Here is a 72,089-nt window from a genome sequence, read left to right as displayed (position 1 = left end):
ATCCCTGCAAGGCCTTCCCAAGAGTTGGCATACCTATCAAGATTAAGTGAACGGGAGGGAGAAACTACTGAATTGGTAACACTTATGGTACAATTTGGTACAAGAGGAAATAATGTTATAGACATTTTTGGGCACTACAACCCCAAGCATGAAATGTCCATAAACCAAGGGCTCCTAAGTCCCTAAAAGTGTTGTTCTAACCCCTAAAGGAACAAGGTCAACTGATTACAGCTTCTCCCAGAAGTTCTCCATGAAAAAATGCTCAGAATTGGTCAAAACAGGATCATTTCAGCTGCTCCACTGGCCAAGTGCGTTGCATCTCACCTAAATACACTGTGTGGGTGCGTTGCATTTCAAAAATCCCTTCTATGGGGTGCAATGGGAGAGAAATGACAAATGGCAGTGTCATTCCGCGAGGTGGAGAGGCAATGGAAGCTTCCAGAAACTTCTCCTATGACACTTGCCTCTCTGAATTCGACCAAGGATGAGTAAGAGATCATCAATCTCCAAGTGGAAACAAGAACTATCAGAGGGAAGACACTAATCAAATCATGAGCTGACTCATCTCCATTACAGATATCTATATATGGATCCCTCATCCCAGAGATCGAGAGGCTGGAATTTTGCATATTGTAAGGAATTGTTGTTGGTTTCTTGAGACAAACATCAGATTGTTGGGTGATCTAAGCTTTGTATGAGGTGAAGAGGGGCTTCCTTGCTGAGAGGTTGATGCTGGGTCAGAACAACTGGTTGTAACTCCTCTTGGCTCTTTCTTGTTTATTAATAAAAGCTATTCAAGTTTTCCTCCATACTCTTGTGTCATAGATGTTTGCTGCATTTGTATGGTCAATTTACATCTGATCCTAGATTGTTTATGATTATAGATCCATGTCATTGTATAGTGCTATGCTACTGTGATCTTACAGGTACTTTGTGAAGCTGGGTGTGCAAGGGAACAAGTAGCGAAAGACTATCAAGGAAGAGAGGAATCAAATCAGGAGATTAGTGCAAGACAGAGGTTGGTCTTTCTGTTCCTCTCTATCTATAATTCATAAAGGAAAAACGAAAGTATCTTTACTATGTTTGTTTCTAAGGCAGCTGTCACACCTTAGTGGGATAGAGCAGTTCTATATAGACATTTTTCCCTGTAACAAAATGGCGACTCCACTGGGGACGAATTAGTTTGTTTGTTTATCATTCTTTGTTGTCTATTTCATAAACTTACATGTAGCATTCGAACTGAATTTGCCATAGCAAATGCAAAGTAGATAAATGCTACTTCAATCCATCTACTAGATCTGTTTATGATTTAAACAACTAATTCACAAACTCTCTGATTTCCCTTGTGATAGCTCTTAGATCCTCCTTAGATCTACCCCTGATTGTTGAGTTACTGATTACCTTTTTCTCGGCCAAAACCCACGAACTGAACTGCAAATTGTGACCCAGAACCCAAACAGAGTCTCCTTTCTAGCCCAGCGTAGGTACTGTTCAGAGAATCTGAACTTCCGCGCACTTCCCGAGTGGAGAAGGTGCGCTGCATTTCAAATTCCCTGTGTTACAGGTGCGCTGATCAGACTAGGCTTTGTGCAGTTTTGGTTTCTGTGACTCATTCTTTCCAGTTCTATTCCTGAATTTTGCTGCCCGTGATCAGTATATGTCTGTTTGAAACCTCTTTTCCTTACTGTTATTTCGCCTCCTTTGTACAAAAGAACTGTAAATGTTTTTGTGTGTTTGTTGAGTCATTTTCAGTTCTCCTTTGCAAAAGTAGCATAATCGTACTATCGTCCTTTGATTTGAAACTGTCGCAAGTGTTGTTTTCAATCGTAGGAAAGAGTTTGATTGCTGTTGATGGTCGATTATCTTGTTACTATTGTTTTTGGTCTGAATTTGTAATTTTTCTAGTGTCGAAAACAAGTATTCATTTCAAAATCGTAAAGTGTTGTGATCGTCTCCATTTTTTGATTTCGAAAAGAAACTTGTTGATATTTGTCGCTTGAAAGGAAATTCAGATTTGTGCATCAACTTTCTTTTTAGCATTCATATACTAAGAAAGTCGAAAACAAACACATGCATGTGCATTTGCATATAGACAGTCTGATTGGTTTGATTTAGGAAAGTGCATTCAGAGTGTGCTCTTTGCTCTTTGTGAAAAGATTATGTCTTTCTTTCCTTAGTAGCTAGGATTTTCATTGCACAAAGAAGATAAAAAGTTTGTTTATCATCTTAGATTGCATTTTAGGAATTACATCTACATCTCGCGGTGAACCTGAAAGGCAAACTTCATAAACAAGATCAACTATAAAATAAATTCAATGAATCTAACAACGCTTTGGAACTTAACGCACAACATTTAGAAGTCTAGGCTAGAGACGTATTCCAGCGTCGTAAAGCCTGGTAACTGTTGTTCTCACTGATGGTTGGGTGATTCCTCCACTTTGAGACGATAAGTGCCAGTACGGACTTGTGCTCCCACGTACCGTCGAGTATATTTTGGGAGACCCCAATAGGCTTAATCCTTTATCCATAGGAAGTCGTGTCTGCCGCCCTATCGATCGCAATGCACTGAACACAGCATTCGGGAAGATTGACTGCCGTACCGTAAAAAAGTATTCTGCAGTTTTGCGATTGGTTTGGTAATCCCTCTACCTAGATTTCCAGAGTAGTCCCTTTCGTTCCTTTTCAGAATCTTTAACAGAAAAGGTCCATCTGAGCACTTGTCACTTCAGGCTCATTAAAAATCAAAGGAGACTAGAGTCATCTTTTGTTTTTTCTCGACTCTTAAAAATTGAAAAAGCAAGCTGTGTCAAAGCGTCTAAAATTTATTTTAAATGGAATATTCATTACCCCTTTCCTATGTTGATCTTGGGTTGAGAAAATGGAATCCACCAACCAAGGAATTCCCCTTGGAGGAAATCCTAGTCCCTTCTCCTCTTGGGGACATGTTGGTGCACCCCATATGGCCACATTGTCGCTTCCAGGACTGACAATCGGTTTGCCTGTATGGTTCTTCTCAACCTCTGTCGTTCAGAACACCACAATTCCTGAACAATCAAATCAGCAACTAGACGAGTCCAGAGTTACCCACCAACCTTCTACTTCCTCTAATTCTTCTTCTCCTCCTTCCTCTTCGCTTGATGGAGCTGGTAAAGCCAAAAGTCAAGTACCCGAGAAGAAGAAGGAAAAGAAGAAGAAAGAGAAGAAGAAGGAGCCAAAAGCGAATGGGGGCAAACGAACATCGTCTAGCGAAAATCCACACACTGCACCGACCAGGCCTAAATCGCCATGTGTCATTTGCAAAGGAGACCACTATCATAGAGATTGTCCTTGCATCTCTCGGATCTTAAGGGACTGGTCTCCTCGTTTGCACAACCTGGTGTCGTCAACCTCTGATGATCATGTTGAAAACACACCATCGACTAGTGAAAGTGAAGCCCCAGGACAAAAAGGAAAATATAGATTTCCTTGTAAATTGTGGGAAGGCGATCATGCCGTCCACCGTTGTCCCTTCTTAGATGAGGCTAAAAGAGTTTTTGACGATCGTCTGGTTTCACCATTACGACTTCCTCCTGGATATAAAAAACTCTTGCCGAGTCCGTCACTAGTTGAAAATCCAGCTGGCCCGCTCAGGTGGTCGGCTGAAGCATCTATTATTGAAGATAAACCATCTGAACCCATACCAGACGAAAGTCAAAAGTTCGAGGCGGCAGTTGACCCAGTCTTGCCTTCAAAGGTTCCACCTTCAGATGATACAGTCATCGAAGAGAACAAGGATGACACCGTCCAAATTCTTTTCATAAGCACAGACTCCAATGAACATGGGGGAAATTTACCCATTCCTTTACCGCAGGAAGGAAGTCCATCAGAGTCGTACCTGGCCATCTATTCGGTCCCACCTCCAAGCAACCTAGTTGTCTCCTTCGACTGGAATCAACTAGGCAGACCCCGTTTACCAGCTAGTGTACCATTCCGAATCATTGTTCAAATATATAGAATGGTTATGGCTGGTACCATCATAGATGAAGGGGCTTCTGTGAGTATCCTTTCCTCGACTGCTTGGAAAGTGCTTGGTTCGCCATCGCTTTTGCCTGAGATGAGAAATCTAACAGGCTTTGATAAAGGAACCAGTCGACCATTAGGGATCCTTCCCAATGTGCCCATAACATTGAGGGGGAAAACCGTTCACATGAACGTAATGGTAGTTCAAGGACCCCTAGATTATAATCTACTCCTTGGACGAGACTATATTTATTGCATGGAAGCCATTGTCTCCTCACTCTTTAGAGTAATGTGTTTTCTGCACAAAGGAAGAGTGGTCAAGCTCGTAGACCAGCTTTCATTCCCCGGTTCACGCATAGCAAATAGTCATATACCATCCCTGAATGGTCTTTCCACGCAAGAAATGTCTCAATCTCCAGTCCACCCGCCTGATGAGCGTGAGTGATTCGGGGGACATGACTGAAACCCAGGGGGCATGCACCCTGGTCTGCTTCGGCAGGAAAACTTCGGGTATAGGGTAGGTTTTCAAGAGAGAATATGACTAGTCTATACTCCCGTCCGTGATTGGAAGAGGGGGTTATTCTAGAACAAGATTCTCTTGTCAAAGTTATGTGAGTGGACTAGCCTCCTTCACTCACCTTTGTCTATTTCGGTAGACATCGCCGAAGAAGTGTTTTTTTTATGCCGTGAATAGAACAATCTTTGGTAACCTGTAAGAGGTAGGCCTCTCCCGGTAAAACGGATGTTTTAACGGAAGAAAGAAGGGGTAACCTTGAAACTCTGTTTTATACCTGGGGACATGCAAACCTTTTGGAGTGCAAGCAAAGAGCGATCATTTATCTATTTTTTGGATTGGTCGTTTCCTAACTTGCATAAAGAAAGGATGTGGGGCAAAACTCTAAAAGTTGCCGTTTTTATATATGAGACATTCTTATCACACGACTGGATTAATCGAGCAGTTTTAGCACATAGTTCAAGCTCGTTAAAAAATAAACATAAGACATGAGCAAATGTTTCCCCCCGCGTTTAAGCTCATTAAAAAATGAACTATTCCCGGTAAACAACCATCGTGAATGTAGTACTTCAGCCGTTAAAGCCTTGGTCGTGTTTGCACCGTCACCTCCACTTTTGCATTGGCCGATCATTCACCTCCATTTGATTGTTTACCCATTTTGAGGAACAGCTCGGAAGAGTGATCTCACTAGCCATCCTTGTAACACTGCCGTGATTGGAAAATTCCAAACCTTACCTGGAATCAATTGCTACCCATTTTATCACTCGTTCCTCAAAAGATGAGTCTCCTTTAAGCTCTTTTCAACTGACCCGTAAAATATGAAAAGATTGCCGAGCCATTGGCCTCTCCAGCTCGTTAAAGGGACCGGAAGTGCTATCTCTCCTCTAAATTTTAATCTTTTTGGACCTGAGGGATTATTACACAAAAAGATCGAGTGCTTGTTCTGTTCGGCTGGTTAAAAGTATCGAAAATTCATCCCTTCTGTATTGTTTTATACTTTTTCAGACTTAAGGGATTAGATGACGAAAAAGAAATTTTGGAGTTACCTTTATGTTCCTTTTCAGACTCTCTAAAATTGAAATGGACCGAGTTATCTTTGTTGTTAAACTCGTTAAAATTTTAATAGCGACAAACTTATCTATAGACGAGAACGAGTTTCACTATCACTAGGCTCGTTAAAACATAGCGATGGGTTTGCCCGAAGGGAAAATTATAGAACAAGCATATGTTATCCTCCTCAAGCTTGACAAAAATAAAGAGGTACTAGTCAGCAATGACTGGGGAAAAATTGGGAAGAAAACTTGAAGAATGTTTGTTGGTAGCAAGTTGCTCTTGAACATGACACTTTCGCTCCGCATCCAAGTCAGGTTGGGTTGTTTCATTCACCGGTCACATCACCATGGTCCCATCACACCATCCACATTTAGGGTAATGCTACCAATCCATCATGTCAGTGTCACCGATATGTTCAAGAGAAGTCATTCAGAGAATTCACCTGTGTCTCACCCACTACAATACATTTATACTCCATTCTTTCATGACCGCCACCCTGAACCTTATATCACCAGATCGTTTTCACCTCCATTAAAATCATTTGCTCTGTTCCATGTCATTGATGTGGGATTCATTAAGGCCCTCTTATGATGGATCGCTTCTTGTCGATGTCAGCTCATTATCCAAGAAGTTGATCTAGGAACACCCCATTCAGTACTTTGAAGCTTGCATGACTCAATGGCAAGTTTCTCACTTCCGGTGACAGGTTCACATCAATGACCTTCGACCGAAAGATTTTGCGTGGTGTTCGATGCCAAGTCCTTTATTCACACCACGTGAATTGTACTGCAGTACCTTGAGGTTCATTATCATTATCGGTGATTCCTCTCGTGCTTGTTAACAACTTACATCATTGGCTGGTAATCAAGCGATGTCTTTCCATGTTCGACTTCAGAACATTTCTCACATGGATAGACTTGTACTTCGAGTGAAGATCAAACGAGATTGAAGACCCCAGATCTATTTTCATCCATCCGGGCTGCGATATACATTCAAGAAAAATAAAAACATCAAATGTACATCATTGTTGCACAGATAATCATCCAATCAAAGGGATGATGGCTCTATAAGAATCATGAGTCTACACTCAGACGATTGTCTGTCCTATGTACATGAAAATGAATTTATAAAGCTGAGCATGGGAATGCCCGCCTCAGCTAGATCATAAAAATATTATGAAGATAATGTATTTTATTCTATCTTATTACAGGTCTCCTCCCAGCTTGAAAGAACTTCGGATCCTCATAATAAAGCATTTCACCCGACATCAAAAGATTAACGACTTCATGCTTTAGGGGGCAACTGTTATAGACATTTTTGGGCACTACAACCCCAAGCATGAAATGTCCATAAACCAAGGGCTCCTAAGTCCCTAAAAGTGTTGTTCTAACCCTAAAGGAACAAGGTCAACTGATTACGGCTTCTCCCAGAAGTTCTCCATGAAAAACTGCTCAGAATTGGTCAAAACAGGATCATTTCAGCTGCTCCACTGGCCAAGTGCGTTGCATCTCACCTAAATACACTGTGTGGGTGCATTGCATTTCAAAAAGCCCTTCTATGGGGTGCGATGGGCGAGAAATGACAAATGGCAGTGTCATTCCGTGAGGTGGAGAGGTAATGGAAGCTTCCAGAAACTTCTCCTGTGACACTTGCCTCTCTGAATTCGACCAAGGATGAGTAAGAGATCATCAATCTCCAAGTGGAAGCAAGAACTATCAGAGGGAAGAAACTAATCAAACCATTAGCTGACTCATCTCCATTACAGATATCTATATATGGATCCCTCATCCCAGAGATTGAGAGGCTGGAATTTTGCATATTGTAAGGAATTGTTGTTGGTTTCTTGAGACAAACATCAGATTGTTGGGTGATCTAAGCTTTGTATGAGGTGAAGAGGGGCTTGCTTGCTGAGAGGTTGATGCTGGGTCAGAACAACTGGTTGTAACTCCTCTTGGCTCTTTCTTGTTTATCAATAAAAGCTATTCAAGTTTTCCTCCATACTCTTGTGTCATAGATGTTTGTTGCATTTGTATGGTCAATTTACATCTGATCCTAGATTGTTTATGATTATAGATCCATGTCTTTGTATAGTGCTATGCTACTGTTATCTTACAGGTACATTGTGAAGTTGGGCGTGCAAGGGAACAAGTAGCGAAAGACTATCAAGGAAGAGAGGAATCAAATCAGGAGATTAGCGCAAGACAGACATTGGGCTTTCTGTTCCTCTCTATCTATAATTCATAAAGGAAACTCGAAAGTAGCTTTACTCTGTTAGTTTCTAAGGCAGCTGTGACACCTTAGTGGGATAGAGCAGTTCTAAATAGACACTTTTCCCTGTAACAAATAAGGTAGAATACTAGAGATGGGACCTCATCCAAGGGCAAGGATGAAGAAAAATTTGCATTGGTCGGAAAGGGAAAGAAGGGAAAAGGGGAAGAAATCTCAAACCAAACCATATTCCAACCAAGGGAGAAAGAAGAAAGATTTGTCAAAAATTAAATCCTTCCATTGTCACGAATACGAGCACTATGCCACGAAGTGCCCATAGAAAGAGGTAAGTGAGAAGACCTTAGGAGGAGCAGTGGGTGAAGCCTTGGATTCATAGTTTGACCTTGAATTTACCCTTATCGCATGCATGTCCAACATAGTGATGGGGAGCATGTGGTACTAGGACTCAGGTGCATTGTTCCACATGACAGGGTGTAGAGACTTTTCAGTGACTTGGAGGAGAAAGATCTCCATATGTACATCAAGCTAGGGGATGACGAAAGGTACAACATGACCAGTATTAGTACAATCAACTTTCAGAGGGAGTTAGGCTCCCCTCTCAGGCTCAAGGATGCCATGTCTGTTGTAGGCGTAAAGAAAATCTCATCTCTGTTGTAGTTTTGGAAGACCATGGTTATGACGTGATCTTCAACAAAGGAAAAACATTCCTGAGACACATAGCGATGAGATAGGTGAAGATGATCGAGGTTTGTGTGAAGAATCTATATAAGTTAGATGTGGAAGATTGTGTTGCATTAAAAACTAAGGAAGAGAATGTGCAAGGCCATGATGTAGGTGAACTTTAGCACATAAGCCTTGGCCATTTACATCATGGCACCTCGAATAGTATACAACAATATAGCCTCCCTAAAGGAGCACTTGAGCAGCAGGATGTATGGAAAGGATGTACCTTGGGGAAGTACATAAAATCCGAATTTCATGATCAGGACAAGAAAGCACATGTAGTCCAAGAAAGGATCCACTTTGATGTCTGTGGACCTTTCTTTATAGCCTCCACTACCCGACACAAATAATTTGTCCTTTTTATTGATGACTTCTCACATAAGTGTTGGATCTCTTCATGCGGAAGAAAGATGGGGCATTCTATAAGTTCATAGAATTCAAGGCACTGTTTGAGAAAGAAACCAACAAGAAGGTGAAGGCTCCCTGGAGCAATAATGGAGGTGAGTATGTGTTGAATGACTTTAAAAGTTTATGTGCGAAAGAAGGAATTCGACGAGAGTTGAGAACAACCTACAACCCACATCAGACTAGGGTGGTTGAGAGAAATATCCATAGCATTTTGGGAGCAACAAGGGTGATGTTGCATGACCAAGTCCTACCTCTGCATTTGTGGGTTGAGGTATGCAATACAACAATTTGTTTGCAGAACTGAAGTTCTCATCGGATTCTTGGCATGATATTACACTGGAGGAGGCTTTCTCGGGAAGAAAGCCGCATGTGTCTCACTTCAAGATTTTTGGAGCCTCTGTTTATTGCCATGTCTCCAAAGAATTAAGGAAGAAGCTTTAGTCAACAGCAAAATTTAGGGTATTTGTGCATTACACAAAAATTCCCCACAACTAACATGTGTACTTTCCATCACTCATAATGATAGTTATGTGAAGGGATGTAAATATTGATGAGGATAAATCTATATGGTGCTCTTTTGAGAGGGAGCTTTAGATGCCACCAAAAGATGAGATTTTAACTCAAAAAGAGGAACCTAAAGAAGTTGTAGAGCAACCACAAATTGTGGAGCAAAGAGTGGAGACATTCACTAAAGCAAAACCTCCAGAGAAGGCAGAAAAAGAACTAAGGAAGTTGATAAACTTGGTTTTATGAAACCAGCTCAAGATAAAGATAGAAAAGATAGATCAACGCCTTAGAATTCAGCCTCTTCAAGGGGGAAACCTCCTTTACATTACATAAATGAACAACTCTTGGATGATACAAATGAAAAGACCTCCTTTCTATATATAGGAATCTAAGGGGTCATAACATAATCAAAGCCGACATAACAATAATAATGTAAGGGCACAATAATAACAATAGTGGGCTTCTATGGGTACATTAGTAACAATATGGGCACTACATGGGTACATCAATATAATAAGTGGGTTTTACTAATAACAATAAGGGGTTACACTAGTAGTATAGGGGCCTAACACTTGTGCAGGATGCGAGGGAGAATGTGGGATATCCTTCAAATTTTTGTAATCAAAGGAGGACACCTGAGAGGTACACTGGCGATATGGCTCTTATGACTAGGCTTATAGAGATTGAGCCATCCTATTTTTATGAAGAAATAGAGAAACCTGTATGGGTTGATGCAATGGTGGAGGAATATTAATCCAATGCAAAGAACCATGTTTGGGAAAAGATCCCAAGAACAACATATAAATCAATAGTGGGTTTGAGATGGATCTTCAAGGTGAGGCAAGCAACAAATGGAAGAATAGGGAAGTATAAGGCCAGATTTGTGGCCAAGGGTTACTCTCAAGTTGAGGGAATTGACTATGAGGAGACATTTTCTCTTGTAGTAAGGTACTCATCCATTAGATCAATTATTTGTCTCGCTACACAGATGGGGTGGAATATCCACCAGAAGGGTGTAAAAACAACATTTCTGAATGGGGTTATTAAGGAGGAGGTGTACATAAAGTAACAAAAAGGTTTTGAGACATTTGATTAAGAGTCTCATGTGTGCAAACTCAAGTGAGCACTGTATGATCTCAAGTAAGCACCTCGTGCTTGGTACACCAAGATCAATAGTTATCTCACCGATTTGGGCTTCACCATAAGTGAACCAGATGTAAACCTCATCACGTATGGATAGAAGGTAAATTTCTCATTATTGTTTTACATGTTGATAATTTTATTTTAACTAGTGATGAGACATTGATCATATATGGCAAGGAGGACCTTGCAAGGGAATTTTAAATGAAGGACATGGGTCTCATGCACTACTTTCTTGGGTTGGAAGTATGACAAGGTGATGGGTAATTATTTGTCTCTCAAGGCAAGTATGAAAATGAGATACCGCAGAGATTCTGCATGGAGAGTTGTAAACCTGTTATCACCCTAAAATTTTCTAAAACTTGGATAGCTTACATTTCCTCCTAAGTCATAATGTTAAATGATGGTTAAGTCACTTTTATGGGTTTTAGAGTCCAAGTCATAGGGTTAGAGTCTCACTTCCATCATCAAATAAAGTTCAACAACCTTGTTTTACACTTTATGGGTCACATATCATGTTTTGAAAGTCATATGTTTAGCCATTTAAAAAAAAAAAAAATTGAAACTAGGTACAAATCCATGTTTTCGTAGCGCAGACAATGTAAAAAACCAGTTTTGCGCTACAAAATCACTGAAGCAACCTTTTTTTCAGTAGAAAAAATTGTTTTAGGTAGTCAACTTCCAGGAGGTTTTTTGAGCAGCTGAAAGCATATTTTGGAAAACAGAAAGAGGTTTTTATTCCTAACATACTGAACTACAAAAACCTATTTCCGTTTCTTCAAATTCATTATTATTTGGGAGAAATGGGTGACCCAACTTGCGCTACGAAACTGCTATAGGTGCAGTTTTTCACAAATCAGAATTTTCCAGTTTACACCTGATATTCAAAGACAGTTTTTGATCACAAGAAAAGGCATTTTGGAATTCTGAAGAAATTTTGTCTTCATAAACTCTCGAGCTACAATAACCTATCTCACTTTCTTCATAAGTGTTATCAGTTGGGAGATACTAAGATTTCTTTGAAACCCTAATTTCAGAGAACATATTTTTCCTATTTTACACGTGTTTTTCAAGGACAGATTCTGGACAGCTGGAGAAGTGTTTTAAAAAACCAAGAGAGGTTTTTGTTCTAGACAGCATGGAATACAAAAACCTCCTTTAGTTTTGTAAAATATGTCATGGATGAGAGGATAAAGGCTCTGTCCCACGTGCTAATGTTCAAAGATCCTAAACCTAAAAATAGGGAAACATGTTCCCTAATTTCTATGGTTTATCATCAGCAATAAGGTGACAACGTGGGAGGCTTCATCAAATTCAACCTCATGAGGTTGCAGCTATCAAATAATGCATTCAATGTTTAGTTAAGGTGTTTTATTCATAACAAGGAGTTGTACTCCTAATTGTATTAGGACTCTAGGACTGTTAGTTAGCTGCCAAATACATTTAAAGGTTTGTTTTATGGTTAGAATAGGTGTCACTCATAGAAAATTCAAATTCTCTTGATGAGGGATGATGGAATCCTTATTGTAAAAGCTATATATGAAGCAAGAGAGGAAATGAGAAAGGGTTGGAAAATGAGATAGGAAAAGACTACTTTTGTAAATGTTGTGCAGGGACTGATATATATAGAAGCAGTTTGACTTTTCTGAAGATGAGATTGTTAGTGTACTTTAGTAAGCTTTATATTTTATCTTTGATATGTTTTACTTCCATAGTCTTAATGCTTATTACTCAGAATTCATGGAGGAACATGCTTTGACTTCCTTTAAGTGTCAAACTATGGTGAATTGAGTTCTTGGGTCTTATCTTTGGATGTTTTTCTTCAATGTTTAATACTTATCACTCAGAATTCATGGTTACTCATGCTCTAACTTCCTTTGAGTATTAAACATTAATGAATCACTTTAAATACTTTCCTTTTGAATACCTTGTTGTGTCATTAATCAGAATTCATCCCCACGTGCTCTGACTCCTATGAACTTCAAGCTATTGAAACTTTCCTGAATGTGTTACTCTTTCGTTGAAGTATATACAAGCCTCAGTTTTATAAGAAGAGCTATTTGTTATCTTTATCTCTATCACTGACTCCATAGCCCAATGGTAGTAAGTCTCTATCTTTCAACCTATAAACATATAAAATCACAAACCATAGAGTTAGCCATCTATCTATATCTTTAATCAATATCATTAACCCTTTGAGAGAGCCCTCTCAGGCTGAGGAGGCTAAGCCTTAGCTAAAAGATTGGTTTGAAATAGCTACACTGAGATAGTCTGATCAGCAACCTATCAGGGTCCTATTTTGGTGATAACATTTTGGTGCATCTGCTAGGAGTCTAAAGATTACTCATTCCCAAAATCAAGAAGCTGAACTTCCGAAGGTAGTATGAGCTCACGGATCTTTTTGAGGCTACAAAACTACCTTGGTGACTCCATTGTTGAAGAATTTGAAATTCATAGATTCATGGTGATTCCACTGGAGTTATGAAGAACTCAGATGCTACAATTCTTATTTCAAGGATGCATGCATAAATTTTTCAGGAATTCATGGTTTCCCAAATCATTTTCCCAAGGATACATATTTTCTAACGAATGGTCCAAAATTCAATGGAGAAGATTTGAGTTTAACTTTGAAGCATATATCAGATTTCTGTGATTTTACCGAGCTTCTTAGAGTCAAATATGAGGATGTTTGCATTATGTTGTTCTATGATTCATTTCAAGGGAAATGTAAATAATGGATTGAAAGCTTTCCTGCCAAATCTATTAAGTCATTTGCAGACTTTTGGCTTATGTTTTTGGAGGAATGGATAGATAGAACAGAGTTGGTGGCAAACTCTCCTTCAATTCAAGGTTTCAAACAATGGAATGATGATCATATTAATGAAGAAATAGATGAAAATTTTTCTTTGTCCTTGTCTTCTTATCTAAAATCATTTGAGTGCAAGACAGAAGATAAGATGAAATTTTTGGATGAAGTTGCTAAGAACATTGAGAAAGACATTGAAGGTTTACAAGGTCAAATTCAATCATATAGTCTTCATGATCATGATCATACTTTTCAAAAGCTTTCTATGGCAGAATACAAAGAGAGGGTGTTGCTTCCTTTCTCTTTTGAGATTGAGGAAGAATACATTATTTTTGAAAATCAATTTGAGCAGTTTGAGAGCACATAGCTGAAGCCTTATGCAGATGATCAAAGTATTGGTGAGTTGTCCCAAAGCTGCAGAATATCAAAAGAAACATCAAACTCACCATGTGTTTTTTGACCCTATAGCTGACTACATGGAAAAGATTTATTGTTCGGGCTTCCATTTATATTTTCATCTTGAAGAACAGTTACACCTCATGCTACCTTGGTTATTTTAGTATCTGGTTTATTTTTGCTTCAAGCATAGTCAAGAGATTCAAGTGTCAGATCAGATCGATGACTGGCTTCATTGAAAGTTTCATGTTACTTGAGCTACAAGTGGAGATTGCAGCTGATAGGGTAGGTAGGAATGTGCAAATAAGCTCAGGGTAGGTTAACTGAGCATCTGTTTCAGTAGGTACAATTTGAATTCCTCTTATAGAAATCATTAAAGGCTTGAGGAGCAGATTGGGCAGAAGTTCAGAGTTTTATTCTAGAGGATGGATAGTGGCATTGGAGCTACAGGTTCTTAGTGTACCACAAGGGGACACTATCCCTAGTGGAGCCACTGTTATCACCCTAAAAATTTCTAAAACTTGGACAGTGTACTTTTTTTCCTAAGTCATAATGTTCGATGGTGGTTAAGTGACTTTTATGGTTTTTAGAGTCCAAGTCATAGGGTTAGAGACTCATTTCCATCATCAAATAAAGTTCAACAACCTTGTTTTACACTTTATGGGTCCCATATCATGTTTTGAAAGTCATATGTGTTACAGGGAAAAGTGTCTATGCAGAACTGCTAATCCCACTAAGGCTGGTAGCTACCTTATAAACAAAAAAAGTAAAACTACTTTTGTTTTCCTTTATGAAAGATAGATGAGAGAAGAATAAAGGAGACCAACCTCTGTCTTGTGCTTGGTTCCTTGCTCGATTCCTCTCTCTTCCGATAGTCCTTTGCTACTCGCTTTCTTGTATACCAGCTTCGCAGAGTACCTGTAGAATCAAAGCAGCATAACACTATACGAGAACATGGATCTATTATCATAAACAATCTAGGATCAGATGTAAATTGACCATACAAATGCATAAAAACATAAATGACACAAGAGTATGGAGGAAAACTTGAATAGCTTTATTGATAATCAAGAAAGAGCTAAGAGATTTACAACCAGTTGTTCTGACCCAGCATCATTCTCTCAGCAAGTAAGCCCTTCTTCACCTCATGAAAAGCTTAGATCATCCAACACTATGATGTTACCTCAAGAAACCAACAGCAATTCCTTACAAGATGCAAAATTCCAGCCTCTGGATCTCTAGGATGAGGGATCCATATATAGATGTCTGTAAGGGAGATGAGTCAGCTTGTGATTTTATTAGTGTCTTCCCTCTGATAGTTCTTGCTTCCACTTGGATATTGATGATATCTTACTCATGCTTGGTCGAATTCAGAGAGGCAAGTGTCACAGGAGAAGTTTCTGGAAGATTCCATGCTTCTCCACCTCGCGGATTGACACTGCCATTTGTCTCTTCTCGCCCATCGCACCCCATATAGGGCTTTTTGAAATGAAACGCACCCACTGTATGTATTTAGGTGAGATGCAACGCACTTTGCCTATGGAGCAGGTGAAATGATCCAGTTTTGACCAGTTCTGAGTAGTTTTTCATGGAGAACTTCTGGGAGAAGCTGTAATCAGTTGACCTTGCTCCTTTAGGGGTTGGAACAACACTTTTAGGGACTTAGGAGCCCTTGGTTTATGGACATTATATGCTTGGGGTTGCAGTGCCCAAAAATGTCTATAACAGTTGCCCCCTAAAGCATGAGGTCGTTTAATCTTTTTGATGTCGGGTGAAATGCATTATCATGAGGATCCAAAGTTCTTTCAAGCTGGAAGGAGACCTGTAATAAGATACAATACAATACATTATCTTCATAATATTTTCATGATCTAGCTGAGTCGGGCATTCCCATGCTCAGCTTTATAAATTCATTTTCATGTACATAGGACAGACAATCGTCTGAGTGTAGACTAATGATTCCGGTAGAGCCATCATCCCTTTGATTGGATGATTATCTGTGCAGCAACGATGTACATTTGATGTCTTTATTTTCCTGAATATATATCGCAGCCTAGATGGATGAAACTAGATCTGAGGTCTTCAATCTCATTCGATCTTCACTCAAAGTACAAGTCGATCCATGTGAGAGATGTTCTGGAGTCGAACATGGAAAGACATCGCCTGATTACCAGCCAATGATGTAAGCTATTAACAGGCACGAGAGGAATCACCGATAATGATAATGATCCTCAAGTTACTGTAGTACAATTCACGTGGTGTGAATAAGGGACTTGGCGTCGAACACCACGCAAAATCTTTCAGTCGAAGGCCATTGATGTAAACCTGTCGCCGGAAGTGAGAAACTTGCCATTGAGGCATGCAAGCTTCAAAGTACTGAAATGGGTGTGCCTAGATCGACTTCTTGGATAATGAGCTGATGTCGACAAGAAGCGATCCGTCATAGGAGGGCCTTAATGAATCCCACATCAATGACACAGAATGGAGCAAATGATTTTAATGGAGGTGAAAACGATCTCGTGATATATGGTTCAGGGTGGTAGTCATGAAAGAATGGAGCGTAAATGTATTGCAGTGGGTGGGACACAGGTGAATTCTCTGAGTGACTTCTCTTGAACATGTCGGCGACACTGACATGATGGATTGGTAGCATTAACCCCAAATGTGGATGGTGTGACATGACAATGGTGATGTGACCGATGAATGAAACAACCCAACCCGACTTGGATGCGGAGTGAAAGTGTCATGTTCAAGAGCGACTTGCTACCAACAAAGTTTTTTCAAGTTTTCTTCCCAATTTTTCCCCAGTCATTGCTGACCAGTACCTCTTTATTTTTGTCAAGCTTGAGGAGGATTTCATATGCTTGTTCTATAATTTTCCCTTCGGGCAAACCCATCGCTATGTTTTAACGAGCCTAGCGATAGTGAAACGCGTTCTTGTCTGCTATGGACAAGTTTGTCGCTATTAGGTTTTAACGAGTTTAACGACAAAGATAACTCAGTCCTTTTCAATTTTAGAGAGTCTGAAAAGGGACGTAAAGGAAACTCCAAAAATCCTTTTTCGTCATCTAATCCCTTAAGTCTGAAAAAGTATAAAACAATACAGAAGGGATAAATTTTCGATACTTTTAACGAGCCGAACAAAACAAGCGCTCGATCTTTTTTTGTAATAATCCCTCAGGTCCAAAAAGATTAAAATCTAAAGGAGGGATAGCACTTCCAGTCACTTTAACGAGCTCGAGAGGCCAATGGCTCAGCAATGTTTTCATATTTTATGAGTCAGTTGAAAAGAGCTTAAAGGACACTCGTTTTTCGAGGAACGAGTGATAAATTTGGGTAGCAGCTGATTCCAGGTAAGGTTTGGAGTTTTCCAATCACGGCAGTGTTACAAGGATGGCTAACAGGATCACTCTTCGCAGTTGTTCCTCAAAAGGGGTAAACAATCAAATGGAGGTGAATGATCGGCCAATACAGGGTGGAGGTGATGATGAGAACACGACCAAGGCTTTAAAGGCTGAAGTACTACATTCACGACGGTTATTTACCGGAAATTGGTTCATTTTTTATTGAGCTTAAACGCTGGGGGAAACATTTTCTCATTGCTTATGTTTATTTTTTAACGAGCATGAAGTCCGCGTTAAAACTGCTCGATTAATCCAGTCGCATAATAAGGATGTCTTATATATAAAAACGGCAATTTTTCAAATCTTTGCCCCACATCCTTTCTTTATGCAAGTTAGGAAACGACAAATTCTACGAGTTTAAAGGATTAGAGGACCTACAAATTTAAAAAAATTAAATGGTCGTTCTTCGCTTGCATGCCAAAAGGTTTGCATGCCCCTAGGTATAAAATAGAGTTTCAAGGTCACCTCTCAACCTACCGCCAAAACATTTGTTTCATCGGGAAAGGTTTACATCTTTCAGGTTACCAAAGATTTTTCTATTTGCACTGCAAACAAAACACTTCTTCGCCGATGCCTACCGAAATAGACAAAGGTGAGTGGCGCAAGCGCCTCTACCCACATAACTTTGATGAGGGAATCTTATCCCAGTCTAACCCCCTTTTCCAATTACGGACGGGAGTGTCAGACTAGTCATATTCTCTCGCGCAAACCTATCCTATACCTAAAGTTTTCCTGCTGAAGCAGACCAGGGTGCATGCCCCCTGGGTTTCAGTCATGTCCTCCGAATCACTCGCGCTCATCAGGTGGATGAACTGGGGATTGATGAGACATTCCTTGCGTGAAAAGACCATTCAGGGATGGTATATGACTATTTGCCATGTGTGAACCGGGAAATGAAAGCTGGTCTACGAGCTTGACCACTCTTCCTTCGTGCGGAAAACACATTACTCTAAAGAGTGATGGGACAATGGCTCCCATGCAATAAATATAGTCTCGTCCAAGGAGTAGATTATAAGCCAGGGGTCCTTGGACTACCATTACGTTCATTTGAATGGTTTTCCCTCTCAACGTTATGGGCACATTGGGAAGGATCCCTAACGGTCGACTGGTTCCTTTGTCGAAGCCTGTTAGATTTCTCATCTCTGGCAAAAGCGATGGTGAACCAAGTGCTTTCCAAGCAGTCGAGGAAAGGATACTCACAGAAGCCCCTTCATCTATGATGGTACCGGCCATAACCATCCTATATATTTGAGCAATGATTCGGAATGGTACACTAGCCAGTAAACGGGGTCTACCTAGCTGATTCCAGTCAAAGGAAACAACTAGGTTGCTTGGAGGTGGGACCGAATAGACGGCCGGGTATGACTCTGACGAACTTCCTTCCTGCGGTGAAGGAATGGGTAAATTTCCCCCATGTTCATCGGAGTCAGTGTTTACGAAAAGAATTTGGACGGTGTCATCCTTGTTCTCTTCGGTGACCGTATCATCTGAAGATGGAACCTCTGAAGGCAAGACTGGGTCAACTGCCACCTCAACCTTTTGGCTTTCGTCTGGTATGGGTCCAGATGGTTTATCTTCAATGATAGACGCTTCGACCGACCACCTGGGCGGGTCAGCTGGATTTTCAACTAGTGACAAACTCGACAAGAGTTTCTTATATCCCGGAGGAAGTCATAATGGTGAAACCGGACGATTGTCCAAAACTCTTTTAGCCTCATCTAAGAAGGAACAACGGTGGACGACGTGATCGCCTTCACACAGTTTACAAGGAAATTTGCACTTTCCTTTTTGTCCAGGGGCATCACTTTCACTATTCGACGATGTGTTTTCAACATGATCATCAGAGGTTGACGACACCGGGTTGTGAAAACGAGGAGACCAGTCCCTTAAGATCCGTGGGATGCAAGGACAATCTCTATGATAGTGGTCTCCCTTGCAAATGACACATGGCGATTTAGGCCTGGTCGGTGCAGTGTGTGGATTTTCGCTAGACGACGCTTGGTTGCCCCTTTTTGCCTTTGGCTCCTTCTTCTTCTTCTCTTTCTTCTCCTTTTCCTTCTTCTTCTCAGGTACTTGATTTTTGGCTTTACTAGCCTCATCAAGCGAAGAGGAAGGAGGAGAGGAAGAATTGGACGAAGTAGAAGGTTGGGGGGTAACTCTGGAATTGTCTAGTTGCTGACTCGATTGTTCAGGAATTGTGGTGTTCTGAATGACAGAGGTTGACAAAAGTCATACGGGCAAGCTGATTGTCAATCCTGGAAGCGACAATGTGGCCATATGGGGTGCACCAACATCTCCCCAAGAGGAGAAAGGACTAGGATTTCCTCCAAGGGGAACTCCTTGGTTGGTGGACTCCATTTTCCTCGACCTAAGACCAACGTAGGAAAGGTGATGATTATTCCGTTTAAAATAAATTTTAGACGCTTTGGCACAACTTGTTTTTTCAATTTTTAAGAGTCGAGAAAAAACAAAAGATGACTCTAGTCGCCTTCGATTTTTAATGAGCCTGAAGTGACAAGTGCTCTGATGGACCTTTTCCGTTAAGGAGTCTGAAAAGGAACAAAAGGGACTACTCTGTAAATCTAGGCAGAGGGATGACCAAACCAATCGCAAAACTGCAGAATACTTTTTACGGTACAGCAGTCAATCTTCCCGAATGTTGTGTTCAGTGCATTGCAATCGATAGGGCGGCAGAGATGGCTTCCTATGGATAAAGGATTAAGCCTATTGTGGTCTCCCAAAATATACTCGACGGTACGTGGGAGCACAAGTCCGTACTGGCACTTATCTTCTCAAAGTGGAGGAATCGCCCAACCAACAGTGAGAGCAACAGTTACCAGGCTTTACGACGCCGGAATACGTCTCTAGCCTAGACTTCTAGATGTTGTGCGTTAAGTTCCAAAGCGTTGTTAGATTCATTAAATTTATTTTATAGTTGATCTTGCTTAAGAAATTTTCCTTTCAGGTTCACCGCGTGATGTAGATGTACAATTCCTAAAATGCAATCTAAGATGATGAACAGTCATTTTATCTTCTTTAAGCAATGAAAATCCTAGCTACTAAGGAAAGAGAGACAATATTCTTTCAGCAAAGAGCATAGAGCGCACACTATATGCACCATCCTAAATCAAACCAATCAAACAGTCTAAATGCATATGCACATGCATGTATTTGTTTTCAGCCTTCTTAATATGTGAATGATAAAAAGAAAGCTAATGCGCAAATCTGAATTATTTTTCAAAGCGACAATTACTAACAATTTTCTTTTCAAAATCAAAATGAAGACAACGACACCACTTTGCAATTTGGAAATGAAAACTTGCTTTTGACACCAGAAAAACTACTAATTCAGACCAAATACAATAGTAATAGGGTAATCGATTATCAAGAACAATCAGGTCCTCTTCTATGACTGAAAACAACACTTGCGACACTTTCAAATCAAGAAACGACAGTACAATTACGTTACTTTTTTGTAAAGGAGAACTGAAAATGACTCAACAAATACATAAAAACATTTACAGTTCTTTGCACAATGGAGGTGGAATAACAGCAAGGAAAGGGGTTTCAAATAGAGGTGTACTAACTACAGGCAGCAAAACTCCTGAATAGATCTGAAAAGAGTGAACACAGAAACCAAAATTTAGGAACAATGCCTAGTCTAATCAGCGCACCTGTAACACAATGAATTTGAAATGCAGCGCACCTACTACACTCGAGAAGTGTGCTGAATTTGAGATTCACAGAACAGACAGTGCGCTGGACCAGGGACAAGACTTTGATTGGGTTCCGGGTCATAGTTTGCAGTTCAGTTCAGGGATTTTGGCCGAGCAAGTGGTAATCAGTAAATCAATCACAGGGGTAGATCTAAGGAGGTTACTAGAGGCACAACGAGGGCAATTAGAAATCTTGTAAATCAATTGTTTAATTCATAAACAAAACCCGGAGATTGACTGAAGCGGTATTTATCTACTTTTCATTTTCATAGCAAATGCAGTTCGAAGGCTACCTGGCTCGGCTTCAGGCTCCGTCTGTAAGTTTATAAAGTAAACAAATGTAGATAAACAAACAACCTAGTCGCTCCCCAGTGGAGTCGCCATTTTGTTACAGGGAAAAGGGTCTATGCAGAACTGCTAATCCCACTAAGGCTGGTAGCTACCTTAGAAACAAACAAAGTAAAACTACTTTTGTTTTCCTTTATGAAAGATAGATGAGAGAAGAATAAAGGAGACCAACCTCTGTCTTGCGCTTGGTTCTTTGCTCGATTCCTCTCTCTTCTGATAGTCCTTTGCTACTCACTTTCTTGTATACCCAGCTTCACAGAGTACCTGTAGAATCAAAGCAGCATAACACTATACGAGAACATGGATCTATTATCATAAACAATCTAGGATTAGATGTAAATTGACCATACAAATGCATAAAAACATAAATGACACAAGAGTATGGAGGAAAACGTGAATAGCTTTATTGATAATCAAGAAAGAGCCAAGAGAGTTACAACCAGTTGTTCTGACCCAGCATCATCCTCTCAGCAAGTAAGCCCTTCTTCACCTCATGAAAAGCTTAGATGACCCAACACTATGATGTTACCTCAAGAAACCAACAGCAATTCCTTACAAGATGCAAAATTCCAGCCTCTGGATCTCTGGGATGAGGGATCCATATATAGATGTCTGTAAGGGAGATGAGTCAGCTTGTGATTTGATTAGTGTCTTCCATCTGATAGTTCTTGCTTCCACTTGGAGATTTATGATCTCTTACTCATCCTTGGTCGAATTCAGAGAGGCAAGTGTCACAAGAGAAGTTTCTGGAAGATTCCATGCTTCTCCACCTCGTGGATTGACACTACCATTTGTCTCTTCTCGCCCATCACACCCCATAGAAGGGCGTTTTGAAATGCAACGCACCCACTGTGTGTATTTAGGTGAGATGCAACGCACTTTGCCTATGGATCAGGTGAAATGATCCAGTTTTGACCAGTTCTGAGTAGTTTTTCATGGAGAATTTCTGGGAGAAGCTGTAATCAGTTGACCTTGTTCCTTTAGGTGTTGGAACAACACTTTTAGGGACTTAGGAGCCCTTGGTTTATGGACATTTTATGCTTGGGGTTGCAGTGCCCAAAAATGTCTATAACAATATGTTTAGCTATTTAAAAAATAAAAATAAAAAACTAGCTACGAATCCACGTTTTCATAGCGTAGACAGTGTATAAAACCAGTTTTGCACTATGAAATCACTGAAGCAGCCAAAAAAAAAAAAAAAAAAACTGTTTTAGGTAGCCAAATTCCAGGAAGTTGTTTGAGCCATTAAAAGCATATTTTGGAAAACGGAAAGAGTTTTGTATTCCTAACATACTGAAATACAAAAACCTCTTTCATTTTCTTCAAATTCATTATGATATGGGAGAAATGGATGACCAAACTTGCACTATGAAACTGCTATAGGTGCAGTTTTTGACAAATCAGAATTTTCCAGTTTACACCTGATATTCAAAGACAGTTTCTGGTCACAGGAAAAGGTATTTTGGAATTCTGAAGGAGGTTTGTCTTCATAAACTCTCCAGCTACAATAACCTATCTCACTTTATTCATAAGTGTTGTCAGTTAGGAGATACTAAGATTTCTTTGAAACCCTAATTTCAGAGAACAGATTTTTCCTGTTTTACATGTGTTTTTCAACGATAGATTCTGGACAGCTGGAGAAGTGTTTTAAAAAACCAAGAGAGGTTTTTGTGCTAGAAAGCATGGACTACAAAAATTTCCTTCAATTCCATAGAATATGTCATGTATTAGAAGATAAAGGCTCTGTCCCACGTGCTAATGTTCAAAGATCCTAAACCTAAAAACAGGGAAACATGTTCCCTAATTTCTAGGGTTTATCATCAGTAGTAAGGTGACAACGTGGGAGGCTTCATCAAATTCGACCTCATGAGGTTACAGCTGTCAAAGAATGCATTCAATGTTTAGTTAAGGTGGTTTAGTCATAACAAGGATTTGTACTCCTAATTGTATAAGGACTCTAGGATTGTTAGTTAGCTGTCAAATGCATTTAAAGGTTTGTCTTATGGTTAGAATAGGTGTCACTCATAGCAAATTCGAATTCTCTTGATGAGGGATGACGGAATCCTTATTGTAAAAGCTATATATGAAACAAGAGAGGAAATGAGAAAGGGTTGGAAAATGAGATAGAAAAAGACTACTTTTGTAAATGTTGTGCAGGCACTGATATATACAGAAGCAGTTTGACTTTTCTGAAGCTAAGATTCTTAGTGTAATTCAGTGAGCTTTATATTTTTATCTTTGATATGTTTTACTTCCATAGTATTAATTCTTATTACTTAGAATTCATGGAGGAACATGCTCTGACTTCCTTTAAGTGTTAAACTATTGTGAATTGAGTTCATGGGTCCTATCTTTGGATGTTTTTCTTCAATGTTTTAATACTTATCACTCAGAATTATGCTCTGACTTCCTTTGAGTATTAAAATTTGATGAATCGCTTTAAATACTTTCCTTTTGAATACCTTGATGTGTCATTACTTAGAATTCATGCCCACATGCTCTGACTCCTATGAACATCAAGGTATTGAAACTTTCGTGAATGTGTTACTCTTTCATTGAAGTATATACAAGCCTCAGTTTTATAAGAAGAGCTATTTGTTATCTTTATCTCTATCACTGACTCCATAGCCCAATGGTAGCAAGTCTCCATCTTTCAACCTATAAACATATAAAATCACAAACCATAGAATTAGCCATCTATCTATATCTTTAATCAATATCATTAACCCTTTGGGAGAGCCCTCTCAGGCTAAGGAGGCTAAGCCTTAGCTAAAAGATTGGTTTGAAAGAGTTACACTGAGATAGTCTAATCAACAGCCTATCAAGGTCCTATTTTGGTTATAAAAAAACCCATGGAAACACCTCTAATGAACAACTAGAGGAAGGAGGATGCCACTTCAGGTGAAGTGGATGCTACAATTTACCAACGGCTAGTGGGTCCACTCATGTATCTTGTGAACACATGACCAGATATGTGATGTGCAGCCAATGAGCTAAGACATGGTATGGTTAGGTCAACCAAACTATTTTGGAAGGAAACTAAGCATGTTTTACCGTACCTCATAAGCACTACCCAGTTTGGGCTATGGTATAAACAAGCAAAGGGAGTGAAGTTGTGTGACTTCACAGATGCAGGTTGGGCACGAAGTCCATTAGAACGAAAGAGTACATCAAGTGTAATTTTTAGTGTTGGGTTTGTAGTTGTTTCTTGGTACAACAGGAAGCAAAGATCTGTGGTGCTCAACTAGATAGAAGCATAATACATGGCTACAAGTCAAGAAACATGTGAGACGATATGGATGAGAAAGATACTTGTTGGACTATTTGGTCAGATGATGGATCCAATTGTGATAATTAGAGTTGCATCAATCTATCTGAGAATCTTATATTTCATGATCAATCCAAGCATATAGATATCCAATATCAACATTTACGAGATTGTGTCTAGAGGCAGATGATGTTGCTACACTCCATTCTGATAGAGGAGTAAGATGTTGACATTTTAACAAAATCTTTATCAAGAGGGAAGTTCAAATTCCTTAGGTGCAGGATAGGGGTAGTTGATAATCCCTTTCTTGTAGAGAGGGAGTCTTAAAAAATGTAGCAAGAAATTATCAATTTGATTTTTCCTTGATTAAATTGAGAAAAATTGAATTTCCACATCAACGGACAGCTTGGATGCAGTTAACTTGTGTGACATGGCTTGTGTCACCTAGTTTACACAGTAAATTAGAGTTGGAGGAGTTATAGTTCAGTTAAGCATGTATGATTGTTAATTTGTAGCAATCAAAGTTAGTTATCTCAAGTTATTTTCAGTTAAACTTGTTCCAATTGCTTGAGGAACTAGTGGAAGGCCAATTGTGCAGTGGGACTTCAGTCAAACTCAGTGATCATCCAGTTAACTAATCAACCAACCCAAATAAGCTAATGCATGGATAATTCGAGTTCCCCAGCTGTGGTGGAGATTCCAAGGAAATGTAACATCAACTGTAGACTAGCATTGAGTGTACAAGTGTTGCATACAGTTAGATGATAAACCTTGGGAATTTCGTAATCCATTTTGTAAAAATTCCTAGATAATAGGGGCCTAATCTCTCAAGGAATTGCACAAGGAAATATGGGCTTAAGCGCAAGTATAAATTTACTAAGTTTGGCTTAGAGCTTCTCAGTGAGTAGAGACACAGGTTATTCACTTGTAGGTTGTGCTCAGTTGAGAAAATAAATTGCAATACATTTCTATTGATCATATTAGTTCAAACAGACATTGGGGTTTTTAGCATATTGTTTTCCTTAGGAAAACGTTTGTGATACATTGTTCAATTTGCAATCAAGAGCATTATCTTGGATAAGGGAGAAGTAACATTTAGTTTCTTTCTCATATACAAAGGCAAAATTATGAATCAATGTCAAATGCCTTTTGTGAAGCAATGTTGTTGTAAAGGGTGTTAGAAAGCTTGCATTGTAGGCAAGGCCCTCACACCATACTAGATTGTGTTAACCAAAGCATGTTAACCATGTCCAATGATCTCAAATTTCATGAGCATGTTCAATGAGTGACCATAATTGAGGGGTGTCAGAGTGGCTAATAACCATAGCTTATAGTGGATGATTGTCATTGTACATAACATCTGTGTTCCAAGTCATTTGTTTGGTGCCCAATATTGGTGAATCATTGTATTACATCATGGTAGCATATCTTGCCTTTTTTAAAGCAAAAATATATTGAAAATAAATAAAGTTATGTCTCATGCAAATGTTCAATATTGTTGTGTTGTGAGTGGTTTTCATATTATATGTATCATATATCTATAATCACTTATTTCAAGCCTACCTTAAGAAATAAACGAAGAGGTGCAGGGCCTTTTCATAATAAGGACTCCCACCAACTCCTCTCCTCGTAGCAATCTTTCAAACTTTAGCCCATAAATCAAACACATGCCCTTGTTTCTCTAGTTTGGAAACCCTTGGATGGATATGACAGTGAACTACTCCCAACCACTTGTTTAACCATCTATTGAATGAGTTTGATTGGTATGTGTAAATGATTTTGATTGATTCCTGGAGAGGTGTGAAATCTAATTTTGCATTGACATAATACAAACACCAAACTTAACCCGTGGTAGCCAAAATTTCAGCCTTACAACTCTCTCATCCAATACTAAATACTTCACTAATTAGTCAAGGGGTAATCTCCTTAAAAATATATTAAATATTAGAAGCATTCGTATTAATTGAAAAAAATAAAAGTATTATTTAATATTAAGTTATAATGCAGGTAGACCAAGTTGACATATGAGACCCCCTTGTTTGTGAGACATGGGATGCCCTCCATTCAATGCTTTAACTATTTAGTCTATGGATGTGTACATACATTAATTTCCATTGGATAGAATCATGTGACCTTTAAAGAGGAAACACTTTAACACAAACTGAACATGTAAATACAAACTTAATTTGCATATGTATCAAGGTTACTTTGAGAGTTGCATGGAATGCTTAATTTTGTATAGAAGCAACGGAAAACTTGAAGGGTTGATCACAACAAACATGTATGGTCAATTATGATTATCATAGGTATATTAGTTTGGTTTTCCCAATCCAAAACTTGCACACTTTGTTACTATTGTTAAAGGCATGTCATGATGGTTTACTGGTGTAACATCATGTACATTTAGTTGTGTCTATTAAAGGCATGTTAGTTCAATGACAAAACAAATGGTTTGTCAACTTGGTCAGCTTAGTGAGCTATGTGTTAATCATCTCAATGAACAACACATAAGGTCAATTAGCTTAGCCATTGACATGCACATTCCATTGTCACTATTAGTGACATGTTAGGTTGGATATTATTATGTATTTTTTATTAACATTATCTAGGAGGTTAACTGAATCAAGATGCATGTTTGACTACAATTGCGGGAGATATGTTAGATAGGTCAACCCCATCAACAACATTTATGTTTAATTGCACATGTTAGAGGCATGACACAATGGTCAATTGATTAGTAACATGTACATTTTGGTTATCACTATTAAAGTTGTGTTAGGTTGGTTTGCTTGTTCAACGACTTGTATGTTTGGTTACAATTATTAAAGCCTCACTTGATTGTTTAATGCAGTAAATGGAGTGTAAGTCTACTTACCATTGTCGAAGGCATGTTTTGTTGGTTAAATGAGTTAACATCATATACATTCAACTATGATTGTTAGAGCCATCCAAGGCTATTAAACCCATTTAAAGTAGTGCATAACATCGATGGGTGCTTGCTTATTGCATTATATGTGAGTATAGTGTGTTATTTTTTTTTTAAATCGAAGATTTTTCATTAGTAAAAAAGAATGTACAAGGGCGTCAAAATGCATGGCTTATAATTATTTATATATTTAATGTAATATGCCTTTCATTAAGAAGAGGAAACATACTTTGGGGGATAGGGGAAATGGAATTGTCTAGGGGAAACATCGATCTCATCTATCTCATCTTCACTCTCCCTTCCCTATCATTAGCATCCCTCTCCTTTTTTTCTTTATCCACCAACACCAATAATAGACTTTTTGTGAAGAAGTAGCATTGGATGACTCAGGAGGAGGGTTAGAGCTCATATGTTTATCTTGGGTTTCTCCTTGGGGTTTTTGGGCTTACGTATCTTGCTTTAAATTCTTCTTAAATGCCCCAACAATATCCTTTCCCATCTCTTGTTCATGAAACTTCAGCTTGTGAGCACAATATTCATCCTAAATTTCCTTTGAAGATTCATGTAGCCATTTTGCAACGAGGGCTATTCCTGGGGGGAGATTGGGAGGATCTACATTTGTCAATAGACCTTTTTATTGTTGTCCCATGCCACCCCAAACTTTATAGGCAATGTTTGTAGCCAAGATATACCCTCTTCCATATGTAAACTTTTTATCAGATTGATAAAAAGAGAAGATTGAGCTCTTCCATGAGCTTTTATTTGAAGATGAGAATGACAGCGAAATGTTCATTTTTAACTGTACACCTAAACAAGCTTAGAGAGCCTTCCACCTCACTGGCTTAAAATCTGGACTCAAACCACAACAGAATGTGACATTTTGAAGCGTGTCACTCTAGTCCCTTTAACAATGAGTGACATGACACCTTTTGTGAAAGAGAAATAAGAGATTATTGCCTCTTGCCCCTTTGAAAGTGGTGAAACTTTTTAGAAAAAGGGTAAATGTCTAAAAACATCATAGAGAAAGGTTTCCAAAAATTTAAGAATGATTCCATTTTATTGAATCACTACTACAAGATACTATCGTCTCTTCCCCCTTTGAAAAAGGTGAAACTATCTAGAAAAAATATATATCTGAAAACATCATGAAAAAAAGTTTCCAAAGCATTTAAAAATGATTCCATTCCATTGAATCACTACTACATGAATTCATCTTAAAATTTCATTTTATTTATTAAATTTATCATAATCAAAATTCCCCATGGAAGACATTGAGAGGCATCAGAAGATATATATATTTTTTTCATAAGATCTTGTTAAAACATACCATGGAAATTTAATAACTTTATTTAAGACATTTTGTCTCCAACGTACCAATCACCAAATAAAATTTTGAGGTGAGCGATTCCATTTTTGTTCAAACCCTCAAGGAGCACCCTCGAGGAGCTTTCAAGAAGGGAAGAAGAACAATGGGTGATGCAATTTTGTTCATACCCTGGATTTTTTAATTCTGGAGAAGGTTTCAGCAATTTTGTCCAAACCATGAATTTTTAAATTTTGGAGGAGATTTCAACGATGGAGACCAACGTTTTTATACGAGTATCCTAGTTTTCCCTTCTAGTTTGATAGAGGTAGGGGATTGTTGGGGTTTTGTGTAGGGAATGGGACACGTAACTGGAACTTGTGCAGCTCCTTGATTTCGCTATGGAACCCCAGACCCACATAAGGTTCAAACAGTGCATTTCCTTTCCACCATCACCGAAAAAATGCCCCTCTCTCTCAATAGGTTGTCTCCTTCTCCTCCAAGGCAGTGAAAGAGGTTGATAGACCTATTCTAGAAATTTTGGACTTGAGTAACTGATGAAAAAGCTTCGGTTGTTGGACATCCCCTTCAGAATCATACATTTTCCCTAGCGTGGGCAATAAAAACCCCTCTAAGGGTGCTACAACAAAGGCCATTGATAAATTTGGGGAAGAGGGAAAAAAAATAAATGGAGCCCGTTGACCCGCCAAGCCTTGCGAAAGAACTTTCGACTGTATCCATTTCTCGCAGCGGTAAGTCTCTATCTGACTCTAGTTCTATTATCAAATTTCTATATTTGGAAGATTTTATGGTTATTGAAACCAGAGTAAATTAAAGGAAAGGAAAAACCATAGTAAATTAAATTCAGTTTGAATCCATCAAATAAAATAGACTTCTTTGACTAAGACTAATTCTATCCTAGCTTTAACTGATGGAATGCAAATTTGGCAGCTATGAAAAATAATGTGCAGCATGCACCAATCATGGGTACTAGAAATTACTAATTAGAGTATATAAAGGTTTTTTAAACCCAAGATATAAAAATCATATAAAAGGTGATGGCTCTAGGATAAACCCACGTGTGTGTCCTGATTGCCTCAATGAGTTGATATGAGAAGAATGTTGAGATGCATTTAGCTTAGACACCAATAAAATTCATACCTATTTAAATGAGATTTTAGAACATTTTGTTTCAGATTTCAAGATCCTTGAAATGATCCTTATTTGTCATGAACCCCCTTTCCTTTGTTACCAAAATCTCAGAGACGCACAAAGGTTGATCTTTTACCTTCAATAAGCATCTACCCAATGGAAAACCATGAACACTATTTTTCAAACCCTCTTGATTGATGTCCAAGGGCCCAGGATACTTCACCTTTTGTAGCCTTTTATACTTCTCTGCGAGATAGACAAAGCCATAATACAAGGCCGAAGGCATGTCAATGAGCTCAAGAATAATATTATATATATGAGCTTAGATGCTAGGAACTTTATAGCTTCAGATATGATTTTATATAAACCTGCAACAGAGAAGGAATTCCGAGTGAGATACTATCTCCAAACGAAATTCAATTCAAGGGTGGTTTCATAATGGAAGATTTGACCCTAAAGCAACCAAAGCTTCCTGGTTGTAGTCATTAAAAAAGGCCTTAGATATAGATCATTTGACCAACAATTTGACAGAGAGCTCTATCCTAGAGATGCTTGATTGATGAGGCCTTGATCTCATTTCCTTTCTAGGATCTGTAACCTAGAATTTTGCAGTAGGAGTTTCAGTGCTTCATGATGACTGATCTTTGAAGAGGAAGGAGGTCAGTGTTGTCAGACAACTTCTTGTGATTTCTTTCTTCCTTGCTTGGGCTTGCCCTCACCTTAGCTTTGATACGTTGCCCTGACCTTAACTTTGATACCATTCTGGCGGGGCAAGCTAAACATGACAACAATAGAGGTAAGAAGTTGTACATTCCTGTGTTGTTTGTCTTTTAGCTTTTAGAACATCATATGTTTTATTGCCAATTTCTGCTAAATTTAAAATTGACATACTGATCTGAGAAGAGGGTTTCCAATGCTAATAAGCTCTTCTTCAATCCATGTTGGAACACTCAAGTCTTGTTAAAGGAACAATTGTTTCTTGTGTGAAATTTGAAGCAGACGACAACATACCACATGTTTTCTGTGAATCAAAACAACTTCTAGAAGTGTTATGACATTAATCCAACACTATGTTTATAAACCTGTTCATACTAATGGACACAGGATGTGTAATATGTATTCGTTAACAAAAATTTTCTCTATCAGCTGGTTTAAAGCTTATAGCCTTACTCATTTCTTGAAGAAAGGGTACTTTCTTCCCTTTCACTTCATAGGTATCTGAAAACCCAGTTTTGTAAGCACCCATAACCATGAATACTATACCAACTCCCTATGGTTAGTGCATCAATAATGTAAGTGTAACACTCATCCATGTGGCAGTCATAAGGCATTTAGGTAAGGTTTTACTAACACTAGCATCCCAAACCATTAAGATCTATCCATGGCCTCAAATGATGTATTTCCTTTACTCAATAGAACACTCATCATCATGAATTTTTATTTCATTCTGGGGGAGCGGAGAATGGCTAGGCTTTGCGCACGTTTCAATTTTCCCGCTTTCGAGCTTCGGCTCTTCTTTAGGGTTTATGGCGGCAGGGAAAATGGAGCTCGTCAATGGAGCTCAATGGAGAATGACGAAGGAGCCCTCGCAAGATTCATTTCATCTGAACATGTCGTAGAGATTTGGCTCCCCCCTGTTGTAGAGGATAGCGGGTCTCTACGGTTTCTTCTCGTCGTCAAGCCAGTGTATGCAAACGGGAATGAAACCAGGGTTGTGAGCAGCTTATGGGTTTCGAAAAGGCAGCGAGTGTTAAAAATGGAGGATGTTATTGGGTTTTTTTCACCGGCGAACCCTCACAGCCCCAGATCTATGCGCTTGAGCGAGTTGTTGTTGAATAAGGCCATCCGGGGCACTGCTATAACCAATTTATGCACAGATCTGATGGCTCGTTTCCAGATCTGCATCAAATCGTTGGTGGTAATACTACTCATCGATTCGGGTCTATGGACTTATGTTCGGCAGCATGTTTTTTTTCATCTTCTTGAAGCTTGGGCACCGAATCACTTCTGTGAGGGTTCGGGCAGAAGGAACGTAAAGCAGATCTATAATATGGTCTCCATATTATTAGCTCAGAGCCACGTTTCTCAGGATTCAAATATGGATCTGGAAAAAGATTTTCAATTTATTTTTAAAGATCGCAATGTCAGATTCGGCATCCCTAGGACTCCCGCCTCCTCTCTTCTCTACCCCCTGTGGCAAACGCAGGATAAAAAGGCCCTTCAAAGCTCCAGCCGCCTGTTGTATCAGATCGGCAGAGGCAAGCAGAGCTCCGGTTTCTCTGCCCCTTTTCAGATCCAGATCAAGCTTATATCTGGCAAAACCCTGCTGCAATGGGTGAGATCGTCGGATCTAGTGCAAGACCTCAAGCAGGCTCTGGAAATCAAGTTGGGGATTCCCTCTGCAGCGCAGCGACTTCTCCATGAAGGTAAACAACTCGAGGATCTCTTCCCCCTGTCTTTTTACAACATTCAGAGAAATTCCTCCATTGCTCTTTCCCTTCGTCTAAGAGGGGGCGCTGCAGGGCAGTCTTCCTCAGCTGAGGCGTTTTCTTATAAAGACGCTGTCCATGCTAAGATGCCTAAAAGAACAGTTCCACCTGCTCAAGCTCCCAAGCCTTTCCTGGTGGATAAAATGGAGGAAACCCCCTCCATAGAAATAAAGCATCCATCGCTGGATGAGCAAACCCAGCATTTTGCGGAACATGGCATTATCTGCAGGTTTAATGGGTTATGGCCACGCACAGCAGACCTCTATCAATGGATCCAATCTAACTGGACCAACAACTGCAAGGTTCTGCTATGCTCAAAGGGATTTTTCATCGTAGTGTTTGCCTTCGATGAGGACTATCAAAAAGCCTTAACTGGTGGCCCATGGTTCTGGGGTGCAGCTGGTTTATTCCTCACTCCTTGGTTCCCAGATTTCGATCCCTCTACAGCAGTTATCACTAAACTCCCCATTTGGGTCAGACTTCCAAACCTCCCAGCGAATCTCTGGCACTTTGCGGTATTCCAAGGGATTGGCAACTCTCTAGGCCGCCTATTAGACACAGACATCTATAGAGGGGAAAAGGGCTTATACACTTACGCCAGGATCTGTGTAGAAATAGACATAAGCAAAGGTCTCCCGGACCAGATCAATCTCAAAATTGGAGATTTCCATTGGACTCAGACTTTGGATTACGAGAACACAGCCTTCCGATGCCACAACTGCCATCATACAGGGCACCTTCAGAGCTCTTGTCCCACGATGCCAGCCCAAAAGAAGAAAGCCAATGCTAAGCAGAAATCCAAAAGCTGGAAGCCTCATGATCCTCCTCCCATGGACGATTTTGACTTCAGCTCCGATGAAGAGGAAGAGAATAAGGAAGATATGGCAGCAGCGTCGGAACCGGATCCGTCCTCGGCAGGTCCTGTGGTTTCGTCAGTCATACCAGCCTCTCAGAAAAGGAACCATGAATCCTCCACCTCGGACTCAGAAAAGGAGACCTCTCCGTCGGCTCATCTCAGTTTGCAAATCATGCCAGCTCAGCAAAATCCTCCTGAGTGGGTCAAAGTTGGTAAAAAGAAAGGGAAAAAATGCAGAATAGTGGATTCCGCACATGTTGGGTAGAATCCTCTGTTCAGTTCTTGTTCTTTTGCTCCTCTTGTTTCTTCTTGCTCAGCATTGTGTTCCACTCATTCTCTCTTAGGAGCCGAGGTGGACAACCAATCCTTTCCGGCGGCCTTTGTTCTTGCTTCTCTTGCTTGTAACCTCGCATTGTACCATATGTTTTCTTAATAGATTTAGTTTTTACTGAGAAAAAAAAATAGAACACTCATCATTTCTCTCCCCTAATCATCAAATTTTTTCTCTTCATTCTGAATGAGAAATCAATCAACAAGTCACCATTTTAAATGTTAGATCACAATCTTCTCTCTTGTGCTTACACTCTAGTATTCTCGCAGCTTCAGAATCACGAATCTTAAACACAGTCTCATGATGTGCGTTCAGGGAGGAATAATTCACCCTTACTTTGCATCAAATTACTCCCCTAGCATTCCCTTTACCTTTACATGCCTTAATGCAAGGCATGCTAAGTTAGTACCTGCTCAGTTAAATTAGTAAGTTGAGGGGCGTCATATATACCCAACGATGCCTGCCTGTTCTTCCTCTTCCTATGTCGTAGTGTATGAACAGTCAGCCAGACTAGTGAGGATCCCCATTAATAATAACATCTATGTTGGCATCTGAATCAGAATGACGTGTTTCCCTTAATTATATGTTTTGGGTTTTTAACCAAAAAGGCTAACAGAGATAGAGACCCTCAAATATGTCTACTTCCAGCCTCGATGCTCATTTTCATCTAGTTTTTTACCATGTCAGTGTCCTTTTCTTTCTCAAAACTGCATGAAATCAATTGACCTATCCATTTCGTAATGCCTTTGGTAGATTTTTATATCAAATGCTCTAAATTATATATGAGATCTAAGGGTTTTTTTGGTTGTTGCTGACTTCATATATTTCTGCTAACCATGATATGGGTTCGATGTAGAGGATTATGATTGTGTAAGGGTTGCATTGCTTAATATCTATTTAGGAGGAGGAGAACAAGAAAAGTGGTGTTAGGGTTGAGAGCTAAAGATGCCTGTGAAAAGAGGAGGTGTGTGGAATGGAGGGTGGTAAGGCTACCAGCATGGTAGAAATGGAGGATGGGGAGGTCAGGGCTTTCATCATCGAATAGCTGTGATGGGCTTCCTCGTTATCTTTGTGGTCATGCCATTGGTTTTTTTGGTAGCTAGGTTTCATCACTCTGCATCTACATCTGCAACTGGTAAGCTTCTTCCTTCCCTCCTCCCTCACTGGTAAGCTTCTTCCTACCCTCCTCCCTCACTGGTAAGCTTCTTCTTGCCCTCCTCCCTCATTTGGTTGCTTCTATCTCTTTTTTTGGGGTGGGTCAGTGTTTAATTTATCTTTATTAGCAAGCATTCCCTTTCTTTATCTGGTAGTATTACAATGAAGTGTAGACTTCTTACAACATTCAAGTAAGATCTCCATTACAATGAAGTGTAGACTTCTTACAACATTCAAGTAAGATCTCCATTACAATGAAGTGTAGTCATCTTTTACTATTTTAGAAAGATCCCTTTCATTGAGAACCCATTGAACAATGTATTTATGTGATTTGAGCCTTGGCAGGGAATTATCATCACTCCTGGTTAACCATTGAACCAAGACGCCATGGACCTGCTTCGAAATTTGATTTGCCTTCACCACCCCCAATTAACCATTGAACCAAAACCCCATGGACCTACCTTGGAATTTGATTTTCCTTTTACCTCTTTCGTAGGATTTGAAGGCGTAGATGTTATCAAACTTACTTTCCTCGCTTATTGTTAAAAGTTTAGCACCTTTAGCATTTTTCCAGACATTTTGTGAGTTTTCTTTATAGGTTTCCTTTCATTTGATCTGTGTGAAGCTGTGAATTCCATCTCTGCATTAACACGGTACAATACCTACCAGGATAAAGATTCAAAGTTTGTACCTCTCTCATGCAAGAGCAAAGGTTTTATCAACTACCCCTAGGGTAATTTCCCTTGCCAAAGATAATGAAACCATTCATCCCGATAGCAAGAAATAACAATTCTCTTTCCATTTTTTAACAAAGGGAAATGCATATGACTGGTAAATTTGTTGGGCAACTGCTCGGTGAATTCACTAGGCACTCCTCATTCTGAGTAGGATGGTACTAAGTGTGTTCTGGATTCTACATATGCTGGATGGGTATTATAAAAATATATTTGTTAAGAGTTCAGTTCAACATCTTACTCATGGGAATTGAATCTTGTGGGAATTGAATCTGGGTGGGAAGGGTAAAAATCATTCTTCCCATCCACTCATTATCCAAGCCAGACTCACTTTCCATCCATAAAGCTAAATCCACTTCTCATTAGTCAAGCTAAAACTAGTTTTTATCCGCCCAATGTAGACCCAAGTCACAATGACAAACTTTTTCACCAGCTACTTGCTGTTATACATATCATTTTCACATTGTTCCCACAGTGTTCAAAGCACATTGGCCAAAACAAATGATAGATATTATACACACCATTTTATTATGGACGTGTAAAGAAATCTCGATCTTAGCATATGCATGATAGCAAAGCAACCCCCTTTTTAGCGTTTCAGTATTTTTATAGATATTCTTCTCCATCAAGTATTTCTACCTGACCTTTTATGCATTTTTTATCATTTAAAACAACAGGGCACAACTTCTCAAGAGATGGATCTGTTAGAATGGTATTCTCTTTCCACATCTTGAAAACCAATTCTATTTTTCTATGGCCATTTTGTTCGTTTTTAGGATCTGGGAAATGCACTTGCACTTACATTATTCTAATCCCAGAAAATAAATAATGTCCCTAAACTGAAATTTAATCGACCTGAGTGGATTGAACTAGAGAGGAATTATTGAGGATACTGGAGCTTTGTCATATGTTTAAAATCACTCTTATCTATTTATCTATGGGGTTCACATGAATAAGCAGATGACTGGAGAAAGAGGAGTTTAACAGATAGCATTGACACTCTCTTCCCAAAGGAGGCAAGTATAAGAAACATGCCACATTTGGATATCTTAAATTTGATTTCTCCCCTATTGAGCAGAGAATTGAAAATAAATTTTATTTACTGGGTAAGTGATTGATGTCATAACAACTATCACAAAGGACTCTGGAACTCTAAATTTAAATATTGTTGGACGGAATGACTTATCTTCCTCATGGGTATTAGAAAAGCCCTCCGAAGTAAACGAAAGGGATATTACTAACTCTAAGGTACGATTGGTGAAGATTTTGGTTATTTTCTCTATTGAGCACGTAAGGAAACCTATGTGATGATGATATGTGTAATTGAGCATGGTTGTATTAAGCAGGAAGTGAAAACTGACATTGGCAGGGGTGCTTCTCTATTTCTAACGGTATACATCAAGTAGAGGCAAACGACTTCTGGAGATAGCTTAGAAAAGTTACATTCGCAACAAGATGGTGTGATCTTCAATGAAGAAGGCAATGGAAATCTTAAGGGGGGTAAAATGAATAACGAGGTGCAAAAAAAAAATTCCAATGACGAACAACTTCTTATGAGGTTTGAAGAGGATGACACAGGAAGTGAACATCAAGACGTCAAAGAGAATGCTCTTGATGGTAAGTTTTGATTTTCCCTGGTTAACTGATCTATGATGTTGGTAGCCTACTGTAAGGTAATGTCTAGTCAAACTCCCAGGACAATGGTTGTTGTAATGCAAACCATTTGCAGCTTGAAGAAAGTCCAACAAAAGTTTCACGGAGGGTAAAATTCTTTGTTGCACTAGATCACTACTTTTTGTTCTCATGGAAAAGGGAATTGTTATATTATTTTCCAAAATCCTTTTTGAATGTTACTTCTCCAATAGAAAAATTTTATATTTCTTAGATTTTAGCATAGTATTCTTTATTTTATAGTAGTTTAATGCTTACAACAATTGAGACAAAAGAGGAGGAAGAAAATTTCAACAGAGTTGATTCGACAGGATGAAGAAAAATGAGTTAATCTTGAAAACGCAACAATTAAACATTCCAAGGAGGTAGATTCTGCTGTCGTGGGAAGATACATCATTTGGAGGCGGGATAATGAGAACGCGAATTCTGACTCCACTGTTAGATTGATGCGAGACCAACTGATCATGGCTAGGGTGTATTCAATCATTTCCCAGGCTACGAATAATCTTGATTTATACCATGAATTGATGCTTCATATTAAAGAATGTCAGTGTACATTGGGTGAGGCTAATGCAAATTCTGATCTACGTCAAAGGTAATAGTTTTCACATTGGCTGCTTCTAAATCAAGAGTGGTAAGTGCTTCCATTCACATTTCGTGTTCATATCCTTTTTTTCTTTTAGAGTTGCAGTCTGTTTGTCAATCTTTCTGCTTTTCATTCTCTTTCAATGCACCTGAGAAGATTAAGGCTATGGGTCATGTCCTATCTAAGGCTAGAGAACAATTTTATGACTGTGGGATAGTAACAAAGAAGTTGCAGCGAAGACTGTTCCCAAGGGTGTTGTAGGGAAAAGTATCCGATTTGGATGACCCTATCCCACTCTAAGGGTGATAGTACCTCAGCAACAACTGTAAAGAAAACTACTTAAGGTTTACTTCTTTATGAAAGCAAGAGAGAATGAATAAATGCACTAACCGTTGCCTTGCACTTAATGTCGAATCCAAACTCTTCTCTTTGCTTGCTTGCTCCCAGCTCCTTGCTCTTTTGCTGGCCCAGCTACAATGAGATCCTGCAAAATAACCAAGAAGGAAACTACAAGAAGCATGCAATCATAACTGATTCAAGGATTAGCATAAATCAAATATACAATCATCACAACATAACATTGAAACAAGTGCATATAGAAGAACCTCAATAGCTTTTATTAATAGAAGAAGTAAAGTTCTGAGAGTGTTACAACCATTGAAGGCCCCAATCTAGCAACACCTCCCAGCAGAAAGAATTTCTCCTCTTCACCTCCTTCAAGCAATCACCCAATAGCTCTATAGTGAAACCAACAGCATATCATTACTTTGCACAAAATTCCAGCCTCCTGAGCTCATAGGAGAGAGCTCAATATATAGATGAATTGAGAAAGGATGAGTCAGCTTGCAACTGATGTGTAGCTGCCTTGTGTCCTCTCTCTCTTCAGTTGATCTTCAGTTCTTGAGTCCACTTGGAGAACCTTGCTTCCACTTGGAGAAACAGATCCTCTGACTCATCACAAGGCGAAATCCCTGATCCAAGTGTCATTTTTGGAAGATTCCAGAGCAATGACTCATTGTGCCACTTGTCCCATCTCGCTCAGTGCAGGTGGCCTTTGTTCCACTTGCTTTGCAACGCAGGTACACCATGGAGCAACTGAGTTTCAGCGCAGAAGCCTAGTGGAGCACCTGCTTTGATTTCAGGATTGCTTGTTTTTTAGTGTTTTCAGGTGGAGAACTGATCTGAGAGCTGTTGGCTTGCTGACCTTGTTCCTCTAGGGGTAGGAACATCATGTTTAGGGACTTTGGATCCCTTGGATTATTGACAATTCATGCAAGGCACAAAATTGTCTATAACAGATGCCCCCTAAAGTGTGAGGTCGTTTATCGGGTGAAATGCTTTATTAGGAGGATCCGAAGTTCATTCAATCTGCTGAGAAGTGTCCTGTAATAAGATACAATACAATACATTATTTTTCATACTTTTTCATGATCTAGCTGAGGCGGGCATTCCCATGCTCAGCTTTATAAATTCATTTTGGTACATAGAACAGACGATCGTCTGATGGTAGACTGATAATTCTCTGCTGAAATTATCATCCTTTGAGAAGGATGATCATCTGCTGCAATGATGTACATATCAAATGTCTTTATATCCTGAATATATATCGCAGCCCGGATGGATGAAACTAGATCCGGGGTCTTCAATCTCTTCCGATCTTCACTCGATGTACAAGTCGATCCATGTGAGAATTTCTTGAAGTCGAACATGGAAAGACATCGCTTGATTACCGGTCAATGATGTAAACCGTTAACAAGCGCGAGAGGAATCACCGATAAGGATGATGACCCTCAAGGTACAGCAGTACAATTCACATGGTGGGAATAAAGGACTTGGCGTCGACCACCATGCAAAATCTTCTGGTCGAAGGTCATTGATGTATACCTGTCGCAGGAAGTGAGAAACTTGCCATTGAGGCATGAAAGCTTCAAAGTACTGAAGGGGTTGTTCCTAGATCAACTCCTTGGATAATGAGCTGATGTCGACAAGGAGCGATCCGTCAAAGGAGGGCCTTAATGAATCCCACATCATTGACACGGAACGGAGCTAGTGATTGTGATGAGGTGAAAACAAACTGTGATGTATGATTCAGGGTGGCGGTCATGAAATGGATGAAGGATAATGTATGGTAGTGGATGGGACACGGTTGACTCTTTGCAGAACAACATCTCTTGAACATATAACGACACTGATGTGATGGATCGGTAGCATTACCCCAACTATGGATGGTGTGGCGAGGACCATGGTGATGAGACCGGTGAATGAAACAACCCAACCCGATGTGATACGGAGGACAAAGTGTCATGTTCAAGAGCGACTTGCTACCATTAAAGCTGTGAGGTTCTCCCAATTTTTCCCCAGTCATTTCTGACCAGTACCTCTTTATTTTTGTCAAGCTTGAGGAGGATAACATATGCTTGTTCTATAACCTGCCCTTCGGGCAAGCCCATCGCTATGTTTTAACGAGCCTAGCGATAGGGAAACTCGTTCTCGTCTAAAGACAAGTTTGTCGCTATTTAATGAATTTAACGAGTCTAACGACAAGGATAACTCGGTCCTTTTCATTTTTAGAGAGTCTGAAAAGGTACATAAAGTCAACTCCAGAATTCCTTTTTCGTCATCTAATCCCTTAAGTCCGAAAAAGTATAAAACAATACAGAAGGGATGAGTTTTCGGTACTTTTAACGAGCCGAACAAACAAGCGCTCTGTCTTTTTGTGCAATAATCCCTCAGGTCCAAAAAGATTAAAATCTAGAAGAGGGATAGCTTTCCGGTCGCTTTAACGAGCTGGAAGGCCAAAACTCGGCAAACTTTTCATATTTTACGAGTCAGTGAAAAGAGCTCAAAGAAGACTCGTCTTTTGAGGAACGAGTGATAAATAGGGTAGCAGCAGATTCCAGGTACAAGTTGGAATATTCCAATCACGGCAGTGTCACAAGGATGGCTTAGTGAAATCACTCTTCGCAGCTTTTCCTCAAAAGAAGGTAAACAATCATATGGAGATGAACGATTGGCCAAATGAACGGATGGAGGTGATGGCATATAAACACGACCAAGGGCTTTTAATATGGCAGTCAAAGGTTACATTTACCAAGGTTATTTACCGGTTCATTTTTTCTGGTTGAGCTTGAACTCTAGGGGAAGATTGCTCACAACTTATGTTTATTTTTTAACGAGCATGAACTATGCGCTAAAACTGCTCGGATCTTGCGTTTATTTTTTAATGAGCATGAACTATGCTAAAACTGCTCGATTATACCAGTCATAATACAAGGAACGCCTCAGGTGAGGTATTCTTATTTAAGGAGCTATACCTCACTAGCTACTCCAATTTGGCAAGTTTTAACTTTTGCCCCACATCCTTTCTTTATGCAAGCTAGAAACGGCTAATCCTACGAGTTTAACGGGTTAGACCTACAGGTTTAAAGGGAGGACCTAAAAATTTAAAAAAATAAATAGTCGTCCCGTGCTTGCACTCCAAAAGGTTCGCATGCCCCCAGGTATAAAGTATAATTTCAAGGCTACCCCTCCTCTATCCCACCTCTGTTTTTCTACTTGTCGTCTTGCTATATTTTTAACGATACTTGTCTTCTCGTTATTTTCCGGTGCCGACGGTACTTGTCTTCCCGTCAGTTCACTTTTATATATTCGCAAGATCGCAAGAGATAAAACATTGGTGTTACGGAGGGAGGTTTGCCTCTTACTTATTATCCGAAAAATGGTTCTGTTTGCTGCCGCAAACTAAACTCTTTTTCTCGGCGATGTCTATCATTAGGTTGCTAAGGATGGTGACTACTTGTTGCAGCAATTTCATCTCTTTCTTTGGAGACTGCCCCTACTTATCCTTCAAAACATATGTTTTAATGGGTGAGGCTTGACATTCAAAGATGGTGGCTACCTGCTGCCACAAATGGATCTCCTCCTTAGGAGAGCCTACTTTTTAAGACAAAGGGAGCGATCCTTCCACTCACATAACTTTGACAAAAGAATCATATTCTAGAACAACCCTCTCTTCCTTCCTTCGGACGGGGTACGGACTAGTCATATTCTTCTGCGGAAATCAACTCTATACCCAAGGTTTCCTCTGCCCAAGGCAGGCCAGGGTGCATGCCCCCTGGGTCCCAGTTCTTTCTTCCGAATCACTCGCATTCATCGGGAAGTAGAACCGGGGGTGGAGGCATTCCTTGAGTGAATAGACCATTAAGGGATGGTATTTGACTATTTGCGATGCGTGATCCTGGAAATGAAAGTTGGTCTACGAGCTTGACCATTCTTCCTTCGTGCGGAAAACACATAACTCTAAAGAGTGAGGACACTATTGCCTCCATGCAATATATATAGTCTCGTCCAAGGAGTAAGTTATAAACCAAGGGTCCTTGGACGACCATCATGTTCATATGAACTGTCTTCCCTTTCAATGTAACTGGAACATTGGGGAGAATCCCTAACGGGCGACTGGTTCCTTTATCAAAACCTGATAGATTTCTCATCTCAGGTAAAAGCGCCGGGCAACCCAGTGCTTTCCAAGCAACAGAGGAAAGGATACTCATAGATGCCCCTTCATCAATGATAGTTCCAGCCATTACCATTCTATAGATCTGGACAATGATTCTGAATGGGATACTGGCTGGTAACCGGGGTCTGCCTAGTTGATTCCAGTCAAAGGATACAACTAGGTTGCTTGGTGGTGGGACCGAATACACGGCCGGATACGACCCTGACGATGTTCCTTCCTGCAATAAAGGAATGGGCGCATTGCCCTGATGCTCATCAGAGTCTGTGTTGATGAAAAGAATATGGACGGTGTCATCCTTATCCTCTTCAGTGAGGGTGTCATTTGAAGATGGATCTTCAATGACGGAGTCATTTGAGGATGAAACCTCTGAAGGAAGAACCGGGTCAACTGCCGTTTCGACCTTTAGACTTTCGTCTGGTCTGGATTCAGTTGGTTCATTCTCAATGACGGACACTTCAGCTGACCACTTGAGCGGGCCAGCTGGATTTTCAACTATCGAGGGATTAGGCACGAGTTTTTGGTATCCAGGAGGAAGTCGTAACGGTGATACCGGACGATCTTCCAAAACTCTCTTCGCCTCATCTAAGAATGGACATCGGTGAATGGCGTGATCGCCTTCACACAACATACAGGGTGATCTTGGTCTCCCTTTTCGTCCTTCACTCTCGCTAGTTGATGGACTGCAATCAACATGACTACCAGAGGTTGATGCTACCGGATTGTGCAACCTGGGGGACCAGTCCCTTAGTATCCGGGGAATACAAGGACAATCACGATGGAAGTGGGTCCCTTTGCAAATGACACATGGCGATTTAGGCCCGGTCGGTGCAGTGTGTGGATTTTTGTCAGATGTCTTTTGCTTGCCCCCAGTCGCCTTCACCATAGGCCCCTTCTGCTTCTTTTCTTTCTTCTTCTTTTCCTTCTTCTCCTTGGGAGGCTGACTTTTGCTGGCTCTACCTTGCGAAGATGAAGGATCAGAGGAAGAATTGTAAGAAGTGGAAGGCTGGTGGGTAGCTCTAGACTGGTCTGACTGTTGATTCGACTGCTCAGGATTAGTGGCGATTTGAACTACATTAGTTGAAAAGAGCCATACAGGTAGGCCAATTGTCAATCCTGGAAGTGACAATGTGGCCATATGAGGCGCACCAACATCTCCCCAAGAGGAGAAGGGATTGGGACTTCCACCAAGGTGACTTCCTTGGTTGGTGGGCTCCATACTTTTCAACTGAAAGATCAACGTGGGAATAACAGGTGATTATGTTCCGATTAAAATAAATTTTATTAACGACGCTTTAGACACAACTTTGCTTTTTCATGTTTTAAGAGTCGAGAAAAAGCTAAAGATGACTCTAGTCTCCTTCGATGTATTAACGAGCCTGAAGTGACAAATGCTCGGTTGGACTTTTTCAGTTATAGAGTTTGAAAAAGGCCAAAAGAAACTGCTCTGGAGTTCTAGGCAGAGGGTGTGCCAAACCTTTCGCAAAACCACGGAATACGTTTTACGGTACGTGTGGTCAATCTTCGTGAATGCTGTGTTCACTGCATTGCGATCAGTAGGGCGGCCGACACGGCTTCCTATGGATAAAGGCTTTATTCATATAGGGGTCTCCCAATATATACACGACGGTACGTGGGAGCACAAGTCCGTATTAGTGCCACCGACTCTCAGGAGGAATCACCCACCTTCGTAGAGATCGATAGTCACTAAGTTTAACGACGCCGGAACACGTCTCTACCTAGACCTCTATATGTTTGCGTTATGTTACAAAGCGTTGTTATGTAAATTGAATTTATTTTAATGTTGATCTTGCTTAGCAGTTTGCCTTTAAGGATCACCACGAGATGTATGTAACAAATTCCTGAATGCAGTCTAAGATGAGAAGCAAACTTTTCAATCTTTCAACTTTGAAAATCTTAACTACTGAGGGAGAAGAAAGGCAAATCTTTTCTCACAGATCATAGAGCACACACTAATGCAAAATTTCCTAAATCGTCATGCAAGCAGTCAAATGCAAAATGCACAATGCATGTATTTTCTTTTCCCTTTCTTAATGTTGATGTATTACAAAAAGAAAGTTGCTATATAACTTTGATTTCGATTTAAAGCGAAAGTAAACAAGCTAGTCCAAAATCGAAAGACACCTTAAGATTCACTTGTTTAATCACTGGAAATACATGAAATCAAACCATAATGACAAAAGTGAAAAGACTAATCAGCTATGGACAGCAAACAAGCTAACTCTTTAGACCAGCAAAATGCCTAACACAGGTTCAGATCTAAGAGGCCAAAAACAAGACTAGTTCACTTTCGTTATGGGAAATTGTAAATGACGTAAGAAATACAAAAGAACAAGTACAATTTCGCTATATAATAGAGGCGGAATGATGGCAAGTAAGGTTGGTTTCAGAATAGGTGTAAGACTGGTAACTGGCTGCAAAACTATAGTGAAAACAGACAGGAAAAAAGGAGGAAACCCCAACTGCACAAGGCAAAATTGGGCCAATGCAGGTGCTGCACAGCCAATCTGGCTCTCAGCACAGGTAGCCCCTTCGGGACCTGCGTTGCAAAGCCGGTAGCCTGTGTACTACCTGCTTTGGAAAACGAAAGTTTCGTTTTCACAGTTTCCGGGTCACAATTTTCTCAAAAATTCACAGTTTTTGCTCAAATCAGAAACAATCAGTCAAGCACACTCAAAGGGATGATTAGGAAGGTGAAAAGCTATCACTAAGAGCTTACAAGGATCCTTGTAGATCATCTCTTCAAATCATGAACATGCTCAGAAATGAGCTAGAGTAGCTACCCTCTACTTCGCTTTTGATATAGTCAAAAGCTTTTCGATTTGGTACTCTTTTGTTCAGGAAATGAATAGCAAAATACTACAAACAATCAAACAGATACGATCCCCAGCGGAGTCGCCAGTTTGTTGTAGGGAAAAGTATCCGATTCGGATGACCCTATCCCACTCTAAGGGTGATAGTACCTCAGCAACAACTGTAAAGAAAACTACTTAAGGTTTACTTCTTTATGAAAGCAAGAGAGAATGAAGAAATGCACTAACCGTTGCCTTGCGCTTAATGTTGAATCCAAACTCTTCTCTTTGCTTGCTTGCTCCCAGCTCCTTGCTCTTTTGCTGGCCCAGCTACAATGAGATCCTGCAAAATAACCAAGAAGGAAACTACAAGAAGCATGCAATCATAACTGATTCAAGGATTAGCATAAATCAAATATACAATCATCACAACATAACATTGAAACAAGTGCATATAGAAGAACCTCAATAGCTTTTATTAATAGAATAAGTAAAGTTCTAAGAGTGTTACAACCATTGAAGGCCCCAATCCAGCAACACCTCCCAGCAGAAAGAATTTCTCCTCTTCACCTCCTTCAAGCAATCACCCAATAGCTCTATAGTGAAACCAACAGCATATCATTACTTTGCACAAAATTCCAGCCTCCTGAGCTCATAGGAGAGAGCTCAATATATAGATGAATTGAGAAAGGATGAGTCAGCTTGCAACTGATGTGTAGCTGCCTTGTGTCCTCTCTCTCTTCAGTTGATCTTCAGTTCTTGAGTCCACTTGGAGAACCTTGCTTCCACTTGGAGAAACAGAGCCTCTGACTCATCACAAGGTGAAATCCCTGATCCAAGTGTCATTTTTGGAAGATTCCAGAGCAATGACTCATTGTGCCACTTGTCCCATCTCGCTCAGTGCAGGTGGCCTTTGTTCCACTTGCTTTGCAACGTAGGTACACCATGGAGCAACTGAGTTTCAGCGCAGAAGCCTAGTGGAGCACCTGCTTTGATTTCAGGATTGCTTGTTTTTGAGTGTTTTCAGGTGGAGAACTGATCTGAGAGATGTTGGCTTGCTGACCTTGTTCCTCTAGGGGTAGGAACATCATGTTTAGGGACTTTGGATCCCTTGGATTATTGACAATTCATGCAAGGCACAAAATTGTCTATAACAAAGGGCCTGCAATGTTTGTCCATGCGATTGACCATGGATTATTACCTGCTTGCCCTTGAAAAGCGAAATTTCCTAAAAAGGACAAGTTGGAGGATCCAGCTCTTTATCACTATGCATTATTTTCTAACAATGTATTGGCTACATCTGTGGTTGTGAATTCAACTATCATGAATTCTAAGGTGAAGTGTTATGAATTTAAAATACTCTAAAGTTTGGAATTCCAACAGTTTTGCTGCATTTTAGATTTAATATTTGGATCTTATTGTAGGTGATTTACTTGTGTTTTCAGGAATCTTAGAAACATGTATTTCATCTCGTCATAGACAAGTTAAATTTTGGGGCAACGAAAATGTGGTTTTTACTTAATCCCCCAAGGAAAGCTGCGATACATGTAGAAAATGTTGATGATTTTAAATGGATCAATTCCTCCTATTGCCCTGTGCTTCGCCAACTTGAATCCACAGCTATGAAAGAGTATTATTTCAATGCAGATCACTCGACTACACTCTCAACACGTTCCTCCAATTTGAAATATATAAATCCAAAATATTTATCCATGCTAAATCATCTTCGTTTCTATCTTCCACAAGTTTATCCCAAACTGGACAAGATCCTTTCCTGGGATGATGATATTGTGGCGCAGAAAGATTTGACACCCTTGTGGTCAGTAGATCTTCATGGAAAGGTTAATGGTTCAGTGGAAACTTGTGGAGAAAGCTTTCGCTGGTTTGACAAATACCTTAATTTTTCCAATCCGCACATAGCCAGGCACTTTGATCCTAATGCTTGTGGTTGGGCATATGGGATGAATGTATTTGATCTCAAAGAATGAAAGAAACAAGATATAACTGGAATATATCACAAGAGGTAGAACATGGTAAGTGTGTAGTGTTGTTTATTTATGTTAATTCCCGTGATGCTTACTTTAAGGTATTTGAATTAAATCTGAAGTAATTAGCTAGAAAACTTAATGGGTTTTTCTTTGTTCGATTTCTAAGTTTTTCTTTTATTGTATGTCAGAATGAGGATAGAGTGTTGTGGAAGCATGGAACACTACCCGCTGGATTTTCACATTGGTTGCTTCTAAATCAAGAGTAGTAAGTGCTTCCATTTGCATTTGGTGTTCATATCCTTTGTTTCTTTTAAAGTTGCAGTCTGTCTGACAATCTTTCTGCTTTTCATTCTCTTTTTCATGACCAGTAATTGACATGAATGTTTTAGTGCACCTGAGAAGATAAAGGCTATGGGTCATGTCCTATCCAAGGCTAGAGAACAATTTTATGGCTGTGTGAAAGTAACAAAGAAGTTGCAAGCCATGCTTCATTCTGTAGATGAGCAAGTAAGGACCTTGGAAAAGCAAAGTAAATTTTAAAGTCAGGTGACAACAAAGTCTGTTCCCAAGGGCCTGCACTGTTTGTCCATGCGATTGACCATAGATTATTACTTTCTTCCTCTTGAAAAGCAATAATTTCCTAAAAAGGACAAGTTGGAGGATCTGACTCTTTATCACTATGCATTATCTTATGACAATGTATTGGCTGCATCTATGGTTGTGAATTCAACTATCATGAATGCTAAGGTGAAGTGTTGTTAATTTAAATTACTCTAAAGTTTGGAAGTCCAACAGTTTTGCTGCATTTTACATTTAATATTTGGATCTCATAGTAGGTAATTTACATGTGTTTGCAGGAATCTGAGAAACATGTATTTCATCTCATCATAGACAAGTTAAATTTTGGGGCCATGAAAATGTGGTTTTTACTTAATCCCCTAGGGAAAGCTGTGATACATGTAGAAAATGTAGATGATTTTAAATGGCTCAATTCCTCCTATTGCCCTGTGCTTCACCAACTTGAGTGTGCAGCTATCAAAGAGTATTATTTCAAATCACATCACTCGACTACACTCTCAACACGTTCCTCCAATTTGAAATATATAAATCCAAAATATTTATCCATGCTAAATCATCTTCATTTCTGTCTTCCACAAGTTTATCCCAAAATGGACAAGATCCTTTTCTTGGATGATGATATTCTGGCGCAGAAAGATTTGATGCCCTTTTGGTCATTAGATCTTCAAGGAAAGGTTAATGGTTCAGTGGAAACTTGTGGAGAAAGCTTTTGTCGGTTTGACAAATACCTTAATTTTTCCAATCCATACATAGCCAGGCACTTTGATCCTAATGCTTGTGGTTGGGCATATGGGATGAATGTATTTGATATCAAAGAATGGGAGAAAAAATATATAACTGGAATATATCACAAGTGGCAGAACACGGTAAGTGTGTAGTGTGGTTTATTTATGTTAATTCCTGTGATGCTTACTTTAAAGTATTTGAAGTAAATCTGAAGTAATTAGCTAGAAAACTTAATGGGTTCTTCTTTGTTCGATTTGTAGGTTGTTCTTTTATTGTATGTCAGGATGAGGATAGATTGTTTTGGAAGCTTGGAAGACTACCCCTAGATTGAACGTTTTATGGCTTGACCCATCCTTTGGAAAAGTCTTGGCATGTGTTGGGTTTAGGATATACTCCTAGTGTGGACTGTTGAGAGATTGACAATGCAGTTGTTGTTCATTACAATGGGAACATGAAACGTTGGTTAGAGCTGCAAATGACGAAGTGCAGCCCTTACTAGACAAAACATATAAAATATGATCATCCTTTCTTACACAGTGCAATATAAATGAATAGTTGTGACCTCAATATTTATACTGCAATAGATTGTCAAATGTAAAGTGTAAAGGCCCTTGATTATGCTTGATAATTCATTCTAATTCATTTGTTTTTGGAGTTCCACAGAAGGTTTCTAGTTTATGGCTTAATGAGTCAGGTTTTTGGAGGTGCAGTGGCCTAGCCAAGTTTAAGATTTACAAATTTTATGTCCTCATTGTATTCCTTCATAGTTGGAAGTAAACTCCTATATAAGTATTCTTTTATTTTTTAGTTAATATTTCTCTTTCATCAAGTAATTACACAAATTGTTCTTCCAAGAACACAAAGAAGTACGAAACACAAAGATTTAGGCTTTCAAGGTAGGGTAAAACCTCTCAATAGGGGAAAACCCAACAATCCTCCTCTTATTGAATTTATTCAAAATGAGATATCCAACATAAGACTAAAGAGTCCCTCCAAGTTAGCCCTCCTATTTATGTCAAGGTCAATAGTTGAGTCTCTGCCTAGTCAAAGTCAGAAGCAGCTTCTGAATTTCTGTCCTTATTACAGGTTTAGTCTCTTATTATAATACAATGACTTCCAATTACAGACTCTTTGCCTTCTATTGCTGATCTTTGGCTACTACAGCAAACCCTTGACTCTTTACCATAGATATTCAGATCCTGCTGCAAATAGATAGCTTTAGATTGAGATTCGGCTTAGTCACAGACTTTGGTTTCTTCAAGTGATGTAGACTTCTTTTTATCCTCAGTTTTTCTTCTCCCGTTGGATTACAGACTTTGAGCTTTTTCACTTTCTTGGTTGCTGCCCAAAAGAGGTCGAACATAGGCTAAAATGCCTGGATATCATTCTAACAATGTAAACTTTGAAACTGGAACTCATATTGTTACCCGTTTTGCAAAAAAGTGACTCGATTTTGAAAAGAGGTGATGCAGAACACATATGTGTTTTTTAGAGCATAGTTTTTGGCACTTTAATTTTTTTTATGTACGTTGTGTTTTAGAATGGTAGTGTTTTTTATATTGATTTAAAAATGCGGTAATTCTACACCAAGCCTTTTTTTTAAAAAGTTTTTTTTTTTTTTTATTTTTTTAATTTTCTAATGTATGAAATTTAAATAATTATTTTGTAAATTTAATCATTTTTGAAGTGGTCTTTTTCTTCATATTTTCTTGTTTTTATTTTAATTTTAATTTTATTGTAGTGAGGTTTTTATTGTTTTGCATATTTAAACAACAAGGTCTATATTTCGAATTTTCGATATTCTACATATTTATACATCGTTAATTAATTTTTCAATCCACAAGAAATAATTGTTTCTGAAAAACAATATTTTTTAACAATGGACATAAAAATAGCCATTTTTAACATAAATATAACTAAAGAACTACACCTTTTGATAATGTTTTGCTACAATTGACATGCGAAAATCACAATTTTTATACGAAAATTTTAACTAAAAATGGTTAAATAATAGTTTTTTTTATGAATTTCATGTCAAAATAATAATAATAATCACTTTTTTTTCAAAAAATAATGATTGACTTAAAAATTAATGCGAAAATCACATATTACAAATATTGAACACGTAACAACCTTAATTGACTGTATATTCTTCTCATAAAATGTCAAAGTCAAAACATTACAAGTATAACTACTTAATAGTTACAAAAATGAGCTTGATTTCCAAGCATAACTTAAATTTAATCAACAATGTCACGTAATCCAAACTCTTCGTCCTCTAGATTTTCATCATTGTTTTCTTCCACAATATTTTCTACTTCCTTTTGCTCATTTTCGTCTTCTAATGGATCTTTGATGTCTGCGAATCTCCCAATGCATGCCTTTCCAAACATTCCATGTAATGTGTTGGGTCCCTATAATACTAGTGATTACCCCATTACTATTGTAGTTATACCCCTTATTTATATTGTTGTGCCCCCATTGCCCCCATAATGTTATTAATGTGCCCATAGAATCCCTCTATTGTTATTTTTGTGGCTTTATATTATTATTGTTAGGTCGGCTGGATTATATTGTGACTCCTTAGACTCCTATATATAGAAAGGAGGTTTTGTCATTTGAATCATCGAAGGATTGTTCATTTATGTAATGTAAAAGAGATTTCCCCCTCGAAGAGGCTGAATTCTAAGGCGTTGATCTATCTTTTCTATCTTTTCTTGAGCTGGTTTCATAACATTTGGTATCAAAGCTTTAGATTCTATGGTTTCGCTGCTCCAAACAGGTCATCGTGGCATTTTCGCTATAACTTTTTTTCTGTGAAGTTTCAAAAGTCACAAAAAAAACCCATTTGAGAAGAAATCATGCTGAACCTTGGGTCTAAATTTTACATATTTTCGCGCGATATTTTGATAGATATGATCTGAGGAAGTTGGTCTTTTTGCAGACTCCTGAATTACATTCAAAATAGGTGACCTGGGGAAAATCGTCATAACTTTCTCTCTAACGATCAGATTGAAATTTCGTAAGAAGGTACAGAAAGAGGACGGAATTTAGTTTCTTGTATGAATTTTTCAGTTCCATAGGTCGAAACAATGACTCGTGGCACGTCGTACAAATTTGCTCTACTGAACTAGTCTATAAGCAAGTCACTGTGGGAGATTTCATATAAGTCTTTCTTGGAGAAACCAATTTGGGTTAGACTTGTGGCATTGGAAGGAGGACTCAGAAGGCTACTATAGGTCAAAATTTCAGAATTGGATGATCCGAAATTACAGAGATACATCAGATTCAATATCAGGCTTCTACAAAGTGAAAAAAGGTGTGTAGTTTTTTAATTTTTAATTTTTGCATAAGCTTGGTTTGAAGGAATTCAAAGGGGATAGTAAAGCATTATTATCGGTAATTGATGCCCCGAGGAAAGAAAATGAAAACACCTAGTAACGAACTTGAAAGCTCTAGCATGACTCATGAAGAGGAGGAAGAAATGCTACATGATATATCAAAATTACAAGAACAAGTGCAACAAATGTCACGCTCACAAAAGCTAACAGAAGCTAAGATAAATGGCGTGGAATCTAAGATAAATGGCGTGGAATCTAAGATAAAGGGCATCGAAGCTAATATGGATGATTTGAAGACAGATTTGAGGACAGATTTGAAGACAGACATGGCAGATTTGAAGAGAGATTTGACAAATTTTCTACAAGAAATACTTACTAATGGTGAAAAGGTTGTAAAGGAAACTCATGATGTGAACAAAAGAAATGTTAATCATGATTCCATAGACTCTAATGTTGGATCGAAGACCCACCATATTCCAAAAATCGATATGAGGAAGTTTGATGGCAAGGATCCCGCCACATGGATATTACAGATGGAGCAGTTCTTCGATCTCAATAATGTGAAAAACACACAAAAGGTACGTATGACAACTTTATATTTGGAACCAAATCAGTTTGTATGGTATCAATGGCTTTGCTCTCGTAAATAATTTATCACTTGGGCAATTTTTACGAAGAATTGATAGCACATTATGAGGATACAAAAAGCAACACTTTTTTTAGCCAATTGATAAGTCTCAAACAAAAGGGTTCAATAATGGAGCACATTGAGGAGTTCCAAAAATTGAACATAAGGGTAAAAGATATTCCAGAGGAGCATAGGATTGATGTGTTCATAGGGTCTTTAAAGGATAATATCCAACATGATGTTCGCCTTTGGGAACCTGATTCATTAGAGAAGGCATTCAGGTTAGCAAGAAAAATGGAAAGAAAAATTATGGCAACCAGGAAGCATACCACTCACAACTATAAAGACGGAAGTGCAGTTGCCCCTAGTCTTCCACAACCTATAAGGTTGACACCACAACAATTGGAAGAAAAAAGAGCAAAAGGGCTTTGTTATAGTTGTGATAGAAAATACACTAAAGGTCATAAGTGTGCTGAGAAGAAATTATTCTACATAGATTGTGAAGAGGAAGAAGAAAAGGAGCAAGAAAGGTCAAAAGAAGAGGATATGCTCCAGGAACAAAGCCTAGATGAAGAACAAATAAATCCGACCATATCTTTTAATGCATTGGCGGGAATTACCACTCCTCAACCCATCAAGATAGAAGGACAAATCAAGAAGAAAAAGGTAATAGTGTTGATTGATTCAGGAAGCACCCACAATTTTATTCACTGTAGGGTAGCAAAAGAATTGAATTGCTTCCTTTATCCAGCACCAGAGTGTCAAGTGATGATTGCAAATGGAGGAACAATAAATTGCTCTGGAAAGTGCCATAATATCAAGCTATCCATGGGAGAATATGTATTGACTAGCCCAATGCTTTCCATTCCAATGGGAGGTGCTGATGTTGTACTAGGAGTCCAATGGCTACAATCCTTGGGTACAATAGCTTTTAATTTTCAAGAACTTTTCATCAAATTTTCTACGGAAGGAAAGGAAGTTGAATTAAGGGGTATTGCAGGGAAACCAGGAAATATAATCAGCTCTAATGGTATGACAAAGCTTCTAAAAAAGGAGCAAAGGGTGTAATTGCACAATTATGTTCGCTAGATGTTTCCACATTAGAATCATCTATTTCTCCAGATCTCCAAAAAGTCCTGGACAATCATTCCAAGGTATTTGAGACTCCCAAAGGTCTCCCACCTATGTGTGATCATGATCATGCTATTCATCTGATTCCAGGAAGTGTTCCTCCAAACATCAGGCCGTACAGATATCCCTATGTCCAAAAAAGTGAAATTGAACGTATGGTTGCAGAAATGCTAGAGGCTGGTATAATTCAACCGAGTCAAAGTTCTTTCTCTACTCCAGTAGTATTGGTGCACAAGAAGGATGGATCATGGCGCATGTGTCCGGATTATAGGGAGCTCAACAAGCTCACTATTAAAGATAAGTTCCCCATTCCTGTCATTGATGAATTACTGGATGAATTGCATGGATCAATTTACTTCACCAAGTTGGATCTTCGTTCAGGATATCATCAAATCAGAATGAAGATTGAAGACATTCCGAAAACGGCATTTAGAACTCATGAGGGTCATTATGAATTTTTGGTCATGCCTTTTGGCCTTACCAATGCACCTTCAACATTTCAAGGTTTGATGAATTCAATTTTCAAACCATTCCTTAGAAAATTTGTGTTAGTATTTTTTGATGATATACTTATCTACAGCAAGTCTTGGAAGGATCATGTTGAACATGTTGACAGGGTGCTACAACTATTGGAGGAGAAACAATTATATGCAAAAAGATCCAAATGTTTCTTTGGAGTCGAGGAGGTGGAATATTTGGGTCATATTGTATCTCATGAAGGAGTTAAGGTAGACCTTAGCAAAATTAAAGCCATTAAGGAATGGAAAATCCCCACATCCATAAAGCATCTGCGCGGATTTCTTGGGTTGACAGGGTATTATCGCAAGTTTGTTAAGAATTATGGGAGAATAGCAGCACCTCTAACAACATTATTGAAGAAAGATGCATTTTCATGGACTTTGGAAGCAACAAAGGCCTTTGAACATCTTAAAGAGGCAATGTGCCAAGCACCAGTCTTAGCTACACTGGACTTCACAAAAACCTTTATTGTGGAATGTGATGCTTCAGAAAATGGAATTGGTGCTATTCTAATGCAAGATGAAAGACCCATTGCTTTTGAAAGTCGTCCAATCAAGGGAAAGTTTTTAAGCAAAGCTATTTATGAGAAGGAAATGTTGGCAATACTCCATGCACTTAAGAAATGGCGACCCTACCTAATGGGAAGACACTTCAAGGTAAAAACGGATCATGATAGCCTTAAATACTTTTTAGAACAAAGATTATCCTCTGAAGAGCAACAAAAGTGGGTCACAAAGATGTTGGGTTATGACTTTGAAATCATCTACAAAAAAGGGAAGCAAAATGTGGTGGCAGATGCACTCTCAAGAAAGGATGAGGATGTGGAAGCATTGTTGTGCGCTATTTCTATCATCCAACCAGATTGGATAAATGAAGCAAGGGAGGAATGGAAGAATGACGAAGAAGTGTGGGCACTTATTCGAAAGATACAACAAGATTCCAGTACGTCTGATACATTTAGCTGGCAAAATGATTCGTTATGGTACAAAGATCGCTTATACCTCTGTAAGAATTCCCAGCTAAAACAAAAGATTCTTATGGAATTGCACACTTCTCCCTTAGGAGGGCACTCAGGATTTTTAAAAACTTACCACAGGGTTAAGAAAGAATTTTTTTGGGATGGCCTTAAATCAGATATTCAAAAGTTTGTGGCAGAATGTTTGGTTTGCCAACAAAATAAAGTTGAAACAATTAAGACACCGTGTCTATTACAACCTTTATCCATTCCAAGCCAACGTTGGGAGGAGGTATCAATGGATTTTATCACAGGTTTACCCAAGTCTGAGGGAAAGAGTGTCATCATGGTGGTAGTTGACAGACTTACCAAGTATGCACACTTTTTTGCATTATCACATCCATTTAAAGCCAGTACAATTTCTACTGCATTTATGGAAACAATTCAAAAGCTACATGGAAACCCAAAGATTATTGTAAGTGACAGAGATCCCATTTTCACTGGAAATTTTTGGACATAATTATTTTCTTGTCTTGGTACTCAGTTAGCTCATAGCTCATCTTATCATCCTCAATCTGATGGGAAAACTGAGATAGTAAACAAATGTTTGGAAGGATATCTTCGTTGCTTTGTATCTGATAAACAAACACAATGCGTCAAATGGTTGCCTCTGGCTGAATGGTGGTATAACACTTCCTTTCATACAGCAACAAAAATGACCCCATTTATGGCACTTTATGGGTATCAACCACCATCCATCACATCATATTTAAGAGAAAATTCTAAGGTTCAGGCAGTGGAACATCACATCGAACATCAACAACAAGTCCTCCAACTCTTAAAGGATAACCTCGTGTTGGCACAAAATAGAATGAAACAACAGGCAGATCAACATCGCAGTGAAAGAAATTTTGATGTAGGTGATTGGGTATTCCTATGGCTACAACTATATAAGCAAATGTCCCTCAAGCAAGCTAAGAAGGATAATAAATTATCACCAAAGTATTATGGTCCGTACAAGGTGTTGCAAAAGATTGGTACTATGGCATACAAATTGGAGCTTCCTGCAACTTCTCGATTGCACCCAATTTTCCATGTTTCATGCTTAAAGAAGGTTATAGGTGACAAGCTCCTAGTTCAAACAATATTACCAGAACTTGATGAGGAAGGAAAAATTATATTGGAACCGGAAGCAGTTATAGAAACAAGAACTCGACAGCTACGAAATCGATCAATTTCAGAGTACCTTATCAAGTGGAAGAACTTATCCGCTGAAGATTCCACATGGGAGGATGAGAATTTTAGGCAGAAGTATCCAGAACTACTCAAGCGTTGAGGACAACACTTTTTTGAAGGCGAGGGGCATGTTGGGTCCCTATAATACTAGTTATTACCCCATTACTATTGTAGTTATACCCCTTATTTATATTGTTGTGCCCCCATTGCCCACATATTGTTATTAATGTGCCAATAGAATCCCTCTATTGTTATTTTTGTGGCTTTATATTATTATTGTTAGGTCGGCTGGATTATATTGTGACTCCTTAGACTCCTATATATAGAAACGAGGTTTTGTCATTTGAATCATCGAAGAATTTTTCATTTATGTAATCTAAAGGAGGTTGACCCCTCGAAGAGGCTGAATTCTAAGGCGTTGATCTATCTTTTCTATCTTTTCTTGAGCTGGTTTCATAACATAATGGTGGTTGGGGTTCCTTTTCCTTTTTTGCCATGTGATTCACTAAAGTCCCCTTTCTTCAACCCAATTTCTTGCATTGCATCTGGAAGAAAATGAAGAGCATTAATTCTTTGCTTAATGGAATTGCACTGTATTGGATCTTTTTCAATTGCAATGCAATTTTTTCCTTTTTGAAGGCAACATGCTAGTGTTGTACCTAATTATCAAGCACAAAAGAAATAATGAAGTAAATTAGTACAATGACATATTAATTAAAAAATAGCATATTGAAATTCAATTCCATATAATAAAACTTACCTGAGCCAGAAAATAAATCCAGAACCCAATCTTCTTCATTTGAAAATATGTATATAAGATAGTTAATTAATAATTGTGGGTTTTGATAAATGTTAACTATCTCTCCTTTTGTTTCTTTGTATTCATATGTTAGTTTTATCACAACAGCATCATAAGTCAGTATTTGGCTATGACTCTTTCCATCTACCTGATTAAAAATCATAGACATATAGCTATCATCTTTTGCCCAACTATCAATATGAATGAACTCACAATCATTTATAAATAGTTGATCTTCACGGTTAAGAAGATTTGACTTTTGCCTGTAAAATGAAATGGTAAAAGTTCAATTAATTTGTACATAAATGAATTTTTCGACATTAATCAAATATACATTTTAAACGTATCCTTGAATATGTTTTCCCTTTGAAGCTTGACAATATCATTGCCAATTGTGTGTCTGAATAAAATGTCACAAATCTCCATAATGGTGATGACGTGACTTCTACAAATCCTGCAACCACTTTACTAAGAGCTTGATAAGTATAAAGGTCACTATCATAGTCAATGTTTGGAATGTTGAAACCATGGGGAATATCTCCAATAACTAGGGCATAATCCCTTTTAGGTATGAGTTTAGCAATGTCTTCATAGTCGCCTTGTATTACTTGATATTGAATAGTGTCTAGCCCATTCCAAACGAAATGAGTAAGAGTTGGATCAAGTTCAACATTCTTAATACGTTGCTTCCTCAGTCTTTCGATCTTTATTTTTTCAATAAAGGTTCTGAAGCTATCTGGTGCTCCATTATCATCCTTCTTCATCTTTTATAAAATAAACAAATATATGTGTAAGTTATAAATTAAAAATAGTACACAGATGAATAAAAATGAATGTATAAATGAAGATACTTTTTTAAATGCAAGATAAAAAGATTTTAATGTTGATGTAGAACTTGAATCTGGATAGTTACGTACAACATCATCCCAACTATCTTCATTCAACAATTTAACCATTTGTTCTTGAATTTTCATGTAAACTTTGTGACGGTATAGATAAAGTAACAAAAAGTTAATACAATGATATGTATAACAAATACTACCAAGAATAACATGTTTTATTTAAAAGAAAATTATAATCTAGAAATAAATAAAAATAACTCAACAAACTTACTTTTGAAATTCCTCAGACATTTCCTCCAATGATAATTCCCCTGACCTCACACGAGATAATATTGTTTTGACAATTTTTTCATCTTTCACTCCTTGCATTGCTCTCCAAGATGTGATAGTCATATCTTCTGGAAGCTTTTTCATTTCAGGAGTTGATTTACTGCTGCTAGATATCAATGGCTTAGTCTTTTTGACCTTCTGGTTTTTAATGCCAATGTTTTCCCACATGCTAAAAATCTCATCAATCAACTTCCAAACATGTGGGCAGGCGGCCAGGTGGGCGCCGTGTGGAAGGGTGGTTGCCATGTGGGTGGGCAGGCAAGTGGGCATTGTGTGGGTGGGCGGGCGGGCGAGCAGGCGCAGGTGCTGGGTGGGCGAGCGAGCGGGTGCGTAGGTGGGTGACTGGGAGTTGGGTGGGTAGGCAGGCGGGTGGGCGGGCGGGCGGGTGGGTGCTAGGTGGGCGGGCAGGCGAGCAAGCGGGTGTGGGCAGCGGGTGGGTGGGCAGGTGAGTGGGCTTGCGGGGGGGTGGGTGCCGGGTGGGCGGGTGGGTGGCGGGGTAGGTGGGTGGGCGGGCGAGAGGGGCGAGCAGGCGGATCGGCGTTGGGTGGATGGGCGAGGGGGGCAGGTGGGTGGGTGAGGGGTGGTCCCCAGGTGGACGGGTGGGCAGGGGGGTGTGTGCCAGGTGGGCGAGCAGGCGCCGGGTGGTCGGGCGCGTGGGTGGGCATCGGGTGGGTGGCAGGCGGGAGTGGGCAGGTGGGCGGGCACCAGGCGGACGGGCACCGAGTGGGTGGGTGGGCGGGGGTGTGGTTGGGTGTGCGGGCAGGTCGGCGCCCGATTTCCCAGTGGGTGGGTGGGTGGGTGCGCAGGTGGGCGACGGGTGGGCGAGTGGGTGGGTGGGTTCCGGGTGGTCGAGGGGAGGCGGGCGGGCAGGTTGGCGCCTGGTGGTCCGATGGGCGGGCAGGTGGATGGGTGCCAGGTGGTCGGGGGGGAGGGAGAGCGGGCTGGAGGGTGGGTGGGTGCCAGGTGGTCGGGGGTGAGGGAGAGCGGGCTGGCGGGCGATTCTCAGAATTTCCCGGCCATCCCGGGTGGGCGGGTGGGCCGCCGGGGTGGCGCGGGGTGGGGTGTCGCCCCTCACTCTGCGCCACCTTGGTGGCCCGTCCGCCCGCCCGTGGTGGCTGGGCGATTCTTGGAATCGACCGGCCACCCCGGGCAGGCGAGCGGGCTGCCGGGGTGGCGCAGGGTGGGTCGTCGCCGCCCACCCTGCGCCAGCCCACCCGGGCTGGCCGGGTGATTCTCGGAGTCACCCAGCCACCCCGAGCGGGCTGGCGAGCCGCTGGGGTGGCGCGAGGTGGGAGTGCCCAACTTTACTAGGCCCACCATGCTCATTACGGACATATTGGTTGTAATGGCTCACAAAAAATATTAATTTAAAAAAAAAAATTTACTTCATTAAACTAATTTAATATGAAAATTTTCAAGGAAAAAAAATTAATTAACCTTTTAATTGCGAGAGTTCTTCATTGAATATGTTGTTGATAACAATGTAGCTGCTCCACAAATTTGCTCCAAATCTTTCAACGAACCTCAGAAAACCTTGATGTAATGTGAGTAATATTGGTAATGGAATTTAGTATATAGGTGAAATTACAAAGATGTTTTACCATACGGTGAATGCAGGATTAATTAGTTTTAAAAAATTTTAACATGTTATTTTTTTTATGGCGATGAAAGAAAATATGATGAAGCGAGGGGTGAATGTGGGATTAATTTGTTTCAGAATGTATTATAAAAATTAAAAAAAACATTCAATTGTTTAGTAAATATTATATACTTTGACTATTAAAATAATTTAGGTAGAAGTTGTAGTTTACACTTTTAACTTTAATGATTTATTTCATAAAAAAAATTTAGTTTACATTTTTCATTAAATTGTAGAATAAAATAATGAAGAGAAATAAATCTCACAAACTTTTAGGAGGGAAATATTTTCGCGAAACTTTTTTGGGGGGGGGGGATTTTTGGAGGGAAAATTTCATTCTCTAAGCTATATAATATATTTAGGAGACTCTTCATTTGTATCATTCAACATCTTCTATTTGAAAGGGATGGATTGTCCTGATAGTGAAGTTTCGATTTATATAGCTTCAACATCTTCATCGCGTAACAACTCTATTCATATGGATGAATATAGTGGAAATTATTCCATTATGAATAGAAAGTCAATTCTTCCACTTAGTCCAAATTCGAAGGACTATGAAAGTAGCAGTGATGATGAGCTTGATGACAAATTTCAAAAGAATGGAGTGTCACAGTGTCCACTTAGTCCTAATGCTAAGGACTATGAGAGCAACAGTGATGAAGAGCATGATGGTGAAGTTCAAAAGAATGGAGTGTCACAGTGTCCACTTAGTCCTAATTCTAAGGACTATGAGAGTAGCAGCGTTGAAGAGCATGATGACAAATTTCAAAAGAATGGAGTGTCATGGTGTCCACTTAGTCCTAATTCTAAGGACTATGAGAGCAGCAGTGATGAAGAGCATGATAATGAATTTCAAAAGAATGGAGTGTCAAAGTGTCCACTTAGTCCTAATTATAAGGACTATGAGAGCAGCAATGATGAAGAGCATGATGATGAATTTCAAAAGTATGGAGTGTCACGGTGTCCAGTTAGTCCTAATTCTAAGGACAGCTGTGATGAAGAGGGGATGATGAATTTCAAAAGAATGGAATGTCATGGTGTCCACTTAGTCCTAATTCTAAGGACTATGAGAGCAACAATGATGAAGAATGTGATGATGAATTTCAAAAGAATGTAGTGTCACAATGTCCTCTTAGTCCTAATTCTAAGGACTATGAGAGCAGCAATGATGAAGGACAGGATGATGCACTTACTCCTTATTCTAATGAGTATAAAGGTAGTAGTGATGAAGGACAAGATGATGCACTTAGTCCTAATTCTATGGACTATGAGAGCAGCACTGAAAATGCACATGAGGAATAATATCCAATAAACATTGAGTCAAATTTTCTATTGAGTCCAAATTCTAAGGACTATGACAGTAGCACTGAAGAAGGGGAAGACGAAGAATATCCTCCAAGTCAGTATTTGAAAAGCATAGCTGGTCATAGTGTGGATAACATTCCTCTTAATGATGATGAAAATCCTTATACAAATGATGATCCAATGATGGAGATGTTGCCAAGAAATATTGTATCGAGGAGTAGGAGCAGACCTTTTTGTATCAATGCAAGATGTTCTAGTTATACAAGGGGTAGAGCATAATATCTAATGAGAAGAAGTTCTATCAGCATGCTCATTTCAAGTGAATGTTGCCAAAAAGATTGCTTGAAACATATGGATTTCAAATTTGCATTAGAGAGTAGGAAGAGATATTTGTCAATGAATAAAAGCATGCAAAATTCATATTTAGGTGCATGCAATCTACATTGTCAGGTTATGATTATCATATTAGGACTTAATTTATCTGTAGAAAAGCCTTCAAAATGTTTCATTCGATTGGGAATTTTCGTCTCCCAAGAATTCAAGGAAATTTGGAAAAGGATCCCACATTTGATTTAGAAGTACATCATAAAAGACAGTTTGGGCCATTATCAAATATTGTAATGTCATGGATGAAAGATTTCTTCTCAAAGCATGGAGAGTGTATGCCAAATAGAGAGACAATACATATTCCAGATAATTTTTCAAGACGAGAAATCTACAACTTATACAAAGAATATGCAGAAGGTGCTGAAGGACATGACCAGTTTATTACATATCAATATTTTGTGAAGGTATGGAAGAAAGAATTCAAAAATGTCCGTATTCCTAAGAAGACAAGGATGGAGATTTGCAATACATGTGCTTCTCTTAAATAAAAAAGGGACAGATGTGAAGGGTCAGAAAGAGGTAAGCATTCATAACTTTAAATTTTAAAATTGTATATTCATCAAGTATGAAAACATATTTCGTAATGGCTTTCTTTTATGTTGTCTAGATTCAATTGTCAAAGAACTTCAGGAGCATCGCGAACAACAAACAAAAAAAAAGGAAGAAGTTGTACAAGCATCAAAAGAAGTGTTATGATAATCCAAATAAATATTTGGGTTTGATAATTGATGGTATGGATGAGAAGAAAACACTTTTACCACATTTGCACACCCAAAAATTTACATGAGGAAAATTTTATTCAGTTTCACTTGGTCGATTGTATGGTCTTCAATGGGAAAATGTTGCCGAGGGTGTACTTCACAGCTCCAAATATTCATAATGATGCAAATCTGACCATAACCATAATTCATGATGTACTTTCTCATTGGTTTGGTAATCTTCCTGAAGTTTTGTATCTACAATTGGACAATACTTGCCGTGAAAACAAAAATCAGGTTGTTTTTGGATATCTAAACATGCTTATTGAATTGAGAATTTTTCAAAAGGTAAAGGTTGGTTTCCTTCTTGTTGGGCACACTCATGACCATATGGATTAGATGTTCAGTCGTTTTTCAATCACATTGAGGAGGAATGGCGCTGGGAGCTTGCCATCACTAATTGAATGTATTAATAAATCATACATGCTAGAGCCTACTTTTGATGTGTTGGAAGAAACTGTTGGCATGCGAAGGTTTATTCTGGGATCATATGGTGAGGGGAAATGCATTGAACAACTTAATGACATTAGCTTCCAACATCAATTTCGTATCAAAAAAATTGATGGGAAAACACTAATATGGGGCAAAAAGTATTCAACTACTGCAGAATGGGCACCGTCATCAGGTTTGCAATTTTTGAAGTTCATTCCAGATCATCCAATATTTGCATTAAAAATATTGTTATTACAATCAGTTGGTGAAGTTCATAATGCACGTAGACAAAATAGAGATATAAATTATTCTGATTGCCTGGAAGAAATTAAAAAATGTATTAGATATACATATGAGTACTTTGACATTGTTGATTCAGTTTGGTGGGAGTCATTTTTCAATAATCAAAGTGATATCATTTCAACAACAACAAATGAAGATATACCTTTGAAAAATCCATTTATTTGGCCACAAAATGTGTCGAATGAACATGAGGAAATAAAAATTGTTGAACAACAACAATCTCAAGGTATTATTAATTCTTCATAGGCAGAGGAAAGAGAGATGTATATTGGTTCTAGAAGATCTTGTGCACAACATGAAGCCATGGAAGACCTTTATAGGGGTTCAGTACATGATATTAAGGAGGGTTGCATGATCGCAGTGCTAGCAGATGGAGATCCCAATGGCTATCCATTCTGGGTTGCTAAAGTTATAAAGGTATTTACAGAAAATGAGGATCTTACAAGTGTTGAAGTACATTGGTATGCCACAAATAAACACCCATTCAATGGTGTGTATAAGCTAGAGATGGTAGTTGACAAAAAAAATGGTGGAAAGAGAAAAAGAAAGGGTACAAATATAAATCGCCACCGCACAGACATATTAAATTGGAGGATGTTGACATACTTGTTTATGACATCAATTTAACAAAGAGAGCAACTCTTCACTTCAAGACGATAGAGATTCTGAAAAGGTTGTTACCAGAAGGAACGGTGTGGAGATGGGAGTCTGCTGAAACCAGCCGTAGATCTAGAAGAATTTTGAAACCTGAAATGATGGGCATGCATGTGGACTCAGATGGGGTACTAGTTGATGAAAGAGAAGAATATGGAACATCTTCGTCAGCATCCAGTCACTCATCTGAAGATGTGAATTCTGATGGTGTGCAAGAAAATATGAGTAATTTTGAATAATTGTTTAAGACAGTTTATATAACTGATGTATGCATCGTATCTTGAAATAAAATTTATGATTTCCATATGGTGTTAAATGAGAAGTTATGAGGCATTTTTATGTTGTTGGATTATATGTCTTAATTATGATAGTTTTTATTGTTTAAAATATCTACAATGCAATATTAAATTAGAGATATAATGTATGTTTTATTCAATATACAAATAATGACTTTTGAATTCATTTAGTGATGTAATTTGTTCATAATGTCATGGTTTTTTAATTTTATAGTTGAAAAAATTTCAATTTCTTTTGTATCTAGCATGTTATGGTTGAGAACATGTTGAATTTATACTTAGGAAAGAAAATTGATATTCTACCAAAAACATTAATGTGTTTTTTTCCTCATAAACAACTTTGTTTGGCACATAAAAATTTGGTTTTACTAGCATTTTTAAACATTTTGAAGGTTGACCTTAAAAAAAATCATCGTTCCAGTATCATCACTTTTTCATTTTCAAGCTGTATTTTGCACGAAAATTTCATTTTCACTGCCATTTTTAAAACATGTTCAAAATTGACCCTAAAAAACAAAAATCATCGTTCCAGTAGACACATTTTTCGTTTTTAGCATTGTTTTTGATGTTTTTTCAGGGTTTTTTGGTGAGAGTTCCTGCTTTGAGTTTATAGTTCCCATTTATAAGTTTACATTGTTTTCTCCATGAGCTTTGACTTAACTAAACAAAGAGTGACTATGCCTGGATTGTTGCCTTTGTAATGTTGAAATTTCCTGCAATATTTTCCCGTGACAAGATGCAATAGCCCTAATTGGACAACACTGAAACTAGCTCAATTCAGCGTTTAACTTCCATGACCAATTCCTTCATTTTCCCATAGCAGCTATGCTGCAATAATCTCACATGGAGCGAGGGTTAATTTGCACATGGACATCTCTCTTTTGACAATGAAGGCAATGTGCTAGGCTCTCATCTAATATATGTTCCTAAGATATAATAAACTTATGGTGTATGAGTTGTCATATTTATTACTCCTTAGTTATACTATATGTGCTCCCTTTCTTTGTGCTCATGGTTGAAATAAACAACTCTCCATTGAATTTCTATTAGCATCATTCAGAAGCTCTTGATTGATTGATGCTATATGAAATGCATTAGCTCTGAGTTACTCATAATCCACTTTCTTATTGAGTTAGAGATCAACTGCCACAGTTCTGGAGCTGTTGCATTTTCTTAAGGAGTTGCTAATTTGGTTTCTTTACGACTGTTAAGAATTTCTCTCTCCTTACCTGGAGTGTTCTTAAGTGTTCTTAGGTGGATTTCCACTTACTAGAGTCGTTTCCCGCTCCCCTAAGCATTATTTTCATTTGGTGGGGTGTGTTTGAGCTGAATCTTGGTTGTCTAAGAGGCCATAGGTACTAAACAAGGCCATACATAATTGTAGGAGATCATTTGCTTTCCAATTTCCCTTCATTCCCATAAATCCATCGAATACATGGGTACTGAAAGCTACAAGGAAAAGCATCCTTAATGTGTATTTATGGTAGAATGTAATTATATTATAATGTTGTTAAATTGAGATTCATTACTTGAGTGATTCAAACTATATGTTATTCCATTGGTATTGGGAATCATTACATGAGAACCCATTAACTACAATTATTCACCAATAATATCCAGAGGTTGTTCTGTACTAGAATGATGATTGTTCAGTATGATGTATAATGAGGATAAGGTTGAAGAAATGAATGAGGAGAAATCACATTCAAGGGGCAGTGTGGATGAAAGTTGTACTGTAGAAAAAGAAAATACAACAGTATGGACAAATATGGACAAATTCTGATGAAGAACATGCAACATCAGCCAACTTTGATGAAAACACAAAGTGTGAACAGTTTGAGTTGTCTGATTTCACACTTTGCATATTCAATTGGTGGATCTATATCTTCTTGTATTGATAATATGGAAGATCAAGATTACATACAACAATGTATACACACTTTTACCTTAAGGCAAAGTGTTGGGCAAAAGACCCTCAAGGAAAACTCCCCTGAGACAAGTATCAAGTCAGTGAGCAAAACCTGTTGTAAAGATGCTAGTAGTCAATTGTTTAAGGGTGATTTTTGGATGTCCTCACAAGAGCTAAAGATTGTATCCCACTATCCAAAGGATCTTCTCTCAACTAAAAAGGGTATGCTAATAAATTCTTATGGGAAAAAGCCACAACACATTTATCTTTGGTTGGGAGCTTATCCATATTGCCCATGATGTAAATAGTTATAATGTCATGTTGAGTAGATTTTTGGCACACCTTTAAGAATGTATCATTATCGAATGGGGCTAGAAATATAAAATGTTATCCATTGAATTAGATATAGGATTATATTTGTCTAGATGGGAAGGTTGATATAGTTTGAGCTTGTAGGAATTAATTATTGGAGAATAACCTATTACAGAGGAAGATTTGGGTTGGATGAAATTTGATGAACCTACTGTAGAATATGTGAGCTAAATTTTTTATTTTTAATATAATTTTGCCTTATACTATTTCTTATGACGGATAGCATATGATATGTAGGAAGCTTTTCACTCTATAGAAGATATTCATGGCCTTGTGTATGGTCAAGAAGATTCCTAAACCTCAAATGACGAAAACCTGCTATTCAAAGTTAACAAAGATATTTTGGATATTAGAAAGTCATTTGTATCATGCTTATGCATGGTACAAGCTCTATATCCTCCAGAAAAGCTACAATAAATACTTAGCATAGAAGGATTTGTAGCTAATGGCATCATCTGGATTGTTGGCTGACATTGTGGAATGGGATGAGGGAAATGTATAGAAAAATCATATTCTGGAAACCATTTATCTTTGGTTGGGAGTTTACCCATATTTCCCATGATGTAAATAGTTATAATGTCATGTTGAGTATATTTTTTTCACACCTTTAAGAAGGTATCACTATCGAATGGGGGCCAAAAATCTAAAATGTTATCTATTGAATTAGATATAGGATTATATTTGTCTAGATGGGAAGGTTGATATAGTTTGATCTTGTAGGAATTAATTATTGGAGAATACCCTATTGTAGAGGAAGCTTTGGGTTGAATGAAATTTCATGAACCTACTATAGAATCTGTGAGCTAAATTATTTTTATTTTTAATATATTTTAGCCTTATACTATTTTTTATGACAGATGGCATATGATATGTAGGAAGCTTTTCACTCTATAGAAGATATTCATGGCCTTGTGTATGGTCAAGAATATTCCTAAACCTCAAATGACGACAATCTACTATTTAAAGTTAACAATGATATTTTAGATATTATAAAATCATTTGTATCATGCTTATGCATGGTACAAGCCCTATATTCTCCAGAAAAGCTACAATAAATACTTATTATAGAAGGATCTACAGTTGATGGCATCATCTGGATTGTTAGATGCGATTTCTATTATGCCCTATGATCACAAGCATGGGGCTCACCATTTTGAGCTGGAGAATGAGAAGGAAAGAAGTTCAAGAATGGTTAGTCTTCTAAGTTTTGGGATTTAGTTTGGATTCTAAAATGGATACCAAAGAAGTGGTAACTTATTTCAATGGAAAGGCTTAAGTTCATCTGTCACTGTTTGAGATGTTTGCATTTGTATAGGTTTTTCTAGTATAAGTATTATATTTTATGCTTAGTTCAAGGAGTTTTCTTGCAATATGCCTAATAATAATAGGTTTTTTGGACAGTTTTCATGCTCAACACTTCTATTTGAAGTGGTAAGTAATAGGTACAAAGATCATTAAAGAGTTTATTTTTGAAATTAAGTCTTTCCTTGATGTTGCTGAGAAGTCAGAGCACACATATATTCTTCTAAGCACTTTTTATGCTTGTACGGGATACCTCCCATATGTCTTTCCATATGTACCTTGTACCTTGTTACCTCCCAATGTACCTTGTTACCTCCAAACTTGCAAGTAAACTGGTACCTTCCATATGAGAATTATCAGCCACTGAGACAAAAATCAATGTTTCACCTGCCAAAGGTCCCAATGTTCAATCAAAAGCAGTACCCATAGCAGCAACTCCACCTCCTCTCCTAGATCTTCTTGGTTATTTGATAGGCTTAGGCAATGCACTTGTCCGTAGAGATTAGTGAGCAGTAGGCTCTCGGTGGGTATTATATAGTCAATTCCATTTCATTTTGTAAATAACAAATGGAAAAAATTGGCTTTATTGTTGTTAGATGTGAATTGTATTTACTAGGATAAGTGTCAACCTGATTGAAGCAACTTGTGATATTTGGTTAATGCTTTGTGCAGGCCTCCATTACCTGTTTTACTTGCAACATCAGTATGTCAAGGCCTTCAGATCAATGGGAAACTTATATGCCGTGATGGTCAAATTTTTTATAGCTTGAAGCTTTAGAATAACTCTTTTGGTGTTGCAGCTGCTAGACCTCTACAGGTACAGTTCATAAAATGTGAAAATAGTTGATATATTAGTTCTATTTACTGTAAATATTGCTAGTTTAATAGGATGTAGATGCACATCTATTTTGAGTCCTTTTCCTAAGTTTCGTTCCTGGTAAATTAGGTGCCACCACTACAGCCTGGTAGCTCAGCACACACACTGCTACCAATGGTACTATTTTAAAACATATCCCCTGGACTGGCAAACGCTCTTTTGTAGGTGGAAGCAAAAAATAATCAACAACTTGTTTGGTATTTTAATGATAATATTTCATTTGAATTTTTCTTCACTGAGGATGGTAGGATGGAGAGTGCAACATTTCTGGACGTAATAATGAATGATAGGATCTAAATTCTAAGCTTTGGAAGTTTTCTTCATTGATGATGGCAATATGGAGCGTGCAATGTTTCTGGAGGTAATATTGAATGCTAGGACCATTCCCTCTCCACCACTCTGCCTGCACCTTCGACTCTGTTGGATTTTTAGGACTTTTGGGTCAGAAGGACTGGGCAGTATGGACAAGTCCAAGAGATCAAAAGGGGAAGAGTAGGAGCACATAGACGGTGAGCTTGTTCTCTCCATTGAAAAGCTATAGGAAATCCAGGATGAGCCTGAGAGGGTAAGTTCTCATGCACTTTGAAAACTGCTTTTTGGGGTTATTTTATTTTATTTATTTATTTTTAAACTAGTTTTTTTCTTATCTTTTTTTAAAACATTTTGCCTATTCTTTTCACTATGTATTATTTTTTTGATTTATTGGTGCATCTGTGGATTGATTGAATTCCGTAAGCAAGAGGTGAGAAATACAATTACATAGCCTGCCTTATATAGAAGTAGGTGAACTCCAAACTCGGATTTGAAAACCATCTACACTCCCAACCAGGGTCAAGTTTTGAAGTTTTCATGTATTAAATTTCCGTGAATGACATCATCAATCATGCGAAGACCAGCGTCACGATGATGACATATTGTGGACGTCCTGTTGGGCAGACGAGTCATTCTTTTTGGGATTCAAGTGTTTAATCATAAATGTGATTTCTTTATTATTTGTGACTGTTCAAAAACTTTTACTTTTATCATGGGACTCATTGACCTTTTAGCATAATCTTGCAAGCATCCCATTTTTTTGGTGGACTTTTACCATGTGAATTTAGGTATCACATGTCGCTTTATACTTCGGAAGGAAAATCTAGTGTGGTTATATGAAAATCTTGTCTATGTGGTATACTTTTTAATTATTATTAATAATAAGCTAATCTTGCATTGAATTTAGGTATCACATGTAGCTCCGAATGAAATATATGTGTGGTATATTTTTTAATTATTATTAATAATGAGGTTTTTTTATGTAAGATAATAATAAGTTTGTTTCTGTAAGATAGGTTTTGGTAGTCTTGTTAATAAATGTTTTTTTTTAGAATTTATTTCAATAGAATCACTCGATTTATTATTTTCCTAGAAATGTGTTTTTGTGGTTAATATTATTAAAAATGTATATAGTTTTTGATACACGTGGTTAATATTATTAAAAATGTATATAGTTTTATCTAGTATCAAGTGCTTTCATGTAATAATATTAGTTGGATTCATAATAAAGATTACTATTATAGATATTCGGTGGTTATTGAAGATATCTTTAAGGAAAAATAATTGAGTTCAAAATTGGAGGATTTACCTCTCTTGTGATGAATCTCTCATACTACTTTATAAACCATTCATCTGAACTTAAGTTGGGGTGGTGGAGAACCTATGGCCTGCCTTATTATATTTTGTTTCAAGTTAAAAATTAATGCGAAAATCACATATTACAAATATTGAACACGTAACAACCTTAATTGACTGTATATTCTTCTCATAAAATGTCAAAGTCAAAACATTACAAGTATAACTACTTAATAGTTACAAAAAATGAGCTTGATTTCCAAGCATAACTTAAATTTAATCGACAATGTCACGTAATCCAAACTCTTCATCCTCTAGAGTTTGATCATTGTCTTCTTCCACAATATTTTCTGCTTCATTTTGCTCATTTTCATCTTCTAATGGATCTTTGATGTCTGCGAATCTCCCAATGCATGCCTTTCCAAACATTCCATGTAATGTGTTGGGTCCCTATAATACTAGTGATTACCCCATTACTATTGTAGTTATACCCCTTATTTATATTGTTGTGCCCCCATTTCCCCCATAATGTTATTAATGTGCCCATAGAATCCCTCTATTGTTATTTTTGTGGCTTTATATTATTATTGTTAGGTCGGCTGGATTATATTGTGACTCCTTAAACTCCTATATATAGAAAGGAGGTTTTGTCATTTGAATCATCGAAGGATTGTTCATTTATGTAATGTAAAAGAGATTTCCCCCTCGAAGAGGCTGAATTCTAAGGCGTTGATCTATCTTTTCTATCTTTTCTTGAGCTAGTTTCATAACATTTGGTATCAAAGCTTTAGATTCTAGGGTTTCGCTGCTCCAAACAGGTCATCGTGGCATTTTCGCTATAACTTTTTTTCTGTGACGTTTCAGAAGTCACAAAAAAAACCCATTTGAGAAGAAATCACGCTGAACCTTGGGTCTGAATTGTAGATCTTTTCGAGTGAAATTTTCATAGATATGATCTGAGGAAGTTGGTCTTTTTGCAGACTCCTGAATTACATTCAAAACAGGTGACCTGGGGAAAATCGTCATAACTTTCCCTCTGAGGATCGGATTGAAATTTCGTCAGAAGGTACAGAAAGAGGACGGACTTTAGTTTCTTGTATGAATTTTTCAGTTCCATAGGTCGAAATAATGACTCGTGGCACGTCGTACAAGTTTGCTCTACTGAACTAGTCTATAAGCAAGTCACTGTGGGAGATTTCATATAAGTCTTCCTTGGAGAAACCAATTTGGGTTAGATTTGTGGCATTGGAAAGAGGACTCAGAAGGCTACTACAGGTCAAAATTTCAGAATTGGATGATCCGAAATTACAGAGATACATCAGATTCAATATCAGGCTTCTACAAAGTGAAAAAAGGTGTGTAGTTTTTTTTTTTTTTTTTTTTTGCATAAGCTTGGTTTGAAGGAATTCAAAGGGCATAGTAAAGCATTATTATCGGTAACTGATGCCCCGAGGAAAGAAAATGCAAACACCTAGTAAGAAACTTGAAAGCTCTAGCATGACTCATGAGGAGGAGGAAGAAATGCTACATGATATATCAAAATTACAAGAACAAGTGCAACAAATGTCACGCTCACAAAAGCTAACAGAAGCTAAGATAAATGGGGTGGAATCTAATATAAATGGCGTGGAATCTAAGATAAAGGGAATCGAAGCTAAGATGGATGATTTGAAGACAGATTTGAAGACAGACATGGCAGATTTGAAGAGAGATTTGACAAATTTTCTACAAGAAATACATACTAATGGTGAAAAGGTTGTAAAGAAAACTCATGATGTGAACAAAAGAAATGTTAATCATGATTCCATAGACTCTAATGTTGGATCGAAGACCCACCATATTCCAAAAATCGATATGAGGAAGTTTGATGGCAAGGATCCCGCCACATGGATATTACAGATGGAGCAGTTATTCGATCTCAATAATGTGCAAAACACACAAAAGGTACGTATGACAACTTTATATTTGGAACCAAATCAGTTTGTATGGTATCAATGGCTTTGCTCTCGTAAATAATTTATCACTTGGGCAATTTTTACGAAGAATTGATAGCACTTTATGAGGATACAAAAAGCAACACTTTTTTTAGCCAATTGATAAGTCTCAAACAAAAGGGTTCAATAATGGAGCACA

At 38.5% G+C, this 72,089-nt stretch overlaps 1 pseudogene; it reads left to right on the top strand.

Moving 5' to 3' along the window:
* The first annotated feature begins 31,354 nt into the window (after positions 1–31,354).
* Positions 31,355–49,051, top strand: LOC149213129 (polygalacturonate 4-alpha-galacturonosyltransferase-like; annotated as a pseudogene).
* Positions 49,052–72,089: the final 23,038 nt, after the last annotated feature.

This window comes from Pinus tabuliformis, chromosome 1_1 (assembly GCF_031772625.1).
Source record: "Pinus tabuliformis cultivar Carrire ecotype Pingquan chromosome 1_1, CPIR1, whole genome shotgun sequence".
Taxonomy (NCBI): Eukaryota; Viridiplantae; Streptophyta; class Pinopsida; order Pinales; family Pinaceae; genus Pinus; species Pinus tabuliformis.
This window is presented reverse-complemented; position numbering and strand designations above follow the sequence as displayed.